Source organism: Corticium candelabrum, chromosome 13 (genome assembly GCF_963422355.1).
Source record: "Corticium candelabrum chromosome 13, ooCorCand1.1, whole genome shotgun sequence".
Taxonomy (NCBI): domain Eukaryota; kingdom Metazoa; phylum Porifera; class Homoscleromorpha; order Homosclerophorida; family Plakinidae; genus Corticium; species Corticium candelabrum.
The window spans coordinates 847744-902500 of record NC_085097.1 but is presented as its reverse complement, the minus strand read 5'-3'; the positions used below and the strand labels follow the sequence as shown (position 1 = coordinate 902500).

Genomic DNA, 54757 nt, shown 5'->3' with positions numbered 1-54757 from the left:
AGCTGGTGTATCCGTTGGCTGCAAACTCATCAGTCAAAACAGCAGAGTTATTTAGCTGTCTGGAGGCGTATTGGCTGGACAAGTAAACGAGCCTCATGAATTTGTTCAGAAACAACACACCCAAATCACTTTTTTCAAATTTGTCAGTCCGAACAAGTTGGGTGATGACAACATTGTGTCTGCTTATCCACGTTGCAAGTAATCGCCATGTGATCAACAAATACAGTACTGTACTGGTCTTGAAATTTCAGACTTCCGTGCATAAGGAAACCAAAGTGAGTAATATTTACATTGTGTTGATGAAAAGTTGGTGCAGGCGGGTATGAGAATCTAATAATTAAGTTTATGTGGACAAAGTGTAGACTTCATTAATGGCATAGGCAGACATATCTACTTGCAGTAATGACAAATTTACAGGATGTGGTTATGAACTTTAATACAGTTATTAGCAAGATTTTTTATTCTTTTTTTTGCATGAATTTGGAGATAGCTGTATTTGTTTGTATATCGAGATACTTTCAGTTTCATTCAAGTTAAATGCAATTTATTGTATTTGTGTATCAGTTGCATGAGGTAGATCCTGCACTTATTCGGGGAATTGAAGGCATTCAGCCACAGCTACGGAAGCTGACAGTTCATTTTTGTGCAAATCCTTTGCAGGTATGCGCATGTTGTTTGAGTGATCTCAGAAGTTGAAGCAGTCTCGGGTGATTTGTAATGTTATAGACTGTACTGGTTACCAGTGACTTGTGGAATATTAGCAGTGGCAGTGGTTCTTACATGCCTGACGTTTGTGGCAATGCTCCATGTTGGACAAGCTTGAAATATGCCAACCTTCGATGCAATGAAATAAAGACAATAGATCCAGCTATTGTAAGTTTGCTGAAAGGCATGCAAAACATGTAGTGTTCAGATAATTATGTAAGAAGTTGTTTTGTGTGGGTTTGTGGTATTAGTTTATTGACAGCAGTGCTTTTACTCAGGGATCCCATATTTACTCATTTACAGTAAACTGTAAAATGAGATGTTGAACACTATTCAACATAATGCATGAAATTATTCTTATCTTACTATGCAAATTGCACTTACTCTTGCTGACCAAAGTGCGGCTGTGGCACTTGTGAAAATGCACTTCAATGTGCATCTATTTGTAGTGCACCTCATCATTTGACTACTTAGGAGCGATTTCTGTTATGACAATGGTACAGGAGAGTGATGGAACTACAGACTTGGACAAAATTATAGGGACACCTGACATTTTGTGTCTAGTCTAACTTTGGCACTGAATTTTTCTTTACCAAACCCAAATGTTTTTCGAATTTCTTTTTCCATGGATTGCGTCATTGTTAGTATGTAACATAGCTTGTGTTCAAGACTGCAGCTGTACTTACTACCTACTGAGCATCTAGTTTGCTTTGAAGAAGGAAGACGGCCATTCCTACTTTTCTTGTCTTTGTACACGTTCATCGCTCTTGGATGCTCATTCTTGGCATACAATCTAAGAATGCTCTGTAGTAGAGAGTGAAAGCAATTTTGTGGGTCCTCTTATCAACATTATGAAAAAAAGGCGAATCATCTGTTTTTGCGCATTGATTTCGCACAAGTCATCACAATTCGAATAGTTTTGCCATTTTAATCAATAAACAAACTTCAACGTATTCAAAAATCATGCGACACTAATTAATTACAAAAAATTCTGCTAAGACAAAAACTAAAAAAGTTATAGCAACAAAAGAACATTGACATGCCACTTTCGGTCCACGTTTTACGTAGCAAAATCTCAAACTGCTACCGCCAAAATGTCAGCTGCACTAAAACCACTGCCCTTGAGACCAACAAACTTAGGCGATAAGTTAGCCTGAACGTTCAGCTGCACGCAGTTGCAGAGTATTGTTCCGTGCGATATTTGACGAGTTGCAGCGATGCCCCGAGGCAAACAGTTGAGTCCAAAAACGCGAGGGAAAATTGAAGCCCTTCACTCAGTTGGCCATTCTGTGCGTCAGATTGCAGCTTTTGTCCGCTGCTCCAGAAATTTGGTTCATCAGTGCCTGCAATGGCTTTCCCATGGCAGCAGCGATTATGAAAAACGATCTGGACGTGGGAAGGCAACGACAATCCGGGAAGATCATCAACTGAAGAGAATGGCACTGCAGAACCGACGAGCACCATCACGACTGCTCTCGTATCAGCTGGCTGATGAAACGGGCAAGCAGGTGTCAAGTAGAACAGTCCGTCGTTGTCTCAGTGAGACAGGAGTGAACGCTTGGAGGCCTAGAAAAAACCACTGCTAACAGAAAACCATCGGCGTTTGCGACTGGGATGGGCAACAACTCACACACTATGGACTTTGGATGACTGGAAATCTGTTCTTTTTACAGATGAGTCAAAAGTCAGCATAGGAAACGATGGTGCTCTGTACGTTTGGCGTCGGAAAGGTGAGGAATTTCTTCCTGAATGTTGTGACCGTACGGTCCAGCACGCGGCTAGTGTGATGGTGTGGGGATCGATGTGTTGGCATGGTGTGGGGTCTCTGGTGAAACTGGAAGGTCGTTTGGACAGCACAGCGTACCAACAGGTTCTGGAAGAGCACATGCTTACAGACGCAGCGGCACTGATAGGAGACGACTTTGTCTTCCAGCAGGACAACGCGCCAATCCACACGTCTCGGTCAACAAGACAATGGCTACTCCAGCATGACGTCACACTGTTGGACTGGCCGCCAAAATCGCCTGATGCGAATCCAATCGAGAACTTGTGGCATGAACTCAAAACTGCTGGCAACCGTCGCGAACCGAGAACTGCAGCTGAGCTCTTGAATGCTCTACAAGAGGCGTGGCAGCAGATTCCAGCCGCACGTGTCCGGAACTTGGCAGAAAGTGTTCCACGACGTTTGGACGCAATCAGGAGGGCGAGAGGCGGGAACACTCGGTACTGAGGAACTGGTGAAGGGCTTCAATTTTCCTTTGCGTTATTAAAACCGGCTTTTTTAAAAGACAAAATCAGAGAGAGTCTAACTTACGACACTTATGCAGTCATGACGTCATACACTTTTAGGTCTTGTTTTCCGCAATGCGAAACGTAAAGAAACAATTTAGGGTCTACAGTATTTTCAAGAAACCTAACAATCAATGCGGTAACTATTAAGTTCTTAACAATATTGATAGTTGGTAAATTGTGGCCTAATTATTGTGTTACTACATACCCACAGCGGGGTGTCCCTATAATTTTGTCCAAGTCTGTATTTAGCAAATGCATATGCCTGATACACCGGCACCCACTTTCACATGTCCAGACAGTCATCAACATATGCAAGGAGTCAACATTTTTTTGCCCTGTATGTAGATGAGCTTTTGTGCACACTCATTGACTATCTATCTACTGAATCTAGGCTGGAGACATGCAGGAGCATTGAGTATGATGTAATTGAAATGTTAGGTGCGAAAGTTTCTAAATAGTAAATACCGTATTGTCACAATTAGAAGCTGTGCTTATATCTGTATTAGCCGAATTGGAATTCAGGCTAATATTTAAGACAGGCTTATATTCAAGACAGACTTGTAGGCCATTCAAACACGCTAGGGTATAAACGTGACAACTATATACCACACTTGAAAAAGCAACATTTGTTAAGATATATAGACGACTACCATGAGATGCCAGTTTCAAGAGAGTCGGCTGAATTTTCATCATCATTGTCCTTGAATGCTGCACGCACATGCTGACACAAGCGCACATGCACGTGACCGCACGTACACGTGCTGTGCACCTTGAACAAGAGATCAGTTTGTATTCGAGGTCACATTTTATTTGTGACAATACAGTATTGCAGAATATTGTACTTTTATTATGGTCATACGTGCCTCAGTCCAATACCAGGTTCTCACTTATGTTTCTGAGTGTGAAAAAGGAGTAAAATTGCTAGTACGTCTTTGCCTAATGAATTTATGTCTGTAATCACCACTGAGAATTAAACTTCTCAAGAGGGGCGAGTGCACACTGACGCCTGACAGACACACACACACACACACACACACACACACACACACACACACACACACACACACACACACACACACACACACACACACACACACACACACACACACACACACACCAGCCATCCATCCATCCATTTTCTGTCTTCACTTATGTAAGTGGTGCTGGACACATTGATTGGTCACTTCCTAGAACTTCATTGTCCGCAACATGATCTCTTGACTCCGTTCGGATTGTGATTGCAGAACTTTATATGATTTCTATAGCCTTGCTGTTTAAAGTTTTGGTGGCAGTGACAACAAGAGAGGATCTCTTTGGCTGCTGCGCCAATTTTCTGTTGTTGGCGATTGACAAGACCTGCCTTGCTTTGGGTTGTAAAAATGCAACCAGGTTGAGTACACTGTAGGTCAGTCTGATCTGATACTTGCTTCCCCTTATTTCTTTCCTACCTCTTATCTTTTTTCACCTTTTCTATTTCCTCAGCTTCCTCATTCATTTCTGTAACTACAGTCCACTGTGGATCTCCACTTAGCACAGTCTTGGGCAATGTGCATCTGCTCTTTTTAAACTTACATTTCTTCAAACATTTATCACAACATCGACCCATTTCAGCTTCTGGCTGCCTACAGAACGTTTACCTTTAAATTTGCAAACCAGCAGAATACGATGAGGCTCCATCTTGGCTATGTGGCCTAAGCACCGTAGTCTTCTCTTCCTGATCATTGTTTCCACTTAGCCCAAACAACACATACACGCGTGCACGCTCACACACACACCCCTACACACACACACACACACACACACACACACACACACACACACACACACACACACACACACACAAACCTAAACCTAAACCTAACCTACACCAGGACCCCAGTGGCTGATGTCACGTCACAACCGATGGCCGCTTAGGTCCCCAGTGAATGATCAGGTGCTCATTTATACTCCTGAGTCGAGAGAAGCAAATGCGTGTTAGTTTCTTGCTTAAGGAAATTATGCCATAGCTCGCCGTCACTGTGACTTGAACTTGCAACCCTACAAGATCCTGGATGTTAACACTCCATAAGATGACCAACTGAGCTATTGCGCGCGCACACACACACACACACACGCGCGCGCGTGTGCACAGTTTGCTGGATTAGTTTATAGAATTTGTAATTTGCACATATAGTATGCAAATTAACTATGGAGATCAAGGCAAAAAGCTTAACTGACAACAAAGTGGGAATGTCATTACTGCTGACTTGGTTTGCAAAGAATGAATTGTTTTGTTTTCTCTAACTTGCCTTGGAATGTGATATTGAATGTTTTGTTGTTTGTACTTAGCAATTTGGTGTCTTTGACAGTAACAGTCAATTGTGTGCTTGTTCTGTTTTAAGAGACTTCTTGTGAATGTGGTAACATTGGATTTAAGTCAGAATCTCATTACTGAAATTGAGAATTTGGATGTAAGAGCTACTAGTTTAGTCAAAGGTATTTTAGTATCTTAAGTCACCTTCAATTGATAACAGATTCCTCAGCTGATGATCCTGAACTTGTCAAACAACAGAATTTCGAGCTTGGTTGGAATTGAGTCAAAGTTGGGAAATGTAGCTAATCTCAACCTTTCTCACAATAGAATTAAATCACTTGATGGTATGATTATGTAACATCGCTGTGAAATTTTGAAATAGACAGTTTCTTTTGTGTTATGATAGGAATTGGTCGTTTGTACTCAGTTTTAAAGCTTGATGTAAGCATGAATGCAATCTCTGATGTAAGTTAATGTTCTTGCATGAAAAGATCTTTACATTTGAATAGTTGCTGTGTTACAGCTACAATCATTACGCGGTCTTGGCCGGCTGCCTTGCTTGGAGAGTTTAAAGTTGGAAGACAACCCAATTGCCACGATGAAGCAGTACAGACAAATTATTGTGGGAATAATGCAGCTTGATGTGTTGAAGCAGCTGAAATTTGATGGAATTCAAGTCACAAAGAAAGAGATGGTTAGAAATTGTATTGCAGCAATGTAGCCAAATTTGCATAATGTATTGTTTGCAGTGTGATCTGGAAAAATTTAGAGCTCTTGCATTGTCTGTTATTGGGCCTGGTGAGTCATCATCTCCAGCACCTACACCTGTCCAGAGTCGAGTAAGTTTACCAAATTACATGGTTCTGTAGTATAAGTAATTGTTGGTATATGACAGTTTAGACTTATAGAAACAGTAGGACTGTTATTCTTTTTTTGCTTTGTCGAAAAGTTGAAATGGGACACATTTTCTATAGTACAATAGGAAATTTGAAATATTTTTTATTTAGAGAAAAGTACAGTAGTTGTAGATAAGTACTCCCTTGTCAAAAATGAATGTATAGTTTCATTAAAAATTTTCAGTTTAGCCACTGCCATTGCCTTTACTAACAACACAGTAAAAATTTGGTGGAATTACATCAAATGTACGAAATAAAAGCAGAACAGATGTTATTATCAAGGTGGAATGTAATGCATTTGCATGGGAATTCGAAGCATAAAAATTATAGCGACTTTCTGCTCCATCTTTGCCTCTTTGTTTTCTTTTGTTTCTTGCAAATTTTGTGTTGATGGTAAACGTGGACTTGTTCACTCAGTGCTCTTCTCTTGTAATCTTTATGAAAAAGATACGGAAGGTAAGATTCAATGGGACAGCAAATTGAAAGAGCAAACAATGAGTTAACAATGACAGTCTTACACATAAATGAGCACAAGGCAAAGCAGAGGCAGTTCTGTGTGTCAGGAAACTTAAATTAATGGTGGATATCAAACGAGACAGTTTACACATCTGCTTTTAGAGTCCAGGCCAATTTCTAGATGTAAACTCCATTTGTTGCTTATTTGCCCAATATTTGTCTGTTTGCTAATACTTTTTTGTAATGATCCCTTTCATAGTAACCTAACCACACGTATGTATTGCATGGTTGATGACTATAGAGTTGTCTCTCAATAATGGCTCTTACCATTCTGTTCAGACTGAGGCATTGCCTGACAGAATGCTTGCAGTACTTTAAAACTAGTAGATGGTTGGTATTCAGACTAAACTTGTAATAAATCAGCTATTCCATGTTTGGGAAATGGAGATTTTGGTTGATTCTCAGTTTTTTGGGCTATTTTCTTGATAAGTAGCTGACCTACATTTTAATTTTATTGTTGTAAGTTTATGAAAATCTGGATCAATATGCAAGGGTACAAAATATCCTGGAAATGCATAGAATTTGGCAAATAGAAGGTGGCTCAATTGAATTATCAATAATGTAATACTGACATTGTAGGGTCATGATTTGGTAAGTGAGGGAGTTGTGCTATTAGACTTATACAATGGTCATGTAATTTGCGACCAATCACAGGTGCTTATTTAAATGGTGTTTATGATGTACTGTATTATGTGGTACAATAAGTGAGTGAACTGTACGATAAGTGAGTGAACTTTGCGATAAGTGAGAGTGAAGTATTAACCAGAGGTACGTTAACTTGCACACTTGCGTCAAGTGACCATAGTATAGATTACTTATGGTATGATTAGGTTGCTATATGAATTTTAGAAGCACTCGGGCAGAGTTATAGCCTTCGAAGCCGAGGGTTAGTAAACCCACCCCGAGTGCTTGTTCAAGTCATATGGCACTCTAATCATGCAATAACCCATACTTGTATTATATTGTATGACAATATTGGAATGTCCTTGATCTATGACTTTGATTTGAGAAAAGTAGTCGTTTATGGCAGCATTAACGTGTTGATCGTAATACGTATATGATTTTAATGAGCAGTTTACCTCTACTCAGAATGCTATTGGTTATATCTGTAATCCTTGTGTGTTTTTGCTTAAGGAGAGTCGTTTAGTGCAATTGCGAAGTGATAATTCAAGAGCAGCCGTGACAACTGTTGTTGAGTCAGTAGAGGGAAATAGTGAAACAAGTGGGAGCAGATCAGGTGAGTTGGAATCTTGCTGCATTTGTCAGCTTGTGGAACCTACAGAACGCAAAGCATAATTCTCTTTAGTCAATCAGCTTTCTTCTTTTTCACATTTTTGACAGCAGGAATACTTACATTTTTAATGAATGAGTTATTAATGAGTTTTTTACATTTGCACAGGAATCTAACATTGCATAACCATTATCAACATTTATATCCTGTATGTGATAACTCTCATACTGTATTTTGATCAGTACAGACTATTTATGGACTTTGTGGTCACGTGAAACAACAGTTGCTTGTATGATTTTTGATAGATTTTACAAGGAGAGTGCTTAATAGGAAAATAGCATCTAACTTCATAATTCTTTGTGACAATGTGGTTTTCAGAAGACTTATAGCTGGTGAAACGAGGGTATAAACACAGCTTTATTACCAATTACTAGTTTTATTGGTACTGTTGTACCTGCATGTAGTTGTGAGGCATACTACTCTATACCATCATTTTATTACCTTGAGCATGTTTGTTGCACTTTGGAAGTTGTAGGAGTTTGCCGGTGTGTGTATGTGTATGTGTATGTTTGAGTGTGTGTGTGTGTGTGTGTGTGTGTGTGTGTGTGTGTGTGTGAGTGAGTGAGTGAGTGAGTGATCAGGAGACAGCCCAGGATATGCCACTCAATCCTTGCCTTGTTCGTTCTGTTAGAAATAAGATCAAGTCGGGCGAAATCTCAAGAGCGGCAAGTCTATTAACAAGCTCCGGAGTTGCTGAGGACTCGGATGACACCCTAAGAAAGCTGGAAGCAAAACACCCAGAGCGTAGGTCCGTCTCAACTAACTTTCAGCCATACTTTCCACACAGTTTACAACCTTTACAGATACCAACTGAAACATTCATCAAGTCCTTACGAGATTGCCCCAATGGGTCCAGCTGTGGGAATGATGGGTGGAGGTTTGAGCACTTGAAAGTGTTACTGGAGTCAGATCTAACCTGGACTTCTCTCTACAATATTTGCAACATCATCCTTGGCGGTCATGTACCTGATCCGATAATGAAGGCATTAGCAGGAGCTAAATTGATTGCTCTCAAGAAAAACGAAGTAGACGTACGTCCTATTGCAATTGGCAACTGTATTCGACGACTGGTGGCCAGAGCAGTGTGCTCTCATTTGAAGAAGGAGATGGCAGACTACCTTGCACCTCATCAATATGGAGTGTCAACACCTGGAGGAGCTGAGGTTATGTCTCACCTGATTCAATTGTGCTCACAACAAGATGAAAACTCTGTCATTTTGAAAGTTGATGCAAAGAATGCTTTCAACACCATTAGTCGTGACATCATTCTGGAAGAGGTGGCAGTCCATTTTCCACAAATCTATCCATTTGTGGCAAAATGCTATGTCAACTCCACCCCACTGGTAGTGTCACTAAACGGCCAAGATACTACTATTCAATCGGTGGAGGGTGTGCAGCAGGGTGACCCCCTTGGACCATTTCTCTTCAGTCTTGCTCTGCACTCTGTCATCTCGAAACTCTGCGTCAGGCACCCAACGGTTTTAATTCCTTGTTACCTTGATGATGCCACAATCATTGGGCCCAAGCAAGATGTCATCTCTGCCTACCTTGAGATGAAAGACCGACTAGTCAACATCGGATTAGATTTGAGAGAAGATAAATGTGAGGCTTACAGTCCTTCAGGAATAGCTGATTGGGTTTTGTCCATACCCATAAGAGACGAAGGATTGGAAATACTGGGCACTCCAATAGGATCGGATTCCTTTGTTAGGGAAAAGTGCATAGAGACAGTAAAGTGTGAAAGAGACTTTCTAGCAAAGTTGCCTCTCTTGGATGACATGCAGTCTGGATTACTACTTTTACGGTATTGTGCAGTTCCCAAGATTACTCATCTTCTTCGAACTGTTCCACATTCGTTGATAGCTGAAGCTGCAGAACTGCATGATACCATGATAGTCAAGGCTTTCGAGAACATCATAGGATGTGGTGCTCTCAATGCTCTGGAATGCTCACAACTTCGACTTGACATTCAACAAGGAGGTTTTGGTCTTCGGTCTGCAAAGCATTCTGCGTTTGAGGCTTTTCTTGGAGGTTGGTCCAACACTCTAGGTCATCTCCCTCATCGTGATGGTCGTCTGAGTAGTTTGTGTGATGGCCTCCTAAGAGATCACGACAAAGATCAGCCTCTAGTTCTCAGTGAATTGACAAGTGCCCTGGCAAATCTTCACCAGCAGTTCGACGATACTCGAAAAGTGTTATCATGTATATCAAAACTTCCAGATGCTCCAAAGAAACTTCAAGGAAAACTTCACCAAGCCAAGAAAGCTGTTGAGTTCACCCAGGTTTTACAACAATGCACCAATAGTTGTGAGCAAGCCCGAATACAAGGTTGTGGTGGTCCAAATTCTGGGGCTTGGCTGGATGCGATTCCGAGTACGCATCATTTTATTCTCGGCAATGACAACTTTGTCAACGCTGTTTGTCTGCGACTCGGTAAAGCCATCCCGTGCTTGCATTCTTTGGACCAGTGTGTTGCTCAGTGTGGTCAGCCCATAGACATTGAAGGATACCATGCCATGACCTGTAAGTGGGGTGGAGGCCCAATCAAACGACATGACAGTGTACTCGACTGCTTTTACGACATGTCCAAATCTCTTGGATTCCATTGTCGCAAAGAGTTGACAGCGCAATTCGAGAATAAGCAACGTCCTGACATCGCCATATACAATTATAAAGATGGAAAAAAGCTTCTCTTAGATGTAACCATCACCCATCCCTTGGCGAAGCGGTCAATCAGTGCCAGTTGTAGCAAACCTGGTTTTGCAGCAGCCGAGAAGGAGAGAGAGAAAGATAGCAAGTACCTTGTCAAGTCAACAAATCTTGGGTATTTGTTTCGTCCCATTGCCCTAGAGGTATACGGCCGTTGGGGAAACACAGCGGAGACGACACTAGAAGAACTATCAAAGAAGTCCCCTCAATCTACAGGCTTAAATCCCAGCGAATTCAAGCTACATTGGAGAAGGAGAATAGCGATCAATCTTCAAAGGGCCAACTCATCAATCATCCAAAACAAGGTGTCTGCCATCGTTGGAAAGTGTATCGGAAATCCTGATGCTGCTTTTACGATGTCAGCAAGATACTTTGGTGGTGACTTTACGTAGTTAGCTGTGAGTTTGTGTAGGTGTGTTGTAGTGTTTAGTTTGTATTAGTGATAGTGATGTTCAAGTTATTTGTCTATTTAGTTAGATATACAAGTTTTCTTGCGAGTGACTGTCAGATAAAGTGTGTTTACCAGTGAAATTGAATAAAGTGAGTGAGTGAGTGAAATCATCAGAGGATGAGTGGGAGTCGATGCCTATTATCATCAAAGACGAAGCCATGCAAGTTGTTAGCGACTTTAAATACTTGGGCTCAATTATTGAATGTCAAGGTGAAGTTAACAGGGATATAGAAGAAAGGATTGGCAGAGCTTCCAGAGCTTTTGGAATTTTACAAAATGTTCAATATTTATGGACAGAAACCTGTCTATTGAAACAAAGAGACTAATTTACAAGGCTATAGTTCTTGGAATATTATTCTACGGCTCAGAGGCTTGGTGGCACCAAAAAAGAAGCAACAAGACGTTTAGAAACATTTCATAACAGGTGCCTTAGGTGTGTCTAAAACAATGCAGTGGTCCAGCCATATTACTAATGATCAGGTAAGGTAAAAGTTTGGCATGCCTGAAACTTTAGAAGATATCATTTCATCTCGAAGACTACGATGGCTTGGACACTTGGCAAGAATAACAGACGAACGAATCCCAAAGAATATTCTTTTTTTGGCTGGTTGCCAAATAGATGTCCAGCAGATGGACCAATACTGCGTTGGAGACAAAGTTAAGTTGGACATGAAACGCTTCCACATTGATGAAAAGAACTGGCTTAAGATAGCTAGAGATCGCTTTTTATGTAGTAACGCCTGCACTATTAAACCTTTTAATAATGTGACATTCAATGCGGGCCAGTCAGCTGAGCAACAAAGAGCATTTTACGTCTGTAATGCTTGTGCTAGATCCTTTAGAAGACCTCAAGACATAGCATGTCACAAGTGTAATGCAATTCAATATAGCAGAGAAATGAGTCATTAGTTCAGGCTGTCTTTTGCGTCACAAGATGGAAGGCATCATCACGATGGTCTACGTCCAGGTCCAGGTGTGTGTGTGTGTGTGTGTGTGTGTGTGTGTGTGTGTGTGTGTGTGTGTGTGTGTCTTTGCAAAGAAAGGTTTGTAAGAAAACATGAATCCATTCGGTCTCTAATATGCGTGCATATTAACACCTGTTATAAGAGGGCTTAACCATTTAGTCTCAAGATAGGCTTACCATGGTAAATTATACTAAAAAATTCGTGTGCTTTAATTAATGTCTGATCAGGATGCTTGATTGAACAGACTTTAGTTGAAAATCAGCACAGAGAGTTAAGCAGTATAGTGCTGCACTATAGTGCTTCCACTTATTGATTCTGTTCTTCTTAGGAATCGTTGTACAGCACTTTGCTTGGTTGTAGACCGAATCAATATCAATAGTTACAGTCCGCATCATAATTATAAGGACACTGCTGTCAAAACATACGGGTACTTTTAGATTGTAAATTATTTCTTAGGCAATAATCTATCAATTGGGACAGTACTAGATGTAAACGTAATTGCACTATTCTATACTTTGTTTCTGGTTGAAAATTACGAATTCTGAACGTACTGCGCACGACCTATATGACGTAACACAGGAACAGGCTGGTTTGTTTGTCCTGTTGTGGCTTCTCCTGGAGAGTTGAATTTCACAAATGTACATGAATGCAGTTGTAATTTTAGTGCATAATTCATAGATGCTTTACCTTTGCACAAGCGAGACGAAGAGTGGACTCAGTGTCAGAACACAGTATTTTAGCGCATGTTGCTCCAATTTAAGTTTGGGAGTCTTATGTGACAGTGTTAGGCATTTGTACTATTAGAAAGGGTGTTGCTTAACTTTTCAGCAGAAGAATGAGCGTTGGAACATTGCAAGCAACCTCTAAAAGTTAGAAAATGTTACAAGTTAGCCTTTTCCGGTGTTTCCAAAACAGTCAACCTGTGCGCGAAATGTGTCAGCTGCCAAAAACTCTAGAGTAAAAGCCCACAAAATTGCATGTCATCTGCTAGTCCCTTTTCAGCTGAATTCACTTCACAACTTTGTTTCGGTTCACTCATTGGCTGTGAGTTGTTGTAATGCCAAGAGGAAAACAGCTCAGTCTCATCACCAGAGGGCTGATCGGAGCACTGCATTCTGTAGACCATAGCACTCGCCAGATTGCAGTGCAAGTGCGAAGATTGAGGACAGCTGTTCATCAATGCCTGCAGAGGCTGTCAAACGGTAGCAGCGACTATGCAACATGTCCTGGTAGAAAAACAAAAACAACCGCACGTCAGGACAGGATGTTGAAGTGCCTTGCCATTGGGAACAGGCGAAAGACGTTGAGACAGCTATCCTTTCAGCTGCATCAGGAGGCTGACGTTGCTATTTCCTGCAGTACAGTTAGAAGACGATTGCATGAAAGTGAGCTACACTCTTGGAGGCCACGCCAGAAAGCTCTGCTGACGGATGAACACCGCCTGCTCAGATGAGAATGGACGGCAACGTATCGTGACTGGGATGTGGAGGCGTGGAGATCTGTCCTTATTAGCGATGAAGCCAAAGTTAGAATTGGAACCAACAGAGCGTTGTACGTATGACACCATAAGGGAGAATAGTATTTGCCGCAATGCTGTGATTTGACAGTAGAACACTCGGCAAGTGTTATTTATGGTGTGGGTAGCATGTCATATTATGGCGTCGGATCTTTAGTAAGACTAGAAGGCCGCGTAGACGCTCTTGCCTACCAAAGAGTTCTCTCGGACCACATGCTTCCTGAAGCTCAACGGTTACTAGGAGAGGAATTTGTTTTCCAGCACGACAATACGCCCATCCATACCGCTCAATCTACCCAGCAATGGTTGCGTGACAACGACGTCAATGTACTTGACTGGCCTCCGCAATCTCCAGACGCCAACCCAATTGAAAATTTGTAGCATACACTACAAGTTTCAACAAACAGAAGGCATTCCCAGAACAAAGAAGAACTCTGGCGTTCCGTCCAGGAAGGATGGCAGATGATTCCAGCAGCACATGTGTAGACATTAGTCGACAGTGCTGCGTGTCGTGTAATAGCAATAAGATTAGCTAGAAGTGGACAAACCAAATATTAAGCATCTAATGAACAGCTAAAATGTTGTATCACGTCTAGACAATAGCGAAAATGTAACGAAAAAGTCACGTGATGATTTTGTGTAGCAGCGGATACAGTGTCAGGGTGTGGTTTACTTGTTTTGAATTTTTTAACAATGATAAACATTAGCTCTGCACTTCTAGTAGGCTCTGCTTAAAGCTCGTAAAGACTTTGTACTTTTCTCACTAGCTGGAAGATGATAAATGCGTTTGTAGTGGGTTATGATGCTGTGTCCTTATAATTATGACGCGGACTGTATATCTACAGATTTACAAACTTCTGGTGTAAACACCAAGAGTCATTGGTACAGTACCTATCCAAATGAATAACACTATACCTAAGCTTTCTAAAGTAACATCCTGTTAGTACATTGCATAATTATTCTAGTTACTGAATCTGTAATTTCACCCTTGCTTCCACAGCTATGAGCCCTCTGAAGAAACGATCGACTTGTCAAAGTATTGTGAACTTAGACACAATTTTGCTTTTAGGTGCACTACTTGTAAAATCTATCTAGAATAGTGCAAAGCAACTGTTGTTTTACATGACCACAATTCTGTAACACCACTAAAATAGTTTGTAATAATTCAGATAACAAGAGTCATTACGTACAGGACACAAACATTTCTTCTGCTTATGCAATGTTGATTTTACGTTGGCTGTACGTCAGACAGGTTGTTGTTGTTGTTGTTGTTGTTGACCCTGTAAGTGCAAACACAAATTAGACTGATTTTTCTGGTAACAAGTTCTCTTGTTAGCGTTGGTGGTTTGTAATTGGCTGTTTGTTCAATGTCTGTGGTTGGTACTTACAACCAAATGAAATACTGCTCCATGACTGGACCATCTTGACTGTACCGGGAGTGTGACACATTTTGAGTAGACATAGCTATGAATACACACACGCATGCAAGCACACATGCACACACACACACACACACACACACACACACACACACACACACACACACACCATCCATCCATCCATCCATCCATCCATTTGCTGCTCCATGATTACCATGAGGGTACAGGAGATGCAGGCCAAAAACATCAAGTCTACACTGCTCAAGGTCTGTCTCAACGAAATGCTGGTGATTATAATGACCTTGTTCTTTGATGACAAAACTGACATGGCATCCTTGAGGCTGTAGAATGACAACGTTGGTGACTAATCAAACCTGCCTTGTTAAATGCCTGAAATGAGCAGCCAGGGTGGGTACAGTGCAGAAGACTCACAGGTTTTACAAGTCGTTCATGCCGTCGTTTTCTGTCATCCCTGAGGCTCTTCTCTTTGTCTTCTGCTTCCTTGTTGAAATGCTCTGCAGTGTGTTTGATCATGGAGCACCAAGAGTCGGCTTTCTCCATCCAGGATTCCAACAAGTTACACTGTTTGAGGTAACCAGATACAACATCATTCCAACGACACATCTGTCCACCAACATTGCTCTTGCAACCAACAGGAGCAGACACAAAAAGCTGCTTGGTTAAGCAATCATTGGACGTCCTTGAGAGATGCCCAAGAAAATGGAAGCGACATTCTAAGAGAATTGATGAGATTCTTGTATTGTAGTGTGACGCTTCTGCTCTCTGACCGAGATCCCTAATATAATTTGAAGGCAACGAATCAGAAAAGACTGAAGACTATGAACATTGGGCTCAAGGAGGACGGTGCACTCAAGACCATACAGCAAGGTTGGAAGGATCACATTGTTTAAAAGACGAACTTTGGTGCTGGTCTTGATGTTACGTTGATACCACAAGCTCCGAAAGAGCGACTGGAAGGCATGTGAGGCTTTACAGATTCTGGAAAATTAATCTCTGTGTCCAATCCACAATCAGTTTTGGACAATACTGCCCAAGTACTGGAAATGAGAGACTACATCAATAGGCTCATCTCCTGGCACGAGGTAGATTGATACAGGAGTTTGAATGTCTGAGCACTCAGATGGTAGAACTGCTAAGGTTTTTGTCTTTTTGCAACTAATAGCAAGACCCAGTTTCTTACAGCAGTTGATAGGGAATCCATCATTGTGGTGGTCAAGCCAATTGTCAGAGAGAAGAGCCATATCGTCGGCATATTCCAGATCAGTCACCAAAGACTCAAACCTCAAAGTCTCTCTCTCTCTCTCTCTCTCTCTCTCTCACACACACACACACACACACACACACACACACACACACACACACCTTCAACCTTCAACTGCCCATTCACATGGATGATGGCAAAACGTAAAAAGCGTAGGAAAAAAGAAGTCACTATCTGGTAAATACGTCACAAATCTAAATACATTGATGACATTTATGTCTTTTCTTGTCACTCTCTCGTGTGAATAAACGACTGCATCTGTCGCACTTGATTCCGGTCTTTGCTTGTTCCCAGGGATCTGGGCAATTTTGTCCTCTGTTGCAATCATGTCTTTTTTCCCTGTTTGTGACTTAAACAGTTGCTTGCAGGTAGTGCACAGCAGAGGCTGTTGGTCTTGACATCTGCTGGGATCGGCTCTGTCACGAACCTTCTGACTACTTTGGGTGTTTGCTAGTTCTACTCTTGAAGTGACGATTGAGTTAATTTTGCTAGCACAGACGTTCTTCCACTTCTGCCTGTCCTGCGTAAGCTGGAACCAGGTGCTTGTTAGGCCAACCATTTTGAGGTTTTTTACAATCCTGTCTTTCCACCTTAGTCTGACCCCATACGCTGGACGAGTTGATGGTAACCACACATGAAGCAGCTGCTTAGGCAGACAATGATCTTCCATACATTCTAGATGACCAAGCCATCTAAGCCGCTGAGCCATCAAAGAGTCTTCTGCAGTTTCAAGATTGTCAAGCTTGTGCCTGATGTCATTTGATGTGATTTGTTCCAATTGTTGTTTGAACTTGTCTATACCCAGCATGAAACATTGACATTGATTTGTAAATGTGACAAGCCTTGTGATATCTCTTCTAGTCACGGCCCAAGAAGATGACCCATACAGTAGAACAGATAAGACAGTTGACTGGAACAGCACATTTTTGTTTCAGATGTTACATGGGGAGACTGAAAGACGGCCTCTTTTAGTGCTCCAAAGCACTTTCCTGATTGTGCAATTCTTTCTGTTATGTCCAGGTCTAAGCTCAAATCATTGGATACGATAGAACCGAGATATTTGAACTGTTTTACGTGTTGCACACTGCGACCGGGAATCCGTATATCAATATTCCCAGCATCTTTAACACACAGTTTGGGACCATAAGTCATCAACTTTGTCTTTTCATAACACACACGCACGTGCACACACACACACACACACACACACACACACACACACACACACACACACGCACGCACGCGCACACATGCACAAACCTGATTTTCAGTGATACCCATTACAAGTTTAGGCCTATAGTAGAATCAAATGCCAAGCATGACGGTCTTTAGCCAATTCAACCTATACAGATATTCTAAATGTTGTTGTACTTTATGATGATCAGTCTAGTGTTATTGTGTTTTATGAGCTGTTTACTTCTGATTTGGTAGCCTACTCTGTAACAGCTGTTTGTGAGGTTAGCTGTTGATAGTGACACATAGTCATTGTCTAGGAATGGCGGGTGGTGTCAATACATAAGCTCGTTTACGCCCCCTTTCTATCCTGACTCAGAAGCACTAGTGCAAAAATCGAATAGCATTGCTGAAGTCTCCTAGTTTTCTTCAGACGAGTTTTCTCATTCTGCACGCTTTCTCCGACTGAACTGGTTATGTTTTTTTGCTGCAAACTATCCTGGGCAGAAGCATATTTCTTTGTTTAATGATCGGTGCAAAAATACGGCTATCACGATTTTACGTGAGCAGCTCAATCCTCACGTTCTCCACCATTTTGGAAGCGACACTACACTTGCTCCAGCACACGCAGGCGCGTCTGCTGACATTCGCAGTTGCTTCTGTTGTTCTCAGCGATCTACAAAATGTTTAGGATCCGATGATTTGTCTATAGATGCTGTGACAAGACAACGAAGCAAGCTTGATGCTGCAGTATCCAATAAAATGCACTACAAATTGTCCAGGAAGAATGCAGCTGATGAAAGCACACTTCAAAGTTTCTCAAAAGATGTACCGATGCGATAGGAGGACTTTCTTATTGTAGCATTTGGTCTATCGGCCATTATCAAGTATCAAGTGCACCAAACATTTTTGGGAAGACCTGCATGCACATTTCTGTGCCTGAGCAGTTGGCTGTCTTTTCAGTTTGAAATGGATTTGAGCTGATTTTCTTGTGTCTTATTCAGCATTTTTTTTTATCTAGGTCGCGTTTCTTGTTGTAGTAGGAAAGTACATTGGATTGTATTTACACTATGATGTAATGACTAATGAACCCATCAAGGTTCTCAACTTGCTTGGCCATGCATGGCCAAAGAAAACACCAATGTAGCTAACCTATACTCTCCACAGTTGGCTAAAACTTCTAAGTCAAACACAATTAACATGTCAACACCTTGAGAATTATTATCAAAACAATCAGTCAAGCTTAATTAATTAAGTAACACAATCTGTCATTACAATCCATGTGTATGATTCATTAGATAGATAGTTATATTTCCTAGAAATTTTTAGGCTAGTCTTCCTATGGGTCCTGCTAATTCATGTGATATTCTTCATGTAAAAGTGAATGAACAAGATACAAAAACATGTGTGAGTTGGTCATGGTACCTCAATTTGGTACAGTATTAAACCATTCGCACTTGTTTGTTCGCTTTTTACTGGTATGTGTAGTCATTCCTACTAAAATACATTGATAATGTTTTTGTGTCTTGTTGTCCATTCTAATGATGTGCCCCAGCCATTGCAATCTGTGTCTTTTATTTGCAACAATGAGATCTTCTTTGCTGTGCAGATGTTTGCTTTATTAGAAGCCTTATGCTTTATGATACACCAGGAATTTTTAAATTATACACACACGCGCGTGCACGTGCGCACACACACACACACACACACACACACACACCTAGAATTGTTCTGATACATATCATATGAAAATAGATAACCGTTTAATTAATAATCACATGGGTCACTGGCCAGATTTCGCAGCCATGTAACAGATTTGGGGTGGCCAGGACAATAAATGTCTCAGTTTGACTGTTCTTGAGAAACACCTTTTAGTAAATATTCGTTTCCTAAAAGTATGTTGTATTTGCTTTAGCAGTCCCGTAGTCAATTTCTTTGGAACAATCACCTGATTTGTGGATGACACTGCTCAGATTGGAAAGCTCATCAACGATTTGTAACTGATGACCATCAGTTGAAGTGACAGCTTATTCTTGCCCCACACTTAGGACGTTTGTCTTGTCAATGTTGAGACTCATACCCCACCTGACACATGATTTGTATAGAACATCCGCAGATAGTTGTAAACCAAAAGGAGACTTTGATATGAGAGCCAAGTCACTGGTTTACGTTTTCTTTGATCTTGTTGTGACCCTGTGTATGAGTTCTGTAAATCATGTCTAGACTACTTTCGGTTTGTACTGAATTCCCCATGCCAACATCAAAGAGAGAGTTTCACGAACTATTTTGTCCACACACACACACACACACACACACACACACACACACACACACACACACGCACGCGTGCAGGCATGCATGCACAAACACATAGCCACACAGACCAGAAACGATTCAATACTTTTTGAGTAATCTATTTGCTCAGTCACATGACTACAAAGTCTTGTTTTTATGGCTCATAGCTGAAATCAAATTTGGAAATGGCTGTGTGGGTCTGAGTCAGTCTCACGTAGCCAGGCCATCTCCTGCCGCATCATATGCCCAGAAGTGTGACGTGGCAGGAGAGCGTCTAGCTACACAAGACTAGGTGTGAGTTTGCTGATGTGCACATTTATGTATGCATGTATGTATACATATTGATAATATTCTCTATAGTTGATATGAAAGAGTTTCTTCCATTCACTTTAGAGCTAACTCAGAGCTTCAGAGAGCAAGTCGAATCCATGAGGCGTGAGGGTGGAGAGCACTGGTTGTCTTTCTTGAATGAACTAAAGGTCAGCCCTACACTACAAGACCGTCTTCACATGCCATCAGCAAGTGTATCGTCACAACTGGAAACTCCTTTGCATGGGGCTTCTCATGCAGTAGAAAAGAAAGAAAGCAGTAGGAATTGTAGTCAAACAATGCTATCACCGCCAAGACAGCAGGATTTCATAACTGGATGTGGCGTTGCTTGTGATGCAACAATTGAGTCAAAACGTTATGGAAGCCAGCAAAGTTTATCTTTTGACAACTTGACTTCCAGGTATATTAACCATAATGGATTGTAGTACGTGAACTGATTGAACGATGATTTTGTTTGCAATATAGATTGGATTTAGCTGCAGAGAGAAATGATGTTTTCAACTTTGGATTTAGCTCTCAGCTGGAGAACCTGATCCATAATGCTCTAGAACAAAAATGGTAGAGCATGCCAGACTTTGCAGCCAGTATTTATTAATGACAGTTATGTTCTTGGTAGCGATAAATGCGCGCATCTTGTTACATCTTGGGTTTCTTCTTTGGCATGGAGTGATACTTTGACTTCTGAGAATAATTTGCAAGCTCAGGGAGGCGAGCAGTGCATCTTAACAGTTGATCGCCATCAAATGCTTATTCTTGAGGTAGGTTTGGACACGGGTTTAACAAGGGCAACATACTATCTTCGTAAGTCATTTTTATGGATTGATTAATTAAGTTACTGACCTCATCGCATTCTTGTGCTATGCAGAACACTTGCAGCGTGTGACAGTAGTAGAGAGCAATGATCCTGTTCTCATGTGTGAATTTCTATCAAGTGAAAGCCATTCTCGGTCACTTTGTCATTGCTACTGTTTCAAAAAGCTGAAGGCAGCTGCACTAGCTTTTTCTCTTGTCTACAACCATGCATCCAGAAAAGGGTTTGTTTCACTGGCACATGCAGATAGATCAAATTATGACGTGATTTCATGTTTGTAGGTGGCCTGCTGCTGCAAGGTTAACGCTAGCAAGGTTGGCAAGTCAGAATGATGAAAGCAGATTATTTAATTTCTTTCAGCACAATGTCTCACAAAGGTGTAGTCATGCAGGAGCATTAAATAGAGAAATTATTGCTGCAGCACAGAATGGAGACACTTGCACTGAGGAAATTCTTGTGTCTTTTAATGCATTATGCCTGCCATATTCCAACATGGATAGAGAATTGCCTGTTGCTGTTATTGTAACCAATCATTGTGTTCATTTATTGAGATGCTACAAGGGAGAACGATCTGACTATGAATGGATGTTTGGGTTGCCATTGACATCTCTTCGTCAAGTGGCACTTGGTTTGTTTGATCAAAGTTTTCGTATTGAAGCAAGCCATTTAGGAGCTTCTGGAACATTTACTATTCTTACTCGCGATGGAAGTCTTACAAGTAGTTTTGTTGAAACCATTCGCAGAGAAGTAGTCCATGCTCAACAGGGTACTGTGTCTGTGTTTATGCCTCCAGACGTTGCTGTGCTTGATCGTTTGCACAACACTCTGTCACAAGAAACAGGAACCACACAACCATCAACTTGCAGAGACTCTGCTCAACATGATCTTGTTCTTTATAAACTGTTGTTTGAAGTCCTCACAGATGGATCACCTGTGGCTCGAACACTTATAGTTACATCAGAAGGGATTTTTCTTTGTGACGAGGATCTGGTTCACTGGCCGCTGCCAACCTTTGTCTTGAAGGAACCTGCTACACCTCAGTATGTTGTACTAAAGTACAGACAACTTCATGACCTAGCCAATCTTGAACTTAGCCTCAATGTAAAATATGACTTATTTGACATTTATCTTGTCTTTGATGATGCTAAAGAAGGTGGAAAGGAAATGTGGCACTTGAGGACATCTAGCCAAGCTCACCAGCAGATGATTGTTGATTGCTTGAAGAGACATTGGAGGGACATGTACAACACTGACTTGGCTATAGCTAAACATATGAGTATAGAATCACCATCAACTGATTTAATTGATTGCTCTCCTAAACAGAGTGCTCAGTTTGCACTTGACCAACTGATGCAGTTGAGTTCTGACAAATTAGTTGATTTCCTAAGTCGTACTCTAAGCACAGTGGAACAAATTGTGTACTTTGTTCAGGCTTCGTTTATGTTGTACACTGCTACCGAAGAGTTTAGTGGGTGTCTCATCCTTACTTCTACTACTGCATTGATTATCGCAACCAGATGTAGCTTTCTGTCAGCTCTAAATTCAACTGTTGATATTCATTGCTTGACAGAACAACTGGCTGCTGTGTCTGTTTCGCTAACAGACTTTGTCCAGGTCACTGTTAGTCTGTTAGACCAGTACGTGCGCATTGAAGGAAACAACGAGAGACAAACATTTTCATGTCTCATACGAGACAGTCAACAAACAGGGAAGTTGGTGACTATTTTAAAGCATCTGGCAGATGATGTGACAGTTTTCAGAGATTCGGATGCATGCGGACATAACTCTAATGCTTTACAACTGTCACAATCTCTAGACAAAGAAAGATCATTTCCTTTTTCTTCTTTATCTAACATCAAATTTAGTACTCCTACTGAAGACATGTTATCAAGTTTAATTGCTACTTTGAAGGAAAGTACAGTGTCACAGAATGACATACCTGTTGTTCAGTACACATTGCTTTATGAATTAGAGGCAAATGGTAACAAGGTTCCGCGGTCATTAGTGCTGACTGATGAAGACATATTCTTTCTGAATGAAGATTATGTTCATTATCCAGTACCTAGCTTTTGTCGTAGTCCAGTTCTAACTGATCAGTTTAAGGTAGTCAGCCGTTTCTCAATCCGATCTCTAAAGCAGGTTGAATTCATTGATTTTACGAAAATAAAACGTTTGGGTTTGGTGTTTGCACAAAGTTCACACACTGATGAAACGAGTGGAGGAACTTTGCAAGAATCTGAAGTCTTCGAAGGTTTTGTGAAAGTCGACATTGACGACCACAATAGTGAGTTACAACTGCCCAAGAGTCTTGTGACTGTCTGGATTGAAACAGGATCATATTCAGAACGAGAGACTTTGCTGACAAAGCTAATGGAACAGTACAATGCCCAACTGCTGATACCACTTCCTGTTGTAAAGGCAAAGGGGTTATGACGGTGTGATAGTTGCAATTTCTGACAATGTAGTCTTGTATTTTATGCATATTTTACATCATGTGGATCAGCTATTTAGCGAATTATAGTGTATTTTTGCACTGCATGTTGGCATTCTTGGCTTTATGATTGGCTTTCTGAAGTTTCTACAAGGTTGAAATATGGACAGCTAGGTAATCACAAATTATGTTGATGGTATAGTCATTTACCAATCAACTATTTATAAGAAACTGCGCAAAGCTGTGATTGTAAAGACAGGCACAAAATGTCTCTGATGTAATTTTGTGCCTAATGTATTTTCAAGTTTGCACAAGTTGCGTACATGTGTACATATAGTGGTGTTGCTCAAGTTGTGTGTAGACATGTGTGTCACTGTGGTGCTGAGTCATCTAATAGAGTATGTACATCCTGGACCTTGCAGGGTTGCAAGTTCAAATCACAGTGATGGTGAGATATGACATAATTCATTGGGCAAGAAACTTACACACAATAAGTCTCACCTGGACCCCAGAGGCTAATGTCACGTCACTGCCGATCACCGTTTAGTCCTCCAGTCAAAGACCAGGCACAGTGTACTCATTTGTACTCCTGATTACCTCTTTTGACTCAGGAGTATGAGTACCTGGTCTTTGACTGGGGCCATTAGCTGTGATGTGACGTCAGCCACTGGGGTCCAGGTGAGACTTTGGGTGCTCACACTGCAGTTGGCTTCACAAGCCAGTGCTCCTGCAAGTACCTGGCTCCTGCGCGCAGCCGGCTCCGGGAGATTACTAGCGCAGGCCCAGAGTTCTCCTGAGTAGCACTGGGGGTGTGACTAGTATCTGGCAGCTCCTAACGTTTAGTTTTTTTAGACAATGGCAGTGGACAAGTTGTGTGTATACATAATGGTGGCCAGATGCTACACTTGAACAATGTGACAATTAATCCAGGATCTTATAGTTGATCAACTTCTACAGTACATATTTAACAAAATTTTGTTGTCTTTGTTGAGACGTTTTGAGCGACTGGCCACAAACGATCATTGCATGTGCACTAGACAAACAGACCACTTTGACTATTAATTAAAACTGACTTGTTTAATTAATTAACTAAAACATGCATATATGGTTGGCCAATAAACTTACAAGTGAAAAGTCAATCTCTTCATTATGAACAGGCTACAACCACAATATATTCCTTAGGACTCTTCAATCAGATGTCAATGTGGTCTTTCATGTTTTAGACAAATATGGTGATCATGCTCTTGGCTGCAGTCCTCTCCGTAGCAAACGTCATAATTTACTATGTGAGTCTATCTTTCGTTCACTATCTAGTGGTGCTAGTTCCTGTAGCTTCTAGTTAGTTGCCTCTAGCCTAAGTCTCGTGCAAATGCTCCTCCAACAAGGCAACAGAGGTTGCAGATGTTTCAGTTTCCTCTGGACTTAAACTTTTTTGTCTTAATCGAAATCCGCAGAGCTGCCAGCTCTCCCGCATTGAGCGGGAGACTCCCTCATTGAGCCGGAGACTCCCGCATTTGGAACCCTTCTCCTGCCTACCCGCATTTGGCATCAAATCTCCCGCATTCTGACCATTGGTGGGTGTGACCAAAATGATGGGCCTGCCTGTTTTGTGTAACTACCCTACAGTTTTAATACATGAGTGTGTATGCACATACTTGATATCCCAATATCAATTTCTATGCTCCAGCCCCGCTCTTTGATAACATACTTGGTCAAAATACCGACATAGGAGAAGTCGGTCAGAAGTGGAAAGGGGGAGAGGCTGGCTACCTGATTACCATTTGTATTGCTGGAAAAGCGATCGAAGAAGGCCACATGAAAATAGAATCCAGGACATCCTAACTAGCCACGAGAAATATACATGTACTTTTTTCTTAGATTTTCATAACAGGCAGTAGTACGTACAGTACAAGTTCTGTGTTTAATTAATTATTATGTTTAGTAATTGGTGTTGATACTGTTTGTCGCTAATTAGGCACATTAATCAATCAGTTATACATTTGTTGTACTATAATTAAATTAATTACTGGCTCTACTCCAACTGGGCATGCAAATACTTAAATTTTGATGATTAGATATTATTTATATATTATTTAACACTTATTACGATATAAATTTATTGATATTAACGCTATTGTAGGCGTGTCCAATTTTTAAATTAAACTAGACTCCCGCATTCTCCCGCATTTTTTCCTGCAAACTCACGCATTTTGACACTGCTAGGTTGGCAGGTCTGAATCCGCACAGGCGCACTGTCGCCAAGGCCATGGTTGCACACCCGACGTTCTAGACTGCGCATGCGCAAAATTTTGTCAAAACAATGGCAGTGAAACCGCTGTTTCAGGACATCCAGGGAGACGCCGATGAGCAGGAGATAAGTGAAATAGAGAGTTTGTGTATGAAGTGTCGAGAAAACGTCAGAGAATGGAATACAATTTTGGTATCCCGTGGTTTGCACGTGTGGCTTTGTTCAGGGAATTTCTCGCATTTTGTTGACTCGGATTCCGATGTTTAAAGAAGTCGTTATTATATCGTTCGCATGTCAACATTGTGGATGGGAAAATAACGAAATACAATCTGCTGGGCGAATACAAGATGAAGGAATAAAAATCCAATTGAGAATCCAGAACAAAAAAGTTTGTTGAATATTTATGTTAATTTTAATGAAACCTGTTATTGAACATTGTATTTTTGTATCTTAGGCAGCATAATGTCTATTTTGTAAAGCAGACAGAAAGATCGGAAAAACGACAGACAGATACACCGAAAGCAAATATATAGTCTAAGACAGACACATAATAGTTATAGACACACACAGAAGTAGATAGACAGACAAATGGCAAGGCCAAAAATGTAAAGTATTGTGCATGTGCTGCCATCTTGCAAAATGATGACTGTAGTAATCTGTGTGTGTAATTGGCGAGCGAAGCAAGCTTCTCTCGTCATGTTAGTTGAGGTTGAGATATATTATATTTATATGTTTATATATTTATATTTATACGTGCATCAGCACTTGTCATATGGATTTACGGTAAAACAGAAACGGATCGACATAACGATGATGCCAGATGAATGCAATTTTGACTCCACAACATATGAGCTAAAAATTGAAACAGGGATCTTCTTTCGAGGACTCAACGCAATTATAATTTGTTGGTGAGAAAAGTGAAATGACTCGCGATGTCGCTCCCATACACGACTAAGGAGCATAGGAGACTGAGGCGTGACAAAGGAATGGAAAGGAAAGGCTAGAAGAAGAGAAAAGTCTGTTTTTTGAGTTTCCGCGCGTTAGTTTGACAGAACTTATTGCTACACAACCATTGGTGCACGACTACCAACCATTGTTATACAACTATCTCAGTAAATGAGTGAGACAAGACGATTGAAGCATAAACGAAGAAATGAAAGACAAAGTTAGAAGAAGAGCAACTGAAAGTCTGTTTTCTGAGTTCCAGCGTTTGTTTGACAGAAATTATTGCTACGTAACGCAACCATTATTATGCAACTAGGTAAACACAGAACACCATTGCTCGTCAAACACAACGCTAACGAGCATTTACTAGTATAACTCAACACAACACAAATAACAGCAACACAATTGCCTGTCACTCAGTCAAAACTGAATGAATACGCTAACGGATGCTAGACGTCAATACTCATATATCCTACTATACTACACGTACTACAATCGCCCTTTACATTTAGTGGCCTTCGTTGGTGTCCAACTTAAGCACAGGTGTTGTTGCTAGGAAGCGTTCTGAATGTCTGACTCTGTCTATAGCAATGGTAAGGTTGAGTTGGTAGGTTAAGGTAGATTTTCTCTGTTGGAGTCCTACATGCTTTATCAATATTTTGAATATTTTTGTGAGGTGTTTTACTGACTTGTGTGCTTGTAGGTAGATTTTCTTTGTTGGAGTCCTACATGTTTTAATTATTAATTTGTAATGATTTGAGATGTGTTATTACTGACTTGTGTACTTGTAAGAGGTTGGGATGGAATTATTTCTGGAACTTGTAACCGTAGTTGATTTATTCGGCTCAATCTTAGACCAATGTAGAAAGGCGTTAGTCTCATTGCAAAGTATTAGAAGATTCTTTACTGAGTTTGCAACAACAACAGCATCATCAGCAAAGAGTAGGAGTTGTAGGCTTTCGCTTTGAAACGGTAGGCTGACTTCAGATTTTGATTGTAGTGCAGATTCAGCAAATAGGCAGGTGATCATATTGAAAATGGTTACAGCTAAAGGATCAGACAGACAGACAGATAGATTGTGGTGGAAGCGTTGAATTGGACACTGCTCTGGTCTACCCTTAGAGCCAGGATGTTCTATCTAGTGCTGCAACCAAAGATGAAGCGCTTCGTCTGCAAATAAGGAGAGAACACAATAAATACTCTAGAGTACTGTTTCCTGGAGGTTATACTCCGATGGCATCTCTTGTTCCTTTAGTAATTGAACACTTTGGTAGATAGGAAATGAGGCATCAGCTTATTTGAACAAGCTGCCAACGCTATGCTGCGACAAGAATGGAAGACGCAAACCTGGAGATTTAAGACTCATTGGAGACAATGTATTGCCATCCAACCACAACAATGCAACTCCTTCGTGATATCAAGAAAGATTAATAGAATTTCCGATGGACAGGGAGCCTGCCAGAGAATACATACAGTACTGTGCAAAAGTTTTAGGTCACCCAGATATTGTTCTAAGGTTGTATGAAAATGTAGTTCTGCACCTGAAATATGAACGTCTTGAGATCACATACTGTCTGGAGATATTGAACAGTATTTCATCAGTTATATTCTTGCTGTAGACAGGCTGTAGCTAACGAGAACGTCAAAGTGCACTACGAGTTCACGTTGTGATGTCGCCGTTGCTATGCAGATGGCTAGAATGACTTTGGGATGAAATGAAACGCCGACTAGAGAAGGAACCCTGCAGGAACAAGCAAGAGTTGACAGCAGCTGTTTTCCAAGTGTGGAATACCACCACCAGGGCTGTTACCACAAACCTTGTAGATTCGATGCCTTGCAGGTGTGCTGCAGTAATTGCTGCTCATGGAGGACACACTAAGTACTAAACAATATTTCTTTGTCAAGATTACTTGTGAGTAGTATGCAAGATGTTTTTTGTTGTTTGTGATACAATAAAGCTGTAGCTGTTGACTGTAGTCCACTTTCTTCCTCCAGATTAGTGAAGTAACCAGGGTGACCTAAAACTTTTGCACAGTACTGTATGTTAAGTATAGCTCATTAGAGTAATTGAGTGTTTGTTCTCCTCCTTTGAGGAGCTTGCTGCTTTTCGTTCTGTAATCTGTAGGTAGTCTTTTCAGAATAATACATTTCATCACATGTATCAGCATTGATGTACAAACTTATTGACGGAAAGACAGGCAGGCAAACAGACAGACAGACATGCAGACAGACAGATGGATATGCCAGCATTATAGGCAGGAATCTGGCAAGGTGGCAAAGTCAAAAGACGTTCATTGTGACAGTTATTTGTTGCTAGTTAATTAAGTAACTTTACATTGTAGTGTGCCACCCTTTGGAGGTGATTGCCAATAGCCTGTAATAGCATTGATTTATTCAATACATGTATGGACAGAGACACAAACAGACAGACAGATATAATAACATAAGACAAATTCTTGAACATGAGAGCTTTATCACTGGACAAATTTGCATGGAATCAAGCACTATTACCTTTTAAATTAGGTAGTTTGGGTTGACATCATTATCAGTATTGCAAATAGCTCCTGCTGCTGTTTTACTGTTTGGACGAGCATCGTATCTGAGCTACATAGTTGTGTTCCTCATGTCTCGGATGCCGTCTCAGCTTTTTCCAGATTACTGTGAGTCCTCTATATATACTAACACAGTCTTGGTAGTAAGGCTCTGGCTGATAACAATAATACATACCACGATGTTCAGCTTTTTCTTAAGACCATCAGAAGTTAGAACATGAGCTTTCTACTTATATATCTAAGTAAGGAATGCCAGTTTTTACTGCAAATTCAAGATCGAACAAGGATGTAGCTGGAATGAGATCTCTACAAGGACAAGGAGTCTGGTTCATGGTTATTTCCAGTAAAGATGCATGCACTTACACTTGAACCCAATGACGTTCGTTTGGCAGCATCTCTGAGGCTGGATATTCCTCCTCCATTTGTTGATTGGAACAGTCAATGTGAATGTGGGAAATCTGTCACTGGGTATCATCATTTAAATGCAAGCATGGTGGTTGGCCAGTGTGGCACCACAATGAAATTTGTCAATGAATGGAACTGTTGCTTGCATGAGCTCAAAATCCGTCATGAGAACAAGTCAGCTTCAATACTTAGGGAATCAAATCACACTCACGTAGTTGTGTACAACTCAGGCACTAGTTATGAGCTATGGCTCATCTCTTTAGTAAGGGCACAGTGAAACGTGCAGCTCAGGAAGGAGGGTTTGCAGCAGCAAGGAAAGAGGAAAGCAAACAAGCAAAGTATAGACAACGTCTTCCTGGAACCTCCACATCTCTAGCCTACTCCACTAGTTTGTGAACATTTTGGACAGTGCAGAACAGTGACTGAAAAGTACCTAAACACTGGTCAAGATAATCTTGAGACATTGAGGGGAGAAGGAATGAATCAGCTTTTAGAGGAATTTGGGAGAAAAATTCTATCATTCTCCAGTGCTGCAATTCCCATGTCATTATGAACAAGTTGCCATGTATACTATCAGCTGAAGTTGATGAGGACATCTATGACAGAGACATTCAGAGTAGCATTCACTAGATTGAAATCATGTATTTTTGAACGATAAAAATGCTTTTTTAGATTTTGTGATTTTAAATAAGGCAGGCAGATAGTTAGTTCTAGCAATAATGTTTGTAGCGATAGTATATGTATTGGCAGACGAAGAGGCAGATAGATTGGTAGATATACTGACAAGTGGGTGAATAGACAAACAGATGGATAAACTTGCATACAGGTGGACAAATGAATGACCCAGCAGGTAGAATCATTTAGTGTTTGTCAATATATCAAAGTTGCTGTCACACAGACAGACAGAGAGAGGCAGGCAGACAGATGGAAGACGGAAGGACTTTTTGTTGAAGCAAGTACTGTATTAATTTAGGATATAAGCAGACAGCTTGTCAAGACAGATGCTGCAACAGTCATAATTCCTGAACTTGGCTTTGAAATTCCTGCAAAGAGCCAACAAGGAGGTGACGTTTTATTTTTGGTTTTATTAAAGCAATAAAATGTTGATACTTTGCCCATCGTAGAAGTGACAACCATTGAGGGACTACTACAGAGAGCAACAGAAGGCTTGAGGCAGGATCAGCCCGTTAGAAAGGTGGCTTTTGTTTATCAGTTTTCTTACTGTCTTTTTGCTTGTTTTTGTCCGACTGACTTTTTTGTATGTCTATGTTTGTTTGTTTGTTTATTTTTACTTTGTTTTTTATAGTCTGTTGATACATTTTACACTACATTACAATGTACTTCTACAAAGTTCATGTCCTCCTCTCTGAAAAACACAGCTAATCATTCCCACAACAGTCGCTATCAGTAAAACGTAAACTTGCTTGTCCAAAGTTATTCTAGAAATAGACTGCCACAAACAAACGTAGTTTTTCGTGTAGTCTTGAAACTGCTTGCAGCATGTTCAAACAGGATGACAATCAATATTTCTGGGCAGTTGATCTTACAGGGGAAGTCCAACAAAAATGAACTTAACTTGTATGAGTAGATCTTACCAAGACAAATCGATCGGTATAAGTTACTCCGTTATCTTCGCTTTTGTATACAAGAATGAGCGATGTTTCTGTGATGTGCAATGCCCACGCGCCTGCTCCGCATTTCCTGGTGGATTAAGCTCCGCCCACTGCAAACGAATCAATGCGTTTACGGATGACTGCTACGGATATATCGAGAATGACAAATGTGAATGCAAAGATATTATTATAAAGATCTGCCTTGTTGCCGTCAGTGGTTCCTCTCTAAAGTAAAATGGTGTCGGTAGAGCTGTTTCCCCACCAGACTTTCAAGCAGAATTCCTCAATACCACGGCTTACCTAGAGAACACGCTTGTGCTTGAATATTCGTTTATCCTTGTTCTTTTAATATCCGAAGAGAAACTTTCAGCACGCCATCTGGCATGTGCTACAGAGGACGTTCCTATTTTTACATCCGGTCTGCTCACTTTCTTTTGCTGCTGATTGGTAGAAGGTTACAATCCTGGATGTAAAAATAGGATCATCCTCTGTAGCACACGCCAGATGACGCGCTGAACGTTTCTCTTCGGATATTAAAAGAACAAGGATAAACAAGTACTCAAGCACAAGCACGTTCTGTAGGTAAGCCGTGGTATTGAGGAATTCTGCTTCAAAGTCTGGTGGAAAACAGCTCTACCGACACCATTTTACTATAGAGAGGAACCACTGACGGCAAGAAGGCAGATCTTCATAATATCTTTGCATTCACATTCAGCATTCTCGATATATCCGTATCAGTCATCCGTAAACGCATTGATTTGTTCCCAGTGGGCGGAGCTTAATCCACCAGGAAGCACGGAGCAGGCACATGGGCGTTGCACATCACAGAAACATCACTCGTTCTCGTATACAAAAGCGAAGATAGCAGAGTAACTTATATTGATCGAGTTGTCTTCGTAAGATCTACTCATACAAGTTAAGTTTATTTTTGTTGGACTTCCCCTTTAACAGTTCCAAACTGTGGTCTTTCCAAACCCCAAATGTTTCTACAGTTGTGAAAGAGAACAGACCTCCACTAGCAATAACATCACTAACCATGTTTGGCATCCTTTTCATTTCCTCTGCAAATACTGCAGCACCAGCTTTTCTAGCAGAACTGACAACTTACGGTATCATTGTTGAACGGAGTGTCTGACTGAAACGTCACAGTAGCCCTGTTTACCTCGTGAAGAATCTGGGTGGAAAACATGTCCTAGTTGTTGTCTGATGTGGGGTTACTTTTCTGCTCTCTTTGTGTACCAGCATTGTCTGGCAGCAATGTTCGGAACAATGTCACTCAATGTAGCCTTGTCCCCAGGCTCACATGAGTCTGGGGACAAGGCTAACTCAATGCATCTTGACACTAGTCTTATACAGTACCAGCAAAAAGGTTTTTGCCACCCGTTTTCTTTCGTCCCACAAAACTATCTAAAACAAAGTTGTAATTACTTCTAAATATTTGTAGTTGTCTGCACGTTTTTAGGTTAGCATAAACATTCACAAAAGAAAACAGCAGCAATTCATGTTTCAGTGAGAAATCACCAGTTTACACAGGTAGAAGTGGGTGGGGAGGAGTAATTTGGGCACTGCTATTCACACAGTCCACAATCCAGTAATTGAGAGCGGTCCTCACAGCCATGTAGCAGTAAAAAAGCTTCTTCTTACTAGGCTGTAAAACCTGAGGTGATTGAAGTGGGCTACAGAGCATCAAGAATGGTCAAAGTCTAACTTCCAACATATCCTGTGGTTGGATTAAAATCGACATTTAAACTTTGGCAAGGATCTATTTTAGTTCTCATTCCTCGGTGATTGTAGGAGCACTTTAACAGCTAGTGCTTGGTCCCAACAGGAAAACATGGAGGAGGAAAGGTTATGATGTGTGGAACAATGGCAAAATCTGAGGGGGAAGCTTGCATTTCATAGAGGGCATGCTAAAGTCTGATAGCTATGTTAATATCATTGACCAGTATGTCATACAGGGTGGTCAGATTCTTGCTGGCAACTCATTTTGCTTTCAGCAAGACAACGCTCCTTACCACACACAGAAAAATCAAAGCAATATCTTCTCCAGAACAAAATTAACAGCATGAACTGACCTGCTCAGTCACTTGAACTAAACCCAATTCAATCAAAATTTATAGATGTCATAAAGAGCGACTCGAAATCTCTTCTCCAACAAATGTAAAACAGCTGAAGACATGCATTTTTAAATGTCTGGCATAGCTTGGAAAAGACAGTGACAGTGAAACTAGGTGATAGTTTGCTGCACATGTGAATGCTGTAATTAGAAACAAGACTGGGGCGACGAATTACTAATGAAGTACCAATGTGTAAATAGTTGGAAGACAATTTAAGAGGATGAAGTTACCAACCTGGGGATTATCGAAGTCTTACAGCTGCTGTTTCTACATTGCTTAGTTGATTATTGACTGCTGCTTGTCTTCACCTTTTTTCAGAATCTTCCATCATCCCTAACTGCATGGTCAAGGTACTTTTCTGGAGGTGTTTCTAAGATTTGAGGTTATGTGGTTGTACCACCTATTATTAATATTCTTTCTGAGCATAATCTGCATGATCTCTTACGGTTGTCTACTGCTGAGATTGCAAAATAGGACCAAATGCCACTGGCAGAAGTCGCCATGATAGAATCATATCTATTACCTTTGAGGAGCCAGAGTTGCGGGCAAGGTAACATCAAGCAAAATTTACCAATACTAGTAGCGCTGCCCAATTCTAGTGTTGATGCTGATATTGATACTGATATTAGTGTTGGTAAAGCTCTGGCATGTATTAGTGTGGTCTACTGAACTCAATTTTGGTGGAAAATGTTTGTCTTCTGAGACCTGGTTTTTGAACTATGTGTTTATTTAGATTATGGATCCAGATGTACATGACAAGATCAAAGTTGTCATCACTGAACTGGAAATGTGTCAGTCAGGAGGTCGGCTGTTCACTTTGGTGATCTAAATCTGTTTAGAGTGATATGCATGACTATGGTTGTTTCTAACTATAATATTGTGTTCAGGAGCTGGATGATCCATCAGGAAACAGTTTTATTGAAAACATGTATGCTACAACATGTCTCTAGTCCATTTGATAGCTTGTTTCGCGCATTTGTTATTTTTCTGTTTTTTGTTTTGTTTTTATCATAGTTTAATTTAGGATGTATTATATAGTTGTGCTCCTAAGAAGGATCCTCAAATGACAGTGATGTCATACAAGAGATCTGCTGAGCAAGACATTTTATTGGGATTGAGAGTTAGAACATACTTTTGGTCTATGGTTGTGTGTGTTCCTGTGATGTGTCTATGTTATGTATACATGTAGGCTGATGATGACACAGGGAGAGACCAGACTGAAGTGGCTGCTGGTTGGTGGCTGTTAGAATAACTGGTTTGCTGTTAGGCTTCTAGTGTGAGATTTATGTGGTTGTTTCCTAGGACCAATTACACAAGATGAGGTATATTGCACACCTGCTACTTACAGTTACTTGAACAACTGCTACTTACAGTTACTTGTTCAATTTTCGTGTTTTGTTGTTTATCTGTTTGGCTCTTGTTTACCTTCTTGTGTTGCAGCATTGTAAAATAACTGAAAGGTTTTTAGTAACTTCTTAATTAAAGTTTTAGTCTTGTTCTTTCCACATCTTGAGATTGTTTTGCTAATTTCTTCACACTTTGTCTGCTCCAAGCCAATGGTTATCTCAGTAAGGGAGAGTAAAGCTCAAGTTGGATGAGTTACTAATAATACGCTTATTTTTGTACTTTGGCCAGTGTTTTTCCTCCCTTCTTGCTGCTATGCAAATCCTTCTTCCTATGCAGATCTTTTTACCATGTCCCTTTTTAGGGGTGGTGTAGGACACCATCAAGATCTGTGCTGATCTCAGAATCATAAACAACTATGTCAGGTCTCTTTTTAGTGCTGTGGTGTAGTGGTATTTTGCAAACAGTTGCATATGCAGCCAAACTTTTGTTGCACTCGTACACAGGAATTCTGCTCTTCTTTTGTCCGTATGTTTTTCGGTCTGTCTGTGTGATTGTCTGTCTGCAGTTTGTCTTTCTGTCTGTTAGTCTGTCTGTCTATCTGTCCGACAATGTCATACATTAGTGACTGCATATTTCAGTTATTTAGACTACCAATCGATTTGTTAGTTTTATCTTCAAGAGTGCAAAGTATACTTTCAACATGTGCAGTTATGGCCAAAGTTTCTGACACTACAAATCACGTGTAAATCATGTTATTTGCATTTTATTGATATTATTATCAAAAGATACTGTTAATTACCAACAATAACATCATTTCCTAGTAAACTACAGTGTAGTCAGTTTAATTCATTCAATAAATAATTGACTTAAAACTTAACTTAAATTAACCAATCAAAAAAACAATATGCACTAATCGACAATAATTTTCAATACAAACAACAAAACCAAATAAATGTTTTAGCCATCCTACAGTATTCTGTAGAGCGCACAAATCAAAGCAGTCATCTCACTCGGCATCTGTTTAGTGTTTTCCTTTGCCACTCTTCCTGTATAACTGTCTTTAGTTGGATCTTGCTTGTGTGCTGACATATTTTTATTAGAATGCTAGATTCCGCAGTCATGGCTAAGAACTGGTTGCTGAATTGTTCTACTTCTATTTTTGTCTATCTGCTAATGAAATATGTTTTAATAAATCAGAATGATTACTGACAGGCTAAACAAATAGCCCTAAAATATTTTTTGTTTGGCATAATTCATATGATTGCAACAGATACACTTTTGCTACACTAAAACTGCTGATTGTGTTGTTCACCTCAGAAGGTTGCATATAGGTAGCTGAACTAGTGAACAAACAATGGCTGCTTAGAGTAAGAATCTCAATATTAGTATTGAGGCTCTGATAGTCTGCATTTTTTGTCACTTTCATATTACATCACTGGAGAGCAATTGAGAAGAATAGTCTCTAGAAATCCTTGAGTTCTTTGGTACTTGCTAGGCTATCTTTGTCTACATTCAGATAACTCTTGAAGGAACTGATCAGTCTGCTACTCTCTTGAACGGAGTTTCAGACTGAAACGTCAAAGTAGCCCGGTTTACCTCGTGAAGAATCTTGGTGGAAAACATGTCCTTGTTTGTCGTCCGATGTGGGGTTCTTTTCTGCTCTCTTTGTGTACCCGCATTGTCTGGCAGCAATGTTTGGAAACAATGTCACTCTATCAGTCTCATCAGTCAGACTGTTTGAAGACCAACAGGATACAGTTGACAGCATTGCCCAATACTTTGTCTATATCTTTGTTAGTCTCTTTTTGAGTCTTTGTTGTCTGTTTGTTTATATTGTCAGCTTGTTTGTGAGCTGACTCTTTGTTGTTTTTGTTTTTGTCCATGTATCCATTTGTTTATTATACTGTTTTGTATACTGCTGTTTGCCTATCTGTTTGCTTAGGTTCTATCTTTTCCAACAAACTGCCCAGAGTGTGGGAGTCCTTGTGAAACAAGAATGAAACTAGTTGACATTCCTCATTTCAAACAAGTTGTCATCATGGCTTTGACATGTGACAGGTGTGGTTGCAAGTCAAATGAAGTCAAATCAGGAGGTAAATTGTATACAATATTTGCCTCTACAAATTTAATAACAACCACCATTGCAATAGAGTTTACAATTTTCTTTCTATTGCTACATGCTATATGTTGCATATTGTGTAGCTTGTTTAGATGAAAGTCCAACTGATTCATAGACACAAGCAATTACGACAGATGTGCTATGCAGGAGACATTCTGCGAGCACTGCTGAGACTAGCAGTATCTGTCTGATCACTAATTAGACTTTGGGGAAAATAATTACTTATACGAAACAGTGTATTGTGTTGTGTGCCATCTAACAGTGAAAGATATGTTTCACAGTGTCTGTTTACTTGTATATCTGCATCAAGTCTCTATCATCCATAGGAATGCGACATTTTTTACCAGAATTTGTAAAGTTTACTTAGTCTACAATGACATTTGTTGTAGGTGGTGTCAGCGAATTTGGTCAAAGGGTAACATTAAAAATGACGTCAAAAGAGGACCTTAGTCGAGATGTTCTTAAAGTACTGCTGGTATGTTGTTAAGTTGGTTTTGAATATGAAATGCAAGTTTGTACAACAGAGTGAGACGGCTGTTGTTCTCATTCCTGAGCTTGATGTGGAAGTTTATTGTTGCTCTATGGGCGGCAAATTTACGACATTGGAAGGTCTACTTCATGATATAAAGCAAGAGGTACAGCAATGTACTGAAATGTAGATTTTGATAGAAGGCTGCACTATGCTATACTTGTGCAGGGGTTACGGCGTTTTGGTTTGCTTGGTTGGTCCTCTTCTCGTTTCTCTGTGTTTCACTCTGTTTGTTTGTTTGTCTATTTGTCAGTGCATATTGTTTATTGGTTTATTAATTGTTATATGTTTGTTCAACTGTTTCGTTTCTGGTTATATAGTTGAAGAAAACGGCACCATTTTCATTTGGTGACAGCGCTAGAAAAGATTTTGTCTTGCAGATGAAGCAGTTTTTACAGAAATTAGACAAGGTCAGATGTTGTTATGTCACCGAGTCATTACGCTTTATGGATGGATAAGGTTTTTGTCATTTGAATAATGGCTATTATAGTTAGCTTGATATTGAAATTGGGCTGTTTTTTAAGCTGCCAGTATTTTATGTATGTATGTTTGCTTGTTCTCTTGTTTGTGATTATCATTTGTGTTTTGTGTCCATCAAGTTTGTTGGTTTATCTCTGTTTTCTTTTGTTGTACTTCTTTGTCTGAGTGCATTATGCTTTCTGTTGTCTGTTCAGGTAATTAGTGGTGAGCATTTAGTAGAAGTGGTAATTGATGATCCAGCAGGAAACAGTTATGTACAAGTAAGCAGTCTACTTCAGTCTTTGTCTCTTTTATTCATTCTATCACAGATATTGTAAAAATCTCCACAGAACCCATATGCCCCTGATGCTGATCCGCACATGGTATTGGAACAATATGAGCGAAACTATGAACAGAACGAGGAACTGGGAATGAATGACATGAAAACAGAAGGATACAGGCAGGGCAGTGAGAATGATTGATGGTTTATGTTATGTCTATTAAAATTAGTTGTCTAGTTGTATTATGTACTTGTTTCAAGTTCAAGTTACTTTTACAATGAAAAAAGCACTAAAGTTCTAAATCCTAGGCGCCGACTCACCGAGAAATTGACCCCTTTCCAGTTCCAGGTGTCCTACTTTGGCACTAGTCATATTTGGTTAGAAAATGCCTTTGCGTGAGATGAAACCGTTTGTGTCTAATTTTTCTAGTTCATTTCTTCAGTGTTAGAGTGCCTATTTTGGTTAGCACGTGAGTAATTGATTTTAGCCTCAACAACAAGACACTGGTACTCCAATTGCACTGTTGTGAAAACAGGACCCTTCGCACGCAACAATCGACTCTGAAATACCAAAGCAGTGTCAAGTCAACACGATCGAAGCTTAGAATTAGCAAAGTGCATCCAAACACACTGTATTAAAAGCGCGCATCTTACCTATATGTGTTCTTAGAACACCGCTAACGACTGATTTTAGCCTCAACAACAATGCACATGTATGTACATACTCCAATTGCAAGAACACCAAACAGTTGCTGCGCACGTACTCGCAAGCATCTACTGGCAAGCTTGTTTATACAGTACAGTTGACTGGGAACAAGCAGTCTTATCATCAAACGGTAAATCAGTTCAGTGCCTGACTGACTTACGTCGTTTTATCGCAGGTTCATCTACTCTCTGTTTGCTATGACCTTGAATGTACTCGAAAGTCAGTAGTCAAAATTGGAACTTTCTGCATGACTCTGCCTACTAGTGGCTGCAAAAACCATGTTGAGATCACACGAGCAATAAAAGTGAACGCATGCTATGCTTCCCAGAGTTGATTTTACATGGTTGTTTCCGTATTAACAAACTTAGTCTAATTAGGGAACTTCAACAAATAGTTGACTACTAGAAATCAGTGGCATGTTTATGTATAGACTAACTGATTTTCCATTCTTTGCAAATTACACTATTCATGCGTTTAGCACTACCTTCCGGATATTGGGTGGACACATAAAATTCTAGATAGCCTGTTTCCCCTATGTGTGACTAATTGACATCTAATCTCGCAACATTCCCGTTGAACGTTGTCACTTCGAAGATGTTGGTGCCATTTCGTTGAACAAGTGTAGCGAATGTGGCAGTTATTCGACGCTCCTATACAAGCGAAAAAAACATTAGCCGTACTTTTAGGGACCCAACATACTTAAAATTTTGCTTTTATCCTCATGGTTGGTGGGTAACGACATACTTCCTGTGTACCGTCGAGGTCAGGAATTGGCATTTCAGATTTGGTGGAGATCTGATGTGTCGTTTAGAGAAAGTTGAGAGCTAGAGGAGTTGGGTTTTATCAGCAAGAAATCGTGGCGTTTTAATTAAAAAACTCTGGAAGACAGCGACACCTTCAATGTCTACCTCGATCCGATTGGCGTACACAAATTTGGTGGATCTGTAACTTGCCGTTTTGGAGGCACACACACACCACACACACACACACACACACACACACACACACACACACACACACACACACACACACACACACACACACACACACACACACACACACACACACACACACACACACACACACACACACACACACACACACACACACACACACACACACACACACACACACACACTACACCACAGCACAACATCCATCCATCCATGTTTTGCTTTCACTTGTGTAATTGTAAGTGGTGCAGGCCACATCATCTTGATCAGGTCATCTACACTAGTTGGGTGGTAGGTGTTTATTATTGTCCAATATGATCTCTTGGGTCTGTTGGGATTTCGATGGGTGAACTTGACGTAATTGCTATAACCTTACACGTTCAAGGTTTGGTGACACTACTGTGCCAGCAAGTGAGGACATCTTGGGTTGCTGCTCCATATTTCTGTCGTTGTGGTGGTTGACAATACTTACCTTGTGAGCTGCAAAGCTGCAAACAGGCCGTGTGAATTATAGGTCGGTCTGATCTGTTAACTGCTTCCTCTACTCCCCTTCCTAGTCTTTTCATCTTCTCCATTTCTCAGCTTTTTCATTCAACTCTGTAGCTACAGCCTCCTTTAAGGATTTCCACTTGTTTTGATCTTGGGCAATGTGCATGTATTTTGGTTAAGCTAACTCTTCTTCCAATCCCTCATCACAACATCAACCCATCTCAACTTCTGAACGCCTGCAAGCGCATACTTCTTCAAACTTTCAAGCCGACAGTTGTCTTGGAATACTGTGTGGCTCCATCCTGGCTACATGACCTAGTCACATCAGCCTTCTCTTAATAATAGTTGTTTCAACAGTTTCAATACTGACTGGTCTTAGCCCGGACAGTGGTATTTCTCTGTTTCTCTCTCTTACTGATATGCCCAAGATGATTCGGAAGCACTGCATGCTAAACCCTGCAGTCTCTTGATGTGCTGAGATCGACAGAGGGGTCCAAGCCTCACTGCCATAAAGAAGTGTTCGTATGATAGCTGCCTTGAATATTCTTTAATAGTTTGTAGATTGTTTGATTGATTTTCGATACCAAAGGCCGGATCTTGCAAAGGAATCTGAGGCTGTTTGCTGTCTTATGAATTCTTGTACTGATATTTCTTACTGAGCTTACTGAACTTCCTGAGCAAGTTTACTTTCCTTGCAGGTCATGTATCAAAACAGAATACACCGCGTGAGGTTAGGACTTTGCAATGTAAGCTAATTGTTCTATTCTGCTATCCAGTTTGTCACTTTGCCCTTGTTAGAGGAATTGAATATTCTAGATCGCCCATAGGTGCTCCTAAATAGTTTCTTATTGATTTGGTAACATTGATTTGGCTATGAGCAAATATCTTTGTAACTTCTTCTGAGTGTTCTGCTTTAACAACTAACCGGGATTTACTGGCGTTGGGAAAGTAATCAAATTTGGGATCAATGTTGACAAGATTAGTGTCCACCATTATTTGAGAGACGACAAGTTCCCACCCGCAGCTGCATCAACAGCAAACCAGACTTGATAACTGTTCAGCGATGGTATTTTATCAATCAGCGAAACAGTGGCCAAGGCATACGTAGCCTTGGCCAACGGGTCTCCTTGGGTAGTGCCTTCTTAAGACAGCAAGTTCACCGCCGACAAATAGCTGGCAAGGTGTTTGGTAAGTGTTGGCTTAATACAGGGTAAAGTGGTGGATAGGTTACCGCTATGTTTTTCAAAACAACCTGACAGTTCAAGCTGTTAAATGCATTGGATGCGTCTTCCATGCAAAAGGACACCTTCAGTGTTAGAGTTGGCATACAATGAGTTCAATGCATGGACAGATGCTTCACAGCCGTCAACCCGACCTGTGCATAGTTGAGCTGCTCCAGTGGCTGTTAGGACTTCAGGTTTATGCGCTAAAATAGATTTTCCGATAATCCTCCTGACTGTCGGTCAACAAATTCTGTTGCTATGCTGTGCATGAAAGTGCTAAAGCGTTGCATAATGTTGATGAAAATTTACGAAAATTCGTGCATAAGTGCCTCCACTGAGCTGCATCTAAACTTGAAGGACTTGCAGCAGGCCTAGGTCACTTAGTCACAGAAATTTAGTCGACAAGTGCTTACATTTACCATAATTGCAAAGGAGGCAATTATTGTTTAACACACAAAGACATAAGTGTCAAGACGTAGTAATTAAACACACACTTCTCAAAATTATTGTGTCATCATCAAATACCTGTCAACTGTTATCTCGGTTTTCAAAGACATACGTGTTGACACTTACACCTACTATTTTAATAATCATGTCAAAGAACACCAGTAGGAAGGCATTAATTGCACAAGGAGTGTTTAGATGCCTTTGTTGCTGTCGGTTGTGTCATTTCTGCTCGTCTATTCGTGATAATGGCAATCATTCCCAATACCGTGGTAAACTCTAAAGACAGCACATGTATGATTTTGACAAGTTCTCATCTGACCACAGCTCCTGATTAAGTTTTCTACTGTACTTTTACTGTTTTAGTAGTCTTTGAAGACATAAGTGTTGACACTAATCACACTATATCATGTATTTTATTACTTAAATTTGACGGGTATGTATGGACACGTTGTTCAATGTTTACCTGGCGACGAATGTATGGCGACTAAATTTCCGTGACTAACTGTCCTGCACCCACCTGCAGCACCTGTTGTGTGCATAAGGCCATGTTGCCAAAAGTTTTCCATTGTTGCCAAAAGTTTTCCATCGTTGCCGTCAAACAGAATTGGCTGGGTTTGTGACATAAGCCCGGTTCACAGTAATGCTGAGCCTCCACATCAAAGACACATCCTTGACACAGGGGCATCCTTTGATGTTGACGCTGGAATAGAAATGAATCCTGTTCTAGCGTCAGCGTCAATACTGTGAACTGGCCTATAGCAGCAGAACTCTTGTATTAGGGCATCCTCATACTGGTAATGGAGATGGACGTTTTTCTTTCAAATCTTCACGAACTGTTTTTTAGACCCATTGGACACATCATCATCAAGAGATGAGTCCTGCACTGTTTTCTTCATTCAGAAGCCTCTTTTCATAGCTTCAGCAAATTTACCTGACACGGACTTCAAATTTTTTCTCTGGTGACTTGATTGTCTATGTAAATGCTCTTGAAGAGATTTAGCTTCTGTCAGTAAATTTGCAATGTTTCCACCCTTCCATTCAGAAAGACGACGTGACAAGCAAGAAGTATGGTCTTTTGTCTTAGAATTGCGATGAGGCTTCTGCAGCAACAAATGAGGCATGACCATTGCTGCTTGATAGCTATAGGCTCTATGGCAGATTTATCAGCATATGATTGAAACCATTGACTTAATTCCAAGACAAACTGTTGACCAGCCGCACGGTATGGTACATAAAATAAGTTCTTTCGCCAGTGAACTACATCTTGGTAGGCTAGTTCAACTTGTTGTTTGAATAACTCGCCATGCAAGTCTCCCCATGAAAGGTCAGGTTAGTGTTGTTAGAATTTCTGTTGCAGTCATCATTGGTGTGATATAGTATACTAATTAGATTAGCTGCATATGTTGTGAGACAATGCATCTTTGTTAGTCTGTGTTTAGTCCACGTAGTCTACGTTCAGTGTTCTGTAAGTAATAGATCTTTCGTGTCTCAATCAGTGTGTACGTGTCAATTGGCGACGAGGATATGGCAACGGGTAGACATGGGAAGATTAGTGATTTTCGACCAGGAATCGACAGTGTTGAAGACTGCAAAGAGAGGTTTCTACTCTACTGTGTAGCAAATGACATTTCAACGGACGGGGACAAGGGCAAGGCCGTTTTTCTTACATTTATCAGAGCTACAAAGTACAATTTGTTGAAGACCCTAGTCCATCCACAAAAGCCGCAAGACCTGAGTCTGGACGAATTGCTCGACGCGCTACAGAAGCACTATCAACCACGCATAGTCGTGATCGCAGAGCGCTATCGTTTTTACAAGCGACAACAAAGGGAAGGAGAGTCGATTGCAGTGTACCAGTCAGAATTACGCAGGTTAGCAAAGGATTGTCAGTTTGGTGATTCTTTGAGTACAGCTCTCCACGATCAGCTCGTCTGCGGTCTGTTTTCGGAGGCATTGCAACAAGATACTTACTAGCGGAGGCTGACCTAACCCTCGCAAGAGCTTTAGAGATGGCTCAAGCTTTTGAGACAGCGACTCAGGAGACGCGTTTGTAACGTAGTGGTCAAGGAGGCCAATTATGCAGCAATCAGAGACCACACATGCCGTGAGAAAGGAAGCGACAGATGGTTCTTTTCAGAGGAAGTGGCCTTCACAAGACCTCAAGGAATGTTATCGTTACGGAGGTACTGGTCATCATCCAGCGAACTGCAGGTTCAAAACCTAATCCTGCCATCACTGCAAAGGAATAGGTCACATTGCCAGAATGTGCCGCAAGAAAAGGAGAGACGAGAGCACAAAGGCAGCAGACGTGCCATCAGCCACGCCTTCTAAGCAGAAGGGAAAACCCTGCAGTACTCATCAGATTGATCAAGAGGAAGAGAGTGTATTGTTTTTGCTCACAAGCAAAGGCGGAGTGATTGTAACAATGAACATAACGGGAAGTGACATCGATATGGAGGTGGATACGGGAGCGACAGTAACAGTGATACCAACAGGAGTCTACCAGAGCTCATTAAGTCATGTGCAGTTATCATCGAGTTCTGTGCATCTGCAAACGTACTGTGGCGAGTCGTTAGAAGTATGAGGAGAAGCAGATGTTCCATTGAGGTATGGCAATCAGTTTGCTGTGCTAAAAATAGTTGTTGTTGATGTTAGCAACAAGCCTGAAATTCTTGGAAGGAGCTGGTTGCAGGTGATTCACAAGGATTGGGGCTCATTGTTTCAAGTCCAGGGAGAGAATCGTCTTAATCTAGTTGAGCGGTTTCCTGCACTATTTGGTCCAGGAGTCGGTACCTTGGAGGGAAGTCAAGTCAGGATAACACTGAAGGAGGGAGCTCAACCGAAGTTCTATAGACCCCGTCCTGTACCGTACATGTTACAAGAGAAAGTGGACAGTGGGCTGTCACGGTTGCAAAACAAGGACATACTGAGACCTGTGGAAAGCAGTCAGTGGGCTGTGCCCATAGTAGTGGTCCAGAAGGCAGATGGGACTGTGCATCTGTGTGGAGATTACAAGGTGACAAGTAATCCTTATTTAGAGAGCAATCCATACCCTATGTCTAACTCGGACGATCTTTTTGCCACACTAGCAGGAGGAGCCATATTTTCAAGGCTGGATATGAAACATGCTTACCAACAGTTGCAAGTGGAGCTGGACAGCCAAGAATATCTGACCGTGAATACCAGTAAGGGGCTGTTCACTTACACTCGAATGCCGTTTGGGATCAGCACAGCACCCAGCATCTGGCAGAGAGAAATGGATAGGATTTTGGCAGGAGTTGCCGGAACAGTATGCTACATGGATGATATCTTAGTCGTAGGAGAGAATGAATCACAGCATGATGAGAGACTCATGGCAGTTTTACAGAAATTGGCAAAGCGGGTCTAAAGCTCAAACAAGAGAAATGTGAATTCAACAAGTCACAAGTTGAATATTTGGGCCATGTTATCAGCAGCAGAGGCATCCAACTGTCAGAGAGCAAGGTGGCAGCAATTCGAGATGCACCACCACCAACCAATGTTACTGAATTGAAGGCATTTTTGGGTCTTCTCAGTTACTATAGGAAGTTTCTGCGTAATCTGAGTTCAGTATTGGACCATTGTATGACTTGTTGCAGAAGCAGAGACAGTGGTCTTGGGGAACAAGACAGATGAAAGCATTTTTGGAAGCGAAACAGAAGCTGTTGCAGTCTGATTTCTTAGTACACTACGACTTAAAGAAGCCTGTCATTCTATGCTGCGATGCATCACTAGCAGGAGTTGGAGCTTGCCTATCACATGTCATGGCAGATGGAACAGAAAGACCGATAGCTTTCACGTCTAGAACTCTGTCTCAAGCGGAAGGAAAATATGCACAGTTGGAGAAAGAGGCACTGGCTCTTATCTTTGGGGTGAGACAGTTTCACAAATATTTAATTGGAAGACAGTTCACTTTAGTGACTGACCATCCTTATTACTACGGATCTTAGGACCACATGTTGGAGTCCCAACCTTGGCAGCAACACGTTTGCAGCGCTGGGCTCGTATTTTGAGTGCATATGGTTATGAAATCCAGTATAAGCCAGGCGTTGAGAATAAGGAAGCTGATTTGCTATCCAGATTGCCCATCCCAGTAGAAGTCATTGACCCAAATGAACAGACGTTTAATGTGGATTACTGTGACGCATTACCGGTCACTGCAGCAGAGATTGCAAAAGAAACGCAGAGAGATCAAATCCTAAGGAGAGTTTATCAGTATACAAAATGTGGTTGGGGACCCAATGGCGAACCAGTCATAGAGCAATACAGGAGACGAGCGAGCAAGCTTTCGATTGAGAACGATTGCTTACTATGGGCAAACCGTGTCATCATTCCAAGCAAGTTGAGATCGTTGATTCTGTCTGAGTTACACGAAGGGCACTAAGGAATGAGTCGAATGAAATCATTGGCCCGCAGCTATGTATGGTGGCTAAGCCTTGATAAAGAGATCAAGGAAGTAGTGAAGCAGTGTGAAGCTTGTCAAAGTCTGCAAAACAAACCGGCTCGGATTGATCCTCCACACCCTTGGATTTATCCTCAGAAGCCATGGGAGAGAGTAATATGCTGACTAAACACAGACCAGTTGAGAGAGCGTGATGGAAGAAGTTTTCCAGAGTACACATGGGAACCTACAGGAGATATATCTGTACGCACAATGAACCAAGACAATGGCAACAGCAAGCGAAAAGGACAAGATCAATCTGCAAATGCATCCACAAGCACATCATCAGGATCCTCTAAAGATAATAACAGTGCACGAGACAACATCACCGAGGCTACACCAATGTCTCAGCAGTCTCACCAGATACCACCGTCTACAACAGTTACTGAAGAGAGACAATACCCTCTCTGTGAAAACAGAAAACCACCTGCAGGGTACAGACAATCATAAAGGGGGAGGAGTGGGATATAGTATACTAATTAGATTAGCTACGAGACAATACATCTTTGTTAGTCTGTGTTTAGTCCGCGTAGTCTGTGTTGCGTTCAGTGTTCTGTGAGTAATAGATCTTCCGTGTCTGAATCAGTGCGTACGTGTCATATAAGGGTCTAGACACTACAATTGGAATTCAAAATGCTTGTTGTTGTGGAATACTAAATTTTAATGCCAAATGTATAAAATAATGAATAATTATTCTCACAATTAGGTCCGTTGCTCAACAGGAAGTCTGTGCTACCACACTTTACAATAGTATAAACTTACATCAACTGAGCTACATAATGTACTGTTGCACAAATGAATGGTCTCTTATGAGACTCTTTACCTGTTAGCTTTTCTGCCCCTTTCCGCTTTTGTCACTTGGGGTTAAGAATGACTGGAAGATATCTAGTCTGATTATATATGGTACCATTTGTCATACTGGATTTGAGTAACAGTAGGTACTAGTGAAAAACAAATGGAGCAAGTATGTTACATGTAATGTAATACTGAATTATCAATACAACCGTTATCCTCCACTTTGACACCATAACAGATTAGTAACACAAGTACAATCACAATTGTACTGCAAATTGAAACTAGCACTATATACTAATGCTCCCATCAAGAATAGTCTTGTGTGGGTGGAAACGTGCAGCCAGAATGTTGAATCACAATGCTTGCTGCATAAGTGCCACATCTGACACACTCAGGTATTGGCTTTCCCTGCACCAGTTGACTGAGGAAGCCTGCAAGAAAGCATATAAACTTTTAAGCAAATGTAAAGTTGAAAACACAGCTCCAACCTCCTGCAAACGCATCTCCAGCTCCATTTGTATCAAGTATGCTATCACTGTCCAGTGGTACAATTGGGAATTTATTGATTTGTCCATCTATGTGATATGCAAAATTATAATGCTTTAAAAATAAGAAAATTACTGTCAAGAGTCCAACTGCTTAGACCTTGAGCAACTATAACTGGATCCTTTCCTTGAGTAATAACAACTGTCCTTGAGCAATGAGAACTGGCTTTAGGTAAAGCAGAAATCTTTACTGCAATGTCTGAAATATCTTCTGTCTGTGCACAATAACGAAAATAGAACAATTACACTGCAAACGCTTTGAAGACACAAGTACACAAATTGCAGACACACTGTACAAAAGACAACTTGTGAATTCCATAAATTGGTAATAGGTAGACCAACCAATGAACAGACAAGCAGGGAGATACACAAACAAGACTGATTTATTAAAGCAAACAAAACAACACATTAAGAAAAGTATGCTATAGTATAACACCACCACAAGTGCTCCATGCTTCCTTGCTTGTAGACAATCAAGAACAAACTTGTTAACTGGCACTGACCTTAAATTCATGTATCCGAGAGAATGTTGCAGCCTCCTTCCAAACAACAATGCAACAAATCAACCTACTGCAAGAAACTATGACTAAAATGTGTGGTCCTTACAGTTTCATTTCCAAAAAGAATGTCAACATAAGGCAGAGCTTCCATCATTTGCTCCTTGAAGAACTCGCAGAGGAAAGGAGCAGACAGATTCATGCAAAATGTCTTCTGCTTCACTGCACAGTGCTGGCCAACTTCCAAGATAGTATCAGTTGAAACAGTAAGGAAAAAGCCCTAAACTCCAATGATCATAATAAATATACTATCACACCAGAAATGTATATAAATTTACAGCTATATAGATGACTTGTGCACGTTCCACAAAAGCCCAGTTACTTGTTTGTATAATGTGTTCTTTCTTGTAGCAGTTGGCAGCTGATAAGTTGGCAACTAATGATCTGCAACGTCATGTGCACGTGTAGCTCAATTACTTTAATATCAATGTACACATGATATTGGCTAATTGTGTAACAGATACTTTTCTAGAGTCTGCCTGCGTGTCTGTCTGCGTCTGAAAGTTATAAGTTTCAATTGTGTTGCCATGCCATGCAACCGTAACTACAACAAATGTCACAATGTGACACATATTTGCCTAGCAATATCTTGAATTTTCTAAAACTAGAAGCCTTGATAGTAAATAACAAACGGCAACACCTTTGAAATTGAATAAATATTAGGAAAACCACTACATCACAAATGTACTACTTTTCTTGGTGATGTAAGCCACACTAAAATAACTCAACAGCTAGTATGTATCTGAATGTTTTTACTCCCCTTACCTGTCTTTGCCTGTGATGAGAACAGCACATGTACCAGTTGCAGTGTCTTGGTCAATCATGTAATTAACAGTAACACCATCACTGGTTGCTCTCTCTGACAGCTTTCTACCAAACACATCATTGCCTGCATCAAAGCAAAATCAAAGAAACACCATGTGAACAAACGAAAACCTAGCTAACCAATGCAGCCAGTGTAGGCAGTTGCCTTTGGTGACTGGAGAAGCCACTAACACAAAATTACAATTATTAATTTCACATCAAATTCTTAGTCAACGTTACATTCTATGTCAAGAATCAAGTCTGTTTCCATGCAAATATTGCACTCTCGTTGAATCTTGATAGTTTTCAACAAGTGACCCTAATTACCAAAGAGTGCCTTGGTGATAGCTCATTGCAGCTAATACCATATTTCCTCATTTAAAAATGCAACCTTTATTGCTTTCAGCCCTTGCAAGGGTGCCGTGTCTCTTCTTTTTATTGCTTTCGGCATCTAACACTTCTACTTTCATGCCTACCTAAACAAATATCTATATGGTACTTCTGCTATACTCATCAATATATACTAGCTTATCTTCATCTTCATCTTTCTTGTTTTCTTCAACTTGTACATTACCTATTAATATGTTCTTATTGCAGAGAACAACTACCTGTCCCCTGCCAAAGTTGGCAAATCCCAAAAGTCAAACTCAGTGTCAAATCGTAAACTAGTGCAAATCTTATGTGCATTAAACTGAAATAAGCAAACTGAAAGCTGTTGCAGTAAGTTACTGACTGCCCTACTAAAAGTTATTCTGCTGTTTGCCGTGGTCTTGGACGCGATAACCTTCAAAGTGGCAAGACCAGAAGGCATCCACAAACCAAACGACTCCACCGGCATTGACTTCGCTGTCGTGTCAATGGTCTTTCTCTTCTTCACCAGCCATTGCAGCTCCAGCAGAAGTGGCAGATTTAGCAACGTACGCCGGCTGCATGGTGTTTCTCATAAAACATCAAAATAATTTGGTCGTCCATCATCAGAGTCTGGATAAAGATATCTCCAGGGTGGCTATTGGTGTCTGGACCACAATGTTGCTCAAGCTGAGCGCCTTCATTATCCACCAGTAATGCGTGATATATGATGTCCCTCGGTGCCTCATGCGTTTAGAACGTAAAGAACCATGACCACATCCAAGAAGATGGTCACCAAAGCAATCAGAATTCCAAGCCATAGCTTCAGAGCAACTGTAATTCATGCAGAGCCATGGATAAGCCTAACTTTACATTTGGAATGGCCAGTAACCATGCTAGCTGCAGCATGAACTGAAGACTCTCTGTTGAGATGCGCCTTGTCTCGAAAGACTGCTTGTGTTAAGGGTGGAAAGGAATGCGTCATCCAGCTGCCTCTGTAATACATGTTGGGACTCACCAGACGAGTTATTAGGATAACCGTCCACGTCATAACCAGCCAGAACCGGTCTATAGCGGACAAGGGCGTTTTATTCACCTGGGATGAATATCGGCATACAAGGTGATTCGACAAGACATTGGTGACGCTGGAACTAACACATGTGTAGGCAACTTCTTGTTCTGAACTAGAAGGATACCAAGGAAAGGCGCGGCCAAAGTTGTAGCTGCCTGTCTCAACCCCAGACCCCTCATGCGCATTGGTAGAGTAGCTTGCTGCCAAGAGGCATCAGGAAAAGTCTTAGTTATAACTTCTAGAGAACGTCGTGTCCCGATGTCAAAGCGTGTTCAGTGGTGATCAGGTGTGCCCAGAGCAACTGTTCTGAGAAGATTGTTGATCTTGCAGAGGCGGAGGCAACTACAAAGTAGATGAAGCTCGACTTGGGGGTTGTTCAATTCTGGCACAAGACTCTGATTTTCAAGCACACTGTCAACTCTTTTGCCTACAACAGCACTGTAAAAATCATATGTTCCACAGACGGGTGACACAAACAGCTCAACTCCGGTATCTTCAATACCCATGTGGCGGATATGATGGAAATTTGGGAAATGATTGATCACCTGACGGCCAACAGATTTCACAGTTCTTCAGGTTGAGTTTTAAGCCAAAGACAGTCCGTTGTTAATCAATGAATTCAAGAATGAGGAAACAGCCTCTCTGGTCCCAACAAAGGTACCGTCATCATGATACTAAATGTAAAGGGCAAGTACATCAATTGGACCAATTGCATCTAAGAACTGAAGGACTACAAACGAGAAAAGAAGAGGACCCAGAGGGTTACCTTGCTGCACTCCAGCTGCTGACAAAATCCGATGTTGACCAAATCTTAATTCTCCTACAGCTGTGTAACACCACTGCACATAGGGAAATATATCAGGCAAATCTTCCTTGGCATGCTCCAAGAACAATGAACGGTCATATTCATGAAACGCATTTTGCAAGTCTACTTGAACGGCATAGATCATCTTTGTGACCTTCCTCCTTGAAGACAGTACGCAATGCATGAATTGCAGCTTCCAATCCTCCCTTGGTTCCAACACCCACTTGACCATATGGCAGCAATAAATCTGGAAAGCGAGATTTTCCAGCCGCACAACAAAGCCTGCTAGCCAAACGACGGATAACTTCCCCCACTGCTATTGGCTGGTAACCACCCGTTTTCTTGTGGAGGGCGGTCAGGGGAGCTCCTACCAGCTACGGAGATATGCCAGCACTCAACTTTCCATATATATATATATATATATATATATATATATATATATATATATATATATATATATATACCATTATATATCTTTTGTATTGTTAGAGCAGCTAAGCTACTCTACGTACATCCAAAATACAAGCTAGTGTGCTGTCCACGTACAAGACAAAAAGAAACAACTAAAAAGAGCACAATATAGCAGATAAGAGTTATAGAATAGTACAGCAGCTAAACAAAGAGGCCTGAAGAGCGCTGAAATAAGGTTGAAGTGCGGCATGCTCCAGAATCCAGTCTGGGTTCATCTGCTACAAACGACATGAGGATGAAGAAGTATATACCAGAAACTAAATAGCAAGTGAATGACGAAGGAAGAAGACCTGAAGAGTGCGGGAAGAAGAGTTATTATGCGACAAACTTCAGGATCTTGCCCAACTGCAACATTTGCCACAAAGACAGAAAGAAGTCTCCACATCACAAGAAAAGAAGAATGGTTGAACATGAACAATGCAGAAGATGAAAAAATTGAAGAGTGCCGAAGAAGGGGTGAAAGTGCGGCAACATCCAATATTCCATAAGACTGCAATGACCAGAGGTAAAAACAAAGAATCCAAGAAAGAGAAATCAGAAGAAGCAAACCAGATGAGCAAAGAAACCTGCAAAGAGCGCTGAGTACGTGTTGAAGTGGCAAGCTTCAGGAACTCGACCAACTGTCCTGCTCGATGACAAATGAGGCAGCAAGAAATACGTAGAGTCGTCACAAACAGCCAAAGCCGTTGAAACAATACAAATGTAAACAGGAACACGCAGAGCGCTGGAAGTAGGGTGCTGATGCAGCAAACTCCATGTTCCTGTTGACCTGTATACTCCAACAAACAAACAAAATACAGACAATAGGAATACAACAAATTGGCAGTTGTCCACACAACAATAAAGCCAATGAATTTATTTCTCAAATGGGGTCCCATCACCAGAGTAAGGACTGACGCAGACAGTCAGTGGCAAAAGCCACAATGACACAGTCTGAAAAGATGACGACCTCTTTTTCTCTTGTTCCTTCGGCAATCGACGGCTACAACAATTCTCGCGACAATGCCAGCCATACATCCGGGATATATATATATATATATCCCAGGATATATCCCGGGATATATATCTCGTACATATACAGGACCTTGCAATGGCGGCGCCCATCTCTTGAATTTGGTCTGCGGTTTCCTTCGTTTTCTTGGCTTCTAGCAATATGTCCAGCAAGTTGGTTAAGTTGACAGTGATGATGATGATGCGGATAGGGGTACAGTTAGCTGCCAGCGTCGTGATGTCCATTCTGCACTCACCTGTGAGTCAGAGTTGGAGAGTTGCTCTTGCCCCTTATGCCATTGTTCGTACGCCAACAGCAACTCCCTTTGGCAACATATCAAGTTGGAACACGTCTCTTGCTCTCGTTTCCCATCTGCATCCTTTTTGTCTGCTCACAAACGGCGTCTCTGTTCTGAATGTGGCTTCGCCTATTCTGCCCATTGGAAAGTCTGTCGTCGGTCTCAAGGCCCTGGTCGCCCTAGATGTGGTGGTTTGATGGTAGATCCTATTCTGTCTTCCTGGCTCTCCAGAATGGCGTCCACCCATGATCTGGCTAGCGCGCCTACAGACGTTACTTCACCTCATTCTGTAGCTGGTGAATCAGCGTCTGGTGCCTTCTCAGGTTCCTCATCTTGTCCTTTCACTAATCAGATCAGCCATTTTGAAGACCCAGTTCCTGAAGCAATCAAGGCAGCATGCAGCCTTGTGTGTCCCGTTCACCTGGAGGCTGTCTTGTTTGAGTCTTTGATGCAAGAGGTTTCTCTGCTACAAGTCAAGACTATTGGCCATATTCCACGCTCGGTTCGTCCTGTTCTTGCGAAAGTTCTTGCCACAGAATTCAGGAATGCCACATATCATGGTTTATGGGGCTATGCTCGTCTTCACACGTTGCCTAAAGCTGTTTTGAGATGCCCAACAAGAGGTGGACGGAAGAAACGTGTTGTTGTCAAATCCTTGTTATTATCCCGTCTAGAACGATGGACTTCTGGTGATATTCAGTCTCTTTGGTTTGAGGCTAGACTGGATGCTGATTGTAAACAGTCTTCTAATTGCAAGTCTTCGCCTGTAGATCACATTAATCAAAAATGGGCGCTTGCTTATGCCAGAGAAGGTCGTTACAGAGATGCCATGCTGTGCCTTGGCTCTCTGGGTACAGTCAGCCCTCATGACAGCAAGGTTCTTGAAGAAATCTATCAACACCACCCTGAGTATGTCTGCCAACTGTTTCTGGTGATATCCCTCTTCACTATCTGTCAGTATGGATTCAGTTCTGGCTTCACTTCAAGCTTTTCCTCGTGCATCCAGCCCTGGTGCTTCTCAACTGAATTCTCAGCATTTGTTTGATGCTATTCTTGGTACTACAAATCCTTCAGCCAAGCAGTGTTTGAACAACTTGACCTGTTTGGCAAATTTTCTTTTGTCTGGTCGTGCTGACCCTAGGATAGCCCCTTGGTTATGTGGAGCACGTCTCACTGCTCTATTGAAGAAGCATGGTAGTGTCCACCCTATAGCTGTCGGTGAGGTCCTACGTCGACTTGTCAGCCGTCTGTGCTGTCCTGCTGTGAAAGAGGACTTACCTGACACGTTTTTGTCTTATGGCCAGGTTGGTGTCATTGTCCCAGGAGGTTTAGACGCTGCTGTGCACACACTGTCAGCTTGTATTGCTCGATATGGATCTGATCCCAACTTGTGTTGCCTGAAAATTGATATGACAAATGCCTTTAACAAATGCTCTCAAGCTTCTTGTTGAGTCGTCTACGTAAAGAGTTCCCAGCCTCATTTGGATGGTCCTCGTGGTATTACCATTGTGAAGGCATGTTGCATTTTTTTGGGAATTCTTGGATCAAGTCATCTGCAGGAGTGCAACAAGGGGATCCCCTTGATCCCCTACTATTCTCCCTCGTTTTTATGGAGTTTATGGATGACCTGGGTCCATTGCCAGATTTGAAGCTGAAGTTATAGTATTCGGATGATGGCTCTTTCCTTGGCCAGCGGGCTTCAGTTGCTTGTCTCTTGGATGTCTTGTTATCAAAGGGTCCCTCCTTTGGTCTTCATATCAATTTAAACAAATGCGAGGTCTTTTGGCCCTCTGGAGATCAGAATTTCTCCAAATTTGCTACTGAAATTCAGCGCAGTGTTCAGGT

General features: G+C 41.1%; 6 protein-coding genes across 6 annotated transcripts in view; 5 read left to right on the top strand and 1 right to left on the bottom strand.

The window, feature by feature from the left end:
- The window catches only part of LOC134189102 (nischarin-like), a 13350-nt gene extending 5285 nt beyond the window's left edge, over positions 1 to 8065 (top strand). Inside the window, exons 5-12 of the mRNA XM_062657333.1 lie at positions 565 to 660; positions 727 to 873; positions 5379 to 5447; positions 5511 to 5634; positions 5697 to 5755; positions 5814 to 5984; positions 6040 to 6129; positions 7837 to 8065. Coding sequence (XP_062513317.1) covers positions 565 to 660; positions 727 to 873; positions 5379 to 5447; positions 5511 to 5634; positions 5697 to 5755; positions 5814 to 5984; positions 6040 to 6129; positions 7837 to 7998 — 918 coding nt within the window. The 3' untranslated portion in view covers positions 7999 to 8065. The remainder of the gene's footprint in view (positions 1 to 564; positions 661 to 726; positions 874 to 5378; positions 5448 to 5510; positions 5635 to 5696; positions 5756 to 5813; positions 5985 to 6039; positions 6130 to 7836) is intronic.
- A 521-nt stretch (positions 8066 to 8586) lies between these two features.
- On the top strand, positions 8587 to 11253 carry LOC134189256 (uncharacterized). Its single transcript, XM_062657493.1, has one exon. It carries the CDS (start codon positions 8590 to 8592, stop codon positions 11092 to 11094), a length of 2505 nt encoding a protein of 834 aa, XP_062513477.1. The 5' UTR covers positions 8587 to 8589; the 3' UTR covers positions 11095 to 11253.
- Positions 11254 to 20160: 8907 nt separating this feature from the next.
- LOC134189124 (uncharacterized) lies at positions 20161 to 23704 on the top strand. Its single transcript, XM_062657361.1, has 5 exons — positions 20161 to 20493; positions 20559 to 20651; positions 20710 to 20894; positions 20959 to 21127; positions 21186 to 23704. The coding sequence occupies exons 1-5, from the start codon at positions 20192 to 20194 to the stop codon at positions 23335 to 23337; spliced, it is 2901 nt and encodes a 966-aa protein (XP_062513345.1). The 5' UTR covers positions 20161 to 20191; the 3' UTR covers positions 23338 to 23704.
- Positions 23705 to 25658: 1954 nt separating this feature from the next.
- Positions 25659 to 38276, top strand: LOC134188836 (zinc finger protein ZPR1-like). The gene is made up of 15 exons (XM_062657039.1): positions 25659 to 25751; positions 25810 to 25971; positions 30459 to 30549; positions 30610 to 30680; positions 33949 to 34035; positions 34103 to 34143; positions 34254 to 34335; positions 34405 to 34447; positions 34518 to 34537; positions 36505 to 36655; positions 37071 to 37147; positions 37206 to 37316; positions 37531 to 37620; positions 37885 to 37950; positions 38020 to 38276. The coding sequence occupies exons 1-15, from the start codon at positions 25734 to 25736 to the stop codon at positions 38149 to 38151; spliced, it is 1242 nt and encodes a 413-aa protein (XP_062513023.1). The 5' UTR covers positions 25659 to 25733; the 3' UTR covers positions 38152 to 38276.
- Positions 38277 to 43245: 4969 nt separating this feature from the next.
- On the top strand, positions 43246 to 46800 carry LOC134189130 (uncharacterized protein K02A2.6-like). Its single transcript, XM_062657366.1, has one exon. It carries the CDS (start codon positions 44640 to 44642, stop codon positions 45153 to 45155), a length of 516 nt encoding a protein of 171 aa, XP_062513350.1. The 5' UTR covers positions 43246 to 44639; the 3' UTR covers positions 45156 to 46800.
- Positions 46801 to 47188: 388 nt separating this feature from the next.
- LOC134188704 (uncharacterized) lies at positions 47189 to 50191 on the bottom strand. Its single transcript, XM_062656875.1, has 9 exons — positions 49319 to 50191; positions 49069 to 49114; positions 48889 to 49012; positions 48402 to 48507; positions 48173 to 48343; positions 48070 to 48105; positions 47667 to 47781; positions 47510 to 47596; positions 47189 to 47452 (listed from the first exon to the last, which is right to left on the bottom strand). Exons 1-9 carry the CDS (start codon positions 49376 to 49378, stop codon positions 47328 to 47330), a joined length of 870 nt encoding a protein of 289 aa, XP_062512859.1. The 5' UTR covers positions 49379 to 50191; the 3' UTR covers positions 47189 to 47327.
- Between the last annotated feature and the right edge of the window lie 4566 nt (positions 50192 to 54757).

What these genes read in the sequence shown, in the direction of transcription:
- LOC134189256 (XM_062657493.1), top strand. Translation starts at nt 8,590, where the DNA reads ATGCCACTCAATCCTTGCCTTGTTCGTTCTGTTAGAAATAAGATCAAG.
- LOC134189124 (XM_062657361.1), top strand. Translation starts at nt 20,192, where the DNA reads ATGAGGCGTGAGGGTGGAGAGCACTGGTTGTCTTTCTTGAATGAACTA. An exon ending in AATGCTCTAGAACAAAAATG is followed by an intron (nt 20,652 to 20,709) that starts GTAGAGCATGCC and finishes TGTTCTTGGTAG; the next exon opens with CGATAAATGCGCGCATCTTG. An exon ending in AAGGGCAACATACTATCTTC is followed by an intron (nt 20,895 to 20,958) that starts GTAAGTCATTTT and finishes TGTGCTATGCAG; the next exon opens with AACACTTGCAGCGTGTGACA.
- LOC134188836 (XM_062657039.1), top strand. An exon ending in TTAGTCGAGATGTTCTTAAA is followed by an intron (nt 37,148 to 37,205) that starts GTACTGCTGGTA and finishes TTTGTACAACAG; the next exon opens with AGTGAGACGGCTGTTGTTCT. An exon ending in TTCATGATATAAAGCAAGAG is followed by an intron (nt 37,317 to 37,530) that starts GTACAGCAATGT and finishes CTGGTTATATAG; the next exon opens with TTGAAGAAAACGGCACCATT.
- LOC134189130 (XM_062657366.1), top strand. Translation starts at nt 44,640, where the DNA reads ATGTTACAAGAGAAAGTGGACAGTGGGCTGTCACGGTTGCAAAACAAG.
- LOC134188704 (XM_062656875.1), bottom strand. Translation starts at nt 49,378, where the DNA reads ATGCCGAAAGCAATAAAAAGAAGAGACACGGCACCCTTGCAAGGGCTG. An exon ending in CTCATCACAGGCAAAGACAG is followed by an intron (nt 48,508 to 48,888) that starts GTAAGGGGAGTA and finishes ATGACGTTGCAG; the next exon opens with ATCATTAGTTGCCAACTTAT. An exon ending in TTCTTTTTGGAAATGAAACT is followed by an intron (nt 48,106 to 48,172) that starts GTAAGGACCACA and finishes GTTGTTTGGAAG; the next exon opens with GAGGCTGCAACATTCTCTCG.